This window comes from Nelumbo nucifera, chromosome 1, assembly GCF_055504915.1.
Source record: "Nelumbo nucifera cultivar China Antique chromosome 1, China Antique-T2T, whole genome shotgun sequence".
NCBI lineage: Eukaryota > Viridiplantae > Streptophyta > Magnoliopsida > Proteales > Nelumbonaceae > Nelumbo > Nelumbo nucifera.
The window spans coordinates 15,552,764-15,624,852 of NC_142649.1; the positions used below are offsets into that span (position 1 = coordinate 15,552,764).

Here is a 72,089-nt window from a genome sequence, read left to right on the forward strand (position 1 = left end):
AACACCACTGCATCATTGGACCATTAGATGTAAGCATGGTTTTCAAAACCGGATCAGACTTGGTTGGACTGGAAAATCAAGAACCAGTTAGGTGATCAGTTCCATTTTTCCCCAAAACCAGATTTTTGCCTAAAAGACATTGATTTGGTTAGCAAACTGCTAACCTAGTTTTGACCATTTTTTTATTTTTAAAATTTTTAATTTTTTTGGTCAGAATGGTCGGACCATTTGACCCATTGTCCGGGTCAGTTTTAAAAACCTTGGATGTAAGTGATTCATCTTTATTTTCCACTATCATTTTGTTTTTATTTTTTTGTGCAATATTTCCCTCTTACCGTTTGGTTTCATTGGTCATTACAAGGCTTGTTGCTGCTAATTCGTTGCTAGGTAGAAGCTCGCCATTGTTCACCATTTCCCACCATTAGGGATGTTAATGAACCAAATCGAATTCGAATCAAGGTATATCTGAATCCAATCCAACATTGTTCATTGCAGATTCGATCCGATCGGATATGATAGGCAAGGATTTGAATTCAAATTCGATCGGGAAGTCGGATATTCAAATCTAATCCAATCCGATTTGTTTTCTTTAAAAAATAATAAATTATTAAAAGAAAAATAAAATATACCAATTTAAATAAAGAAAAACAAAAAATATAAGTATTTTTTAGTTATTTTCATCATATATATACATTTTTATAAAAAATAAATAATATAACAAATTTACAAAAATACAATATAAATACTACATTTATAAATAAATAACATATATATATGTATTATATATTTATATAAAAAATATATAACATATATATCGGTTTGGATCTTCTCGGATCAGATAGGGGTGATTTGAATCTGATCCGATTTCTGATAAGATCCTATTGTTCGACTCAAAGGTCCAAACATGGGTGATCCAAATTTGACCAAATATGATCAGATCTTGAACCAAATCAGATCATGATTCGATCCATTTGCACCCCTACCCTCGTTATCTGTCGCTGCAACAACTATCGTCACCACTGTTAAGAATTTATACACATGCTATTATAAAATTAGCTAGATTTTGTGAGAAGCATTCCTAATTTCTCATTACTGTCATATCGTGTGTTAACCCATGTTGTAATTGAGATGCATGGAATCATAACACAATGTGTGGACTGAAATGTAGCAAACCTTGTAGAATGCATACACGGAGGTGTGGTGTGGTTCAATCCACACATTTTTGTCCACAGTGCAGAACAACTAGCTTGTTAGGGGGATGGTGTGACACACCACCTAATTTCTCATCTACGCTATAGAACGCCTCCTAAATCATTGTTTTATGTGTATTCACCAAATCTAAAACTTGTTACAAGGCATTATGTGATTTCCTTTTCTATCTTATAAAGTTACACCAATGGATGATGACTTAGTAGGATCTATGACTCATTGTTGCATAGACTTAAATCAAATCTTGATGCCATAAGGGTTGGGGGTTTAGGGGATGGGGTATGGCCACTCCTTGTTGTGTAGTCCCGTGAAGAAAAAAAAAAAGTTGGTTGCATGTTCATTAATAAGGTTTTCGAAAGGAAGTTTATGTCCTTGATTCAAGGATTAAATATTTTTAGATCGAATCCAAGTTTTTGCTTTAAATGAACAATACATAGTTTAAATATTTTATATGGAAAAATTTGCAATGTTTTACAAGGAGTAGATGTAGTTTTAATTAGAAAAAAAAGGAAATTAAAAAAAATCTAAGTATGAACTTAAAGATCTGTATTTCATGGATTTATTTGACCTAAGGGTTTCAACTGACTTTGATTTGGGCTCGAGCCTATTGTCAATTTGAAAAATGTCCAACTCAAGATTAACTAAGTTGCACCTTGCACCCCCAATATTGAGTCCACAACTACTAATTATTGATTAGTGGGATCAATTGCTTGATCTCTCCAAAAGGAATGCACCTTTGAGCATATAAATATAGGGGGCATATTGTATTTATGCAGTGGTCTGCACTTAATACTTTCTTATTGAGGATACAACAATGGATCCCATTAAGGCCCAGCATTCTCGGTGGGGCAGACGAGGTCGCTCCCGTCACCGAAGCAGAGCCGAGCTGGATCGACCCACTCGCGAGCTTCCTGTTAGACGGAACCCTCCCCACGGACCGCAACGCAGCCAAGAGGGTGCAGCGCTAGGCAACCAAATACGTCAGGATAGACGAACGGTTGTACCGACGATCCTACACGCTCCCCTATCTACGATGCTTGCGCCCAGCCGAAGCCGAGCTGGTACTCCGCGACATCCATGAAGGCTTGTGCGGCGGACACCTGGGGGGCAGAGCCCTCGCCTAAAAGGCACTTCGACAAGGATACTACTGGCCAACGATGAAGACAGAGGCAATTGAGCTCGTCAGAAAATGCGACAAGTGTCAGAAGCACGCCAGCATCCACCATCAGCCCGCCGCCGACCTCAAATACCTCACCAGCCCATGGCCCTTCGCCCAATGGGGGATCGACCTCCTGGGGCCATTCCCACCAGCGACAGGCGGAAGAAAATTCCTAGTGGTGGCAGTAGATTATTTCACAAAGTGGATAGAAGCTGAACCCCTGGCAATAGTTACAGCCCGAAACATACAAAACTTCTTTTGGAAGAACATTGTATGTCGCTTCGGGCTACCTCGGGTACTGATCTCCGACAACGGCAAACAGTTCGAAGATATCAAGTTCCAAGAATGGTGCCAAAGTATGGGAATTAGTCAGAACTTCACATCGGTCGCACACCCACAGGCAAATGGCCAAACAGAAGTAATGAATAGAGCCATCCTCCGCGGACTGAAAGCGCGATTGGACCGAGCCAAAGGTTTGTGGGCAGACGAACTACCAAGTGTTCTATGGGCACACCGAACCACGGAAAAAACCGCCACAGGTGAGACCTCCTTTAACCTCACATACGGCACCGAGGCAGTAATCCCGGCGGAAATCGAAGTACCTACGTTGCGACTAGAAGCGTACGACGAACAAACAAACGAGGGCGAGTTACGCACCAACCTTGACCTACTGGACGAAGTGAGAGACCTCGCACACATCCGAATTGCGGCCTACCAACAAAAGGTAGCTCGGTATTATAACGCGCGAGTAAAAAAGAGGAACTTCCGCGTCGGCGACCTAGTTCTCCGTAAGGTCATGGTGCCCGAACCCGGCGTAGGGAAACTTGGACCGAACTGGGAAGGTCCCTACAGAGTAAAGAAAGCACTCAGTGGGGGAGCATACGAGCTCGAAACCCTAGAAGGAAAACAAGTACCCCGAGCATGGAACGTTGTCAACTTAAGAAAGTACTACCTATAGGCCACCAAGTACCCCGAAGCCATTTCATGTCAGAAAACGAACTGAAGGACCGAAATGGTCAGTTCGGCAAAAAATATAGCTCGATGACAGGACAACCAGTACATGAACAAAAAGCCATTTCATTTCAGAATAGATGTGTACATTCAAAAAAAAATGTGTACATTTCATTTCACAAGCCAGGGGCCACTTCATCATTATCAGAAGCCACTTCGACAACGCCCGAAGGACCTGCCTCCCCCTCGGAGTCCGGTTCGGCATCCGCAGCATTAGCCATCTCTTGAGTGATGCGCGAAGTGGATATGGCGCTGGTATCGAGGTCGGGGTACGTATTCCAGATCATTCACCGACTTAGCTTAAAACCCCTCCTGTAGGAGTCTACCATCATATCATCGAAATCCGGCGAAGCAATGTAATCGCTGACAGCCTTCTTCTTCGCGTCTTCGGTGCCTTGAGAGAAAATCGGAGTCCTCTCCCTGATATCCTCCTGAAGATACTCGACCTGGTGCTCCAGATCCAGCTTTATTTCCGCCATACGCTTCACCACCACTCCCATGGCCTCGGCATCCCTCTGAGACCTCGCCTGCCTAGACCGCGCAAGGCGAGCAGTAGCCTTAGCAACACGAGCATTCTCATCGGCAGTCCGAGCAGCCTCCTCGGCAGCTCGCGCCTGCCTCGAGCATTTCTCCACCTGGTTCGCCAAGGCGTGAATGGAAGAGTTCACCTATCAAAGGAAAACGGGATCAAAGAAACGAATAAAAGAATAAAAGCCGAGCTCTAAAGAAGGGAGCACTTACCACCATGGCATGAGTAACGGCACGGCAGGCCACTTGGTGCAGAGGGAGCTCGGTCCACGCCGCAACTTCCTCGGGAAACATCGCCTCCTTACTCCGTTGAAGAGCATGAACAGGCGACAGCACGCTCCTAAAGTCCCCCGGGGCCTCCGAGCCTGACGGCCCAGCTCGCATATGGGCAGACTCGGAATAGGCGGGAGCCCCCGTGTGTGTGGTTTCGGCATAAGGAGCCCCTGCCGGCTCCTGCGTAGGAGGAACCATCTCGGGCTCCTCTGCCGGATAATCCGGCACCTCGGGCTCCGCACCCCGGGATGGCTCGGCGCGAGCTCGCTTAGCCACCCACTTTCTCCTCTTCATGCCCTCGAACAAGTGCCCACCTCGTGTCCCTCGAGAGTCCATCGTACCTGCGAAAAGGAGCTCGGCATCAGTAAGACACGTAAAAGAAGAGCAAGACAGGATCACTAGGGAAAGAACCTACCCGAACTCAGGCCCGCAGCAATAAGCTTGGCCTCCATCAGATACCATTGACAATCCAGCCCAAGCCGCGCCCATTGCCGAAGGCCCTTCGCCGTCTCCTCATCAAGTGTGATGCCGGAATCAGGAGCGGCCATCCCCCAACCGGTCTGAAACGGCCACCCCAGCGCACTTCGCACCCCGAAATAGTCCCGCTTCCACACCGGGACCTTATTGGGGAGTCCGTGTAAGAGCTTGAAGCCCGGGCGAGGGGACAGGTAGTATGCCCGCCTACGCCTAGGAAGGGGACCCACTTGCTTTTTTACCATTAAAATGGAAGAGAAAATCTCCAGATCCAGAGGAAAGTTTTCGTCGCAAAATAAAGAGATCGTTCCCACTAAGTTCCTAATAGAGTTCGGGTGAAGCTGGCCGATCGTCACACCGAAGTGGTTTAGGACCTCGACAAGAAGAGGGTGGAAGGGCAGTCGCAGCTCCGCGGCGAGCTGTTCCCGGAAAATCACGATCTCATCAGGACCGTGTTCCCAAGGGAAGCTGCCCGTAGGGATAAAGTAACCGTACTCACTGGGCAAGTCATAGTAGTCTACGAGGGTTTGAAGTTCCTCAGGCGTCATAGTCGAAGGGCCGAACTGATCTACAACCCGGCCACGACGGGAGGTGGACGCCGACCTACCCGAAGCACCTTGGGCTGTAGGCCCGACCCCTTCCTCAGGACCTACATCGGGCTCACTTGAACTACCGGGGGACGCAAACTGGTTCGTAGAACCTACATCAGACCCGCTTGAATAGTCTGAACCCTCCAAACCAGACATCGGGAAACGGAACGGGATTCCAAAAGCACTCACCCGGGAAGAAGACTGAAGCAGACCACGAGAGCTCGAACAAGCAAGGAAACCTGGGACGCGAGCTGAAACTTAGGCACGAGCTCAAGATGTACAATAGTAGCAAAGAGGGGCCCCCCGCGCACTATTTATATCCACAGCGGCCGAAAAGCGACGGCCCAGATCGAAGCCAATCCAATGGCCCACAGCCGCGCTAACCCGCACGTCTTCCAAGACCAATCAGCGCACGTCTTTCTGAAACTTACGGAGCGTCGCGCACGTCTTGTCAGAGGACAGGTGTCGGCACGCGTCTTCCCGAAACTGACGGGGTGTCGGCGCACGTCTCCTCGCAATAAAAGCGTTTGCAGCGCAACTCCCGAACAACTGCCGTCACGACTTCCAAACGCGCGCCCTTTTTTTGAAAATCAAATTAGAGCAAGCGCGCTCAGCACGGACCAAAGCCCTCCTGCTACCTTGCAAACTCCCCGCGCCAAGACAGGACCGTTGTCGCAGGGAGTGGGGGGCAATTGATGAAGGGAAATTTGGCCCGACCTCGCGATCGCCCGACACGTGGCAAAGGCAAGCAGCTCGGGACAGTAGAGCGCCCAAAGCGAACATCGGAAGCAAGTCCAAGCTCACTACCGAGCCCGAACTCCAGACCGCTGTACTTAGTCCGAGCTCCTTGTTAAGAGCGAGCTCCCTGTTAAGGGTCCGAGCTCCCTAAGTAAGAACCCGAGCTCCCTAAGTCTGAGCTCCCTACTAGGAGCCTGAGCTCCCTGTTAAGGGTCCAAGCTCCCTAAGTAGGAACCCGAGCTCCCTAAAATCTGAGCTCCCTATTAAGAGCAAGCTCCCTACTGGGAGTCCGAGCTCCCTATTAAGAGCGAGCTCCCTACTGAGAACCCGAGCTCCCTGCAAGGAGCACGAACTATACTGGGCCCCAAGCCTCACAAAGCTGACCCGAGCTGGCCCATGGCAGCTCGGAACACTCCAAACCGAACTCAAGACACCTCGCTCGCCACTCCAACACTTCACTTCCGAAACACCAGGCCAACCAAACATACCCGACACCAAAGACGTCCGTATCCAAAGGCGACGTACCTGACTGATTTGGGATCTGACACCTGACAACCACATTTCAAATGGCTTCCTGCTACCGCCACCTGCAACCGTCGTCACTAGCCGCAGAGACGGCTCCGACAAAAGGAACAGTGGCGGTTCTGTCCGGCCAGAGGAAATGATATCCGAACTGGCAGGAGTTCAGAAGTAATCATGCCCGACCTGACGGAAGCCTGGAAGTGAGTGCACGAGGTGGTTATAAAAGGCTTCTACCCCCCAAGAACGAGGTATGCTAACTTTCGCGCTATCTGGTTTATCTTGCCTTTGAAGGATTCTAACTTGAGCTTCGGAGCCCTTATGTCGGGTTCTCCCCGAAGCTTCTCTTCTCCTTCCGTTTCAGGTCCCTATTACTCAGTTCAGAGGCAAGATCATCGACAGCTAAGACCAGCCAGATTGTGCACCATCCGAGTACCAATACAAATTTGTAGAATGTAAAACCTTGTATTCTGTATTATTTTGTATGTATCTGCATTTTATTGCTTCCAAACCAAGCCCAAGGCATTATTTATCTAGGTGGGTAATTAATTTTCTCATGTAGGGGAAAAAGTTATTAAAACATTATCAGACAAAATTGCCCTTCTAATAGTGAAATATAAATGGGTAAAAGGGTCAATTATTTAACTTAAATGCATTTTATGATAAGAAAAAAAATTGATAAATACACTTACTTGTTTTTTACCAGAATAATTAATCTCCAAATTACATGGCTGCACTACAATCAACATTTTCTAATTTCTTCGAACAATGTCTCACCTCCAAATAGTCTCTTTGTTTGGGAGGCACAGGCCTCAACAATATTGGGCTGAAAGCAACATTTGCAGCCCAATAATGGGTTAAGATATTGGATTGTGCCCCAAACGACTAATAATTTAGGGTGGGGCCACCACACAATGGGCCCCAAGCCCCTAACAATGCGCCCAAACTATGCAGATTAAAGTAAGAAGGAAGGATCTTGAACACTTACAAGATTGCTTCTGATCATTCCGTTTCCCCAAACCTAAACATTCTAAATTAAGAAAAAAGTTGAATACAGTAATAAACTAAACTATTAAAGAGATGTCTGAAAAAGAAGCATTCTTTATCTTTTTTCTTTTCCAGTTCAATGGATCATCACATGGTTGGTGGATTGGTCCCATTTTCACTAAAATTTAAAATATTCCTTTTAATGCAGTGATTTAGAGCAGAATTTAGATTGATTGCAAGCTGTTTGTAATTATCCAAATAGCTCGCCAAATATATGATAATTTTCTCCTCCCAAAAATACATTTTTATTAGCTGACAGCACAGTGGTGTCTAAAATCCACTCAGCACTTCAAGGGAGGGAGGGAGAGAGAGAGAGAGATGGAGAGGAGAGAGAAAGGGAACGAGAGAAGAGAGACAACCGAAAGCCTGAAACAGAAACAGAGTAACAGACTCATTATCTGAGGCACGACTGTACACGTGTTCTAATGACGTGGCAATCGGAGAGTTCCGAAATTCCCGCAGGTGGAGCCGCCAAATCATTCTTCCTCCGAGTTCAAGGGTTTCTAAGTTTCTTCTCCAGTGAGGGAGGGAAGGAAAGGAATTAAAGGTTCAACGACTAGGGCATTTTTGCATTTTCTCTCTCTTTTCCTTCTTTTAGTTTGAAGGAGACGAAGGATAGAGAATGGGAACCCTAGATTCTGGAATCGATTGAATGCGGTTGGTTTAATATTCTTCCTTTCATAGCTTTTCTGTTTTACTGTTTTTTTTCTACGATTTATGATGGTGACTTAGCTCTATTTTTGGTTTTTCTTGTTCAGTATGTTGCTCTGTTTTGATTAATTTGCGCTTTGCTTCTAGGGTTTTGGTTTTCTGATCGTCTTGTTTCTCTTTTTTATTGGTATGTATTTGGGGGGAGAAATTTATGAAACTTCTTTTATTACAGCTTTTTATTGTTTTAATGCGCGCTTTTAAGAAGATTGGCGAGATACGATGTTTAGTTTGAGATGGTAGTCCAATGTATTAGTTTTAACGTGTTTAATATCCTTGCCTAAATTGGCTCCTGGCCAAGTAGTAGTTCACCTTCGAAGCTTTGATACTAAGTTAGTAGGGGGGGGATTAATGATTAGAACTCTGGCAGTGGTTTAAAGGGGTTGTTGGAGAAAGGCCTTTTCTTTTGGGGGGGGGGGGTAAATTAGAAACTTTGGATTGTCGAGCATGTACTTGTTACTGTGAGGTCTTCAAGCAGGATTATGGTGGTATTTTAGACAAGGAAGTGAAAAGAGACTGTGTAGGCCATGTGATTTTGGCATGTTTTTCATGGTGGATGTTGAAGGCAGTTGAATGTAGTTCTGTTTGTGGTAGTATATCCCAAAATTGTTATGCTGTCTCAATCATTGCCTTTCTCTCTATTAGTCCTTTGAGCAATGTCAAAACAATTGGATCCCTTTTTCGTGGGCATAGTACATTGGCACACATCAAATTTACTGAGTACGTGGAGGAGCATTGGAACATTAGCAGTTGCAAGTGCAAAAACTTATAGGTAATTCACTCAGTGGTTGGGTGGTGGAAGACCTTAGTTTGAAGTTTGAACCTGATAAGTAACTGGGCTTGTAACATACTATATTACAAATCACCAGGGGATTTGGACCCACTTCATATCTTTCATTCTTTTGGTGCCTAGATGGCCTGCTGGGAGTCCTCATTACTTTCTGGATAATGGTACGCGGCCTGGTTAGGATAGGTTGAAGCAAGGGAGTGACAAGGTGTGTGTGTGTGTGTGCTTTTTTCTTGGAAAGTAACTGAATTTATTAAAAGAAAGAGGAATACATGAGATAATGTACAACTAAAGCACAAACAATTTAGGGAAACATAGGCAGATTTCTGTCACTATACATATCTTCCCTGTGTGCACCAGATTTTGCCAATTGATCAGATAAAGTGTTTAGTTCCCTAGGAATCCAATTAAGGTTGATACACAAGGAATCCAAGATGTATCCGGCCTCTGTCAGATAGTGGGCTAACCTCCAAGGGCCTCCATCCTTCTCCCCTAACCATTTTATTGTATTTCAGAGTTACCCTCAATGACCTGCTTTACTTCTTTTTTGCAAGGTGTAATTTTCGGAGACCTTGAAGATAGCTAGATGTGAGGCCACCTTGTTTTTTGCAAGGTGTAATTTTCTTTTCCGCCCAAATTTCATATCATGGCCCATGAGTCCAGATGTGGCATCTCTATGATGTTAGGATTTGAGGGTAATACCTTTCAATAGGTGGTAAAGACTGTATATACAGACAATATCAGTGCATATGGTGCTGCACACCTAATTAGCTTCACTTTTCTAATAAATAAAAACATGTGTTCAAGAAGTACTGGGAAGTATGGTCATTTCATTTTATGGATTGTAAGGCCTTTGTTCTTGATACTAGCCATGATGTTTTATAATCTAATGGTTGAAGAAGATTCTTGGGATGGCTATTAGAATGGGGTAACAGTTCTTCAACAAGTCCTCTGAAGCTATTCCATGTAATGATTAATGAAAGAAATTTAGAGTTTGACAAAATCTTTGAACATCTCATCCTCTTACTTGCCAAGGTTTGCAAATGAGATTTGTGAATGTGAAGGTGGATAAACAAGACAACTGAGACCTTTGTGTATGAAAACAAGCAAGCAAATGCAGAGTGTATTCTATTGTCTCCTGAAGTTGGCCCTTTTTTCTTTTTCTTTCTTTTGTGCTTTCCTTTCTCTTCTTTTTGGGGGGAGTGTAAATATATTGGTTTTGCTCCTTGAACATAACCAAAAGGCGTCTTGTGTCCTGCTTTGCTGTAGAGGATTAAGCAATTGGGTGTTTCCAAGTTTCCTTTTTTCCATGCTTTTCTTTCCTTTCTTTCTCAAGACTGTAAGTGGTTGGTGCAATGGACCACTTATTAAAATTTTCCATTTTGCAAGGTTGTTCAGGATGGAAGCAAACAGTAAACCTTTACTGGAGAGTGTTGTATGGAATCCTCTTTCTAGGAATAGCATGAATGAGTGGGAGGTGGAAAACATGTTGGTTCCCATGGTTAGACTTAAAGGCCATGTATAGTTAACTAGGAGACAGAGAAATGCAGGAATTCTAGAATTGATGGTTGCCTTTGTGTCTTTTCTTTCATTTCTTTTCCTTTTTTGAAGCTGCTGGTGGACAGAGGAGATGAGTGTGAAGCCGGAGTAATTTGGAGATCTTCAGTTCTGAACTAGGTTTCTCTTTCCTTGGTGGACATGACCATTGTATGAAAAATTGAGAGGTGTCAATCTCATTTCAAGGAAAAATGTGATAACAAATACCATAATTGTCAGTGTTCTCTGGGCTGGTGGACTATGTTAGCCAGATTTAGCAAGGACGTGGCTGGAAACAGTGTCAAATTATGAAATTTACACTAAATCCTGAAGCATCCGACACAATACCTCCCCTTTTATACAGGTATCCAACTATCATATCTGATGGATAGGGGAGATGGGTGGGAAGTAGGAGTTATATGGATATCTTCAATTCCAATCTGGTTGCCTTTCTTTTGAGAGCATCAGCATTGGATGAAAATTTGTCAGGTATCTTATTTTGAGGTAAGATGTGAAATATCATAGTTGTCATGGCATCACCTAAATTCCCACCTAGGTAGTACAATGTTCTTTTGTGGTTCTTTGTAACTTGGTGTTTTTATGTAGGAGCTCACTCATTTTAGGAATAGTTAATGCTACACTGTATTGTTGTGCATAAGAAGGGTAACACACTGTAAAAACCGGTTTCCAGTTTAAAGAGCCATTAAATGGGTTTAGTGATGCCTTTAGGCTTTAGTACGATAGGTCTCAACTAGTACAACTCATTATGGTCTGCCTTGTAAAAAGTCCCTTCATCTACTTTTCTTTCAAAACCTACAAGAAAAAAAGAACACATTCATCTCCCTATGGTAGAATAGGGGTTCTGCCCCTTCATTTGTTTTTATGTTCCCATTTTTCTTTTTTAATTGTAACCATGCCACCTCTTCATAGTGTTGTTTTTGGGTCCGATATCATGGTTAGCAAAACAAAATTGTTCTGTTTTTTCACATATTATTAATATAATCAAAGCTTTACTGATAAAAAAAATTGTAACCACTCCACCTCATCATTCTTCTTCCCCTTTTCATTTGTTTTTATCTCCATTGCATCCAACATAAAAATGACCTGCTTTACTTCTTTTTTTATTCTTTGATTTACACATGCATTCTCTTTGTATCTCTCTCTTGTATTGGCAGCATAGGGGCTCCATGTCATTCGTTCATGTCTTTTAGCCTGCTAGGACGAAAGATATCTTCTAGGATTGGCCAAGACTCTATAAAGGATGAAAGGCAAGTATATTTTGGAGCTGCATTCCATTTGGAATGTGTTGAGGGATTCGGAAGGACAGGAAGAGAAGAGCATTTGAAGGAAAAACTGGGAATTCAGAGATGTTATTTGCAGAAATGGGATTAATGATAGTTGACTAGGTATTAGTGCTTCAAGAATTTTCTGAGGCCTCTTGGAACTCTTTTGGTTCCAGTGTTTGGGCCATGTCAGAAGTGGATTGAAGGCAACCTGTTGAATATGAAAGAAAGATGAAGAACCTTAGATGTTAGGACCTATTGTTTGTAGTGCTATCTGATGTTAGGACCTATTGTTTTGATATAATTTCCATCTTTTTTTTATTGAAAATTCATTTTATTTTGCCTTGAAAGAAATGTTTAATAGTTGCTACTTTAGTCAGGTCCTTAATGTGTCCTCTGGTTGTTGTTTCTTTCATTTTTCTTAATAAAAAGTTTGTTTACCGGAAAAAAAAAGGTACAGAAGAGAGAACCATAAGCGTATCTTTGTGGTAAGCCAAAACTTTTTTTAATGAAATTCATTGAAGATGAATTTTCTGCAGTCCTGATGAGTTGTCTGTTTCCTATCTTGCAAGATATTAAAACATGGCATTTGTCTTTTATATATTTCTGACTTTGTTTAAACCTTGAATTTCTCCAATGTAACATTCAGGTAGTGTGTTATTTTAGTTTGATATCATTCTGTGGTTTTACAGATGGCAATTAATACATGTGAAGTGGTCCTTTAGGCAATATTTGGATGGTTTCAAAGCATTACCCTTCAACATACTGCAAATACTCAAAATGAAACCAAAAGCAAATGGAATTTCTAGAGCTGAAAAGTCAAAAAAAATTCAAGAAGGACCTAATTGGATCCTTATCATAGGAGGTGCATTGTTGAGTACTCTATCAATTCGGGTTGGTTACAAGCTCAAGCAAGCTCTATATACAAAGAGACCAGACAATGGTACTAACAGATTGATAGGTCTTACAATATGTAGCTTGTTGATGTTTAAATTAATTACAACTTGAACCCAGTTATAACATCTATGTATTTATTTCTTGCTGCTATTCAGGAAATAAAAGGTCTGTTGACAAGAGGAGACCAGGCACTTGCATATCACACTCAAATCCATATTCTTTTGCACAAGACGAAGATAGCTGTTGCAATGTAATGGCCTTTCAGGTACAGCATTTCACCAATTCTCATGGAACCATGAAAGAATCAAATGTAATTTGAACTCCTTGTAAAAGTTTGTTAGTCAACAACAATAAGTTGTAGTTAGCGTTGAAATTTCCTGCAATGCTTGTTACTTTGTTGTTGTGGTGGTTTGAAATGATGGTAAACATCCATGATTAACCTATACATATTGGTAAATCTCTTAAAAGCAATATTTGGTTTTGTCATCAATGTGCAGTCTGATTGCATTTTGACTATGAGGACTTTGGGTTTAGGTAGTTGCATTCTCCAGGGGGTATGTATTTGATTTGATTGTCAAGCATTTCACTGCATTCATTGAACTTTACCAGAATACTTTCTCAGTGAAGGAATAATTCATAAAAGAATTAATGCAGAAATTGTTTTATCAATTGATAAAACAATTGCCCTTTTTCTTTTTAATTATTAACAAGTGGACAATTTTCTTCTTTAAAGATTATTGAATTATTCAAATACTTAGGGATACTTGAAATATTTGGGTTTCAAAGTCCTTTACGTGAATGGGATAAAATTTGCATGGTCTGGTGAAAGGTTTTTATCACTTTTCAGATTTCAGATATGATTTGTACATCATGCTTTTCACGGTTTAAAGATTATATGTACTAGGTCTATGGCAAGAATAGGATTTTTCCCTTCAGCCCTTTACAAATGCGGGATGTACCATACATTTGGAACATTGTGCCATTTTAAGTGGGTCCTCCATCTGTCAGTATAGGTGCTAGGTTCCTGAAATTTTCTAGCTGATATTTTTCACTTAGGCCTAGCCCAAGTCTTTTGTTTCATGGCCTGCCTAGCTAATGTTTGGGACTGACTCTGAGTCATGCCTCAAACTGGACTGGAACTATTTACTCAACCATATTTTGCTTTTATAATCCAGTATATGAAATTATGGGCTCTAAAACTTGGCTTATATTTTTCTTCTATTTTTTTGATATCTTTTGAAGGGCTACACAACAGAGGGTAGCCCATCCCCAATCCCCCATCCCCCAACCCATAACCCCCCAACCCAGGTGCAGGTGGGATTCGATCCCAAGTCTCCGCTACGACCAGCAGGAGACCTTACCAACCAGCTGGTTGGCATCTTGCTATTTGTCTTCTAATTTTCTAAATAATTTTTTTCAGCAACAAGAAAATCCTCACCCATGATTTCCTAAATGATCTGACAAAGAATGCTGGCTGTTAGTCTTGGGTTGATTGGATCATTTTGACCATGAGAATCTACATTCCACATGTGCAAAAGGGTGAAACATATTTTCTTGGACAAAGTGCTTGTTTGCGCATTGCTCTTTGTCCCATCTTTTAAATTAAACCAATAGAAAATGGTGCCCCTTGTCTTAGTGTAAGCAAGAACTGTAATTAGAATTGCCTTATTTGTAAAGTATATGCTTTGAAATGATACATCACTGAATGGAGATACCTGTTGGATAATAAACTTGGTTTAGTATTATTGTTAGGGTGTTGAAACAGGGTTTTCTGATGGCAAGGTGGAGGTTAAGCGTCCACCAACTGGCCTGAGATTGCAGGACACTGATCTGGCACTACCTTTGGTCAAAATTCCAGCTCTGGAGTCAAATAAAGAAAATGGTGTGATCTGGGCATCTTCTCCTGATCGCCTTGAGCTTCCACCAAGGCCATTCCATCACTCAAATAGCTCAGACTCTCTCTGTGTATCAGAATCTGGTTCTGACATATTCACTAAGCGGGAAGTAATACAAAAGCTAAGACAACAGTTAAAGAGAAGGGATGAGATGATCCTAGAAATGCAGGACCAGATCACATCATTGCAAAGTTCACTCAGCATCCAGCTGGCTCACTCAACCAATTTGCAATCGCAGCTTGATGCTGCAAATCGGGACCTGTTTGAATCAGAGAGAGAGATCCAGCGTCTGAGGAAAGCTATAGCAGATCACTGTGTGGGAGATAGAAGTCCTGAGAAGTCTATTGCAGTCAGGAACTGGTCAGCAGGACAAAATGGGCATGTGAATGGTTTTATTGATGGAGAGAGCAACCTCGAGGTGGTGGACAAGGGAAGAGGAGATGGAGAGAGGATTGAGATGCTGAAGAGAGAGGTGGGAGAGTTAAAGGAAGTTATTGAGGGAAAGGAGTACTTGCTGCAGAATTACAAGGAACAGAAAGCTGAACTCTCTTCAAAGGTCAAGGAATTGCAGCAGAGATTGGCTTCTCAGGTACCAAGTATTTTGTAAACGCTCAGTTTTATCTGTTCTTGTTTTAAATTTTCTCTTGTATTGTTACTCCAGGGAAGAAGAAACTTTTCTTCTTCACTTGGTTTGCATGCTCCTTGCTGTATAGACTGTGTGCACGCATGTTATTAGAGAGAGCACTATGAGTTTACATGGAAATGGCTTCCTGATTGATGAACAAATTGAAAGTTGTGACTACACCGTCCAACACAAATGAACAATCAAATTATGATGGACAACCTGGAAATGGGATCACTACCCTCAGTGATTATGCTGTACTTCTGCAGTAGTTGCACTTTTGGCGAAAGGCTAGTGGCACTAACGGGCTTAGATGTTTGATTCCCGCATGTAAGTCTCATGGCCGAGGCTGTGGTATGTTTTACCAAGTACATCTGGGAATGATATAATATACATTTGTGTATATTTTCTTTGTGCATTGTCGGCAGATCACTTGATTGCTATTTATTTATTTATTTATTTCTGATTTTCTGCTTGAAGTCTTGTTTGCAATGCATCAAGGAAAAGTAGGTTCCTTTCTGTGAACATCTATCTCCAATCTTGAGAATGCCGACCCCATCAACCATTTTTGAACTGGCTTCAGAGCCCATTAAGCTGCAAGGAAACAAAGCATTTTTGTAGAAGTTTCTTTTAGCTATCGTCCTACACAATTTGGTTGTTGGGACATGAATTCTTGGATGATGCTATAATATAGGCAGAACAACCTCTACAAGGATGTGTTGATCTAAAATTTACTCACCCACAATGCTGTTTTAGTCATACATGTGCAGATGTAATCAAACAGAGCTTTTTATTGTAACTATTTGTGGTCGGCCATAAAGCTCCTCAAGATAACCAAAAGAAAACAATGTTAGTGGGTTTCTGCCCTTGTTTCCAGTTTGCACATCACTTCTCTTATCCTTGACCATGGCAGCATATCTCTTCACCTGAAGCCTGCCTTATCTTTGTGCTTTTTTTGTCCTGTGTGGACAAAGGCCTTATGGTAGCGTTACATTGATTCGTGTGAACCTGCTTTGGCATGAAGGGTCAAACAAACGTTAGAACTACCGAGTATATCGGTGCACATGGATATGGGATGCACTGTCCCTTCATGTGTATTCATTCACATTGTATTGGTACGCATTTATATTTTATACTCTGTTGAGTCTATTAAAAAATTGCAATTAGTGTGATTTGGGCCTGAGTTAGCTTACACCTAAATCTTTTAATAATAAATATAAATAAAGTAATTTTTATTTGTTAATGTTAGTGTCCACATATAATCAAAACAAATAACATATATTTATGTTTAGTGACTCCAATTAAAAATTAAAAAGAATAATAATCAAAATTAGTATTAAAAAATTATTTTTTAGTTGACTCTTTTTGTTAATGCTAAAAGGTAAAAATAGTAAGACAAAAAATAATTGATTTAATTAAAATATAATAGTTGTATAAGTTGTGTTTTGGACTTGAATGGAAAATAACATAATAATAATTTTGTGCATATGTTAATTGGTAAAAATCTATATAATGTGTTCTCTTGATTGATGCATTATCAATAAAATTATAAGATATCTATGTATCCCTTTATATTAATTATAATATATTTTATTATAATATACATTTTATATGTATTTATATGTTATGCATTCTTAGCGTATCCAAGTATTTTCATATTTTCTATTTGTATCCATGAGTTTTCAAAGCAGATTGATGAGTTTTCCAATACAAGTGTGACTGATTGGATTTCCATTTCCTTTGAGCAAGACATAACGAAAACTGTAAGCCCGTAACCAACTAGTCATACTCTTGCAGTTTACAAGTGTGACTGATTGGATTTCCATTTCCTTTTCCATTTTGAGGACACAACTAATGTGTTTGGATCTAATAGACACAACATTGTAAGCAGGTGTTTTTAATCCTTTTCAAGGATAGGTTGAGTATTTTAATTTAAGGGACATGTGTCAAGATTTTCTGAGTGCTTAGTGTGCTTACCATGTGTGCTTACCATGTGTGCCTACCTGATCGAGACTGCATCGTACACTTCCTTTTGTTGCTCTTTTGCTTCATTTAGTGACTCACGTGGCGTTAGTATATTGTTGCTTTTCAGTTATCCTATTGACTCAAGACTATTATGAGAACATTATCTATTATGGAGGTCAGCCTTAGGGGTGCAAATGGATCGGATCATGATCTGATCTGATCCAAGGTTCGATCCTATTTTGTTAGATTCAGATATCTCCATTTTGGATTTTTGGATTGGATAACAGGATTCAAATAAAAATTGGATCAAATTTGGATCGCCCCTATCTGATATACTATATGTATGTTATTTATATTACATTTTTGTAAATTTTTTATAAAAACATGTATATATATGATGGAAATAGTTGAAAAAAAAACTTGTATTTTTATATTTTCTTTTCCTTTTAATGGTTTATTATTATTATTTTTAATTGTTTTGGATTCGAATTTGAATCAATGTTTATGTGATCCGATGGATCAGATCTATAGTTTATAGTATTGGTTTGGATTTAGATATATATCCTTAACATATCCAATTCGATCCGCTTGCATCCTTAGTTAACCTATAAGATTGGACATTCATCTAGGGCTGCAAATGGATCAGATTGAATTCGGTAAAAGGGTATATTTGATCCGATCTGACAAGAAATCTTACCGATCTGAACCCGACAAGAATCTGTTGAATTTTCAATAGTATGATTCATATTCGAATATCTTAGCAGATATCTGATTCAAATACAATTGTAATAAAAACTTGATGGTATAATATACATAATATATTATTATTTATATAATATAATAATATATTATTAATATAATATTATAATATAGAATATACATATATAATATATGATATTTCATAACTAACTGATTGAATTGGGTTGTGATGGATGGAATTGGGATATATTCAAATTTGATCTGTTAACTAAATTGATCAAGTTTTCTAATCTGATCTGAGTTGTTAGGATCAAGAAAGGTATCTAAATCTAGCTTTTACCTGATGGAATTCGGATTCAAATCAGATCTTATCCAACTTATTTACAGCCCTACATTCATCCATTTGACAGGCTGCACTAGTGATTCCTTACAACTGAAGTGATAACTAACAAATCATATATCCATCAATAAATCAACATACAGGAAGTCCTATTAATTTAGATTCAAAACAAAGGCAGTGTTTGGTTTGAAAGAAAAGATAGGGAAAGGAAAAGAAATGCAATAAAACCTATATGAGTTTTTTTTTTTTTGTTTTTCGAAGAAATGATCCCTTTATTCAACTATCAATGGAATGCATAGCTTCCTGTCTGATAAAAAATTCTATGGACAGAGGAGGAGCTTGCTGCCAATCAAAATTTTGTATTTTGTAAAGGATTCCTACAGTTCCCTTAACTTTTTCTTTTAAACCAAAAACAGACTAAATGACTAAATGAGATAGAAATGGCTAATGTATGTTTAAGCTAAATCAAAATTTTATATCCACGACCTATTAGCTGAGATGGTCATTCAGGCATCACTCCGATCATAGTCCGGCATTTATGCCTCTCATCATATTATCATTCTCTACCCAGAGTGTCCAGTAGGAGATAAGAAAATAGAAAATTCTCTCGGGCTTATGTCGGCCACATGTACAGATGTACTCTGAGTGCCTGGTCTGGTCACCATCATGGACTTTTGGCAGCAAGACAACTTAAAAGCCATTGCCGTAATTATGCAGTTAAGCTTCACAACCAGCCTTCGTCTTCACTTCTTCAGACTCCTGATCCTGAATGCCACCACCAAGTCTTCTCACCACTCTCCTGTCTTGTGTTCTGCCCACAAATGCTTTCAAATTGTCTTGCTGCCAAAAGTCCATTCAGCAACCAACGCTGCCTTCTGCAGCCTCCTTAGTACAAGGACCCAACATGGTATCGGCTCGGACATCTGACCATCCTATTCGGGGCTTCTCTGGATGGCCATCAAGATTGTTAGATCATTCTACTACCACCAATGAACCCTAGGTTTTTCAGAGAACTATATTTGATAATTGTGCAAATTCCGGTTTCTTGGAAACAAGAATGCATGATTAACAGTAGTAGATTTAGCCCATAAGAGCAGCAGTTGCTGGCTCTCCACTTCAGACTTCGTAGAGATACCTTCACAAATTCTGCTTGTGTCAGAGTTACCACCAACTGTAACTCAGGTTGCTTAGCACTCACAGATGCAAGAATACATGACTTCGGCATATGAAAAAAAGAAGACTGAAAACACAATAAAAAAGATTGCTCTGATACAATCATTCAAGAACCCCAAAAGAAGTAAATAAAAAAAAGATTGATCTTGATAAAATCATCAAGAAGTAAAAAGCAGAGAGAGAGAGAGAACCTGGAATGGGCTGCCGAGCAGAAACTCCATATCATATTTACACTGATTGAACCCGACTTTCTTAATTTATTATAAACCAAGACTTTGCTTAGTTACCCTCTGTTAAGAATTTCAGTACGGTAAAGAGACCTAGAACCATTTTACAAATATTTACTTCTAATTACTATTGTTATTTTTGTTGTATTGCTTTCTTGGTTACTTCATGACTAAGTAAGAAGATTCTAAGTGGTTCATTTGGATCAGAAAGGCTTTCTTTTTCCTTCTCTTCTAGGTATGTGATTGAACAATGAGCCAAGCAACATAAGTTGGCAAGTACATGGCCCTTCCAGAGTTTTCCACATTTGATGGATGGTCCGGATCCTCCAATTTGGGTTCTCTGTTGTTGCATCAGAGCTTCCTTCTTTGTTTGGGCCTAGAAGACAAAATGGGTTTCCTTGTTTTATAGGGAAAGGGACACCTATTAGGTATGCAACTATGCACCATGGTTCAAAATCAATACACAAATTGCGTATCATGCGACTCAAAGGAGTGAATACCCAAGAGCCCTTTCGGTTAAGCTCGATTATTCAAAGGAGTGAATACCCAAGAGCCCTTTAGGTATCATATCTTTCCGGCATCATAAATTTTTCTTATGTGTTGATACATAATTTGTAGTGCTTGGAAATATCAATACATAACTTTATCGTATCATACAATATGTATCGGAGAGATGGCCTGGTAAAAAGCTTGAAACCTGAAACAATTTGTGTATTGACCAATTGATATTAACCATCTTCATACCAAACTCTCTTGGGCCTTCTGATTTTATTCTGTACAAGCTCCATTATTCATACTGGTCAGACTGCTGTTGTTTCATTTGCTATCTTTATAATGTGTGCAAAATGTCAAATTACCATCCGTGGAACCTGAATACATACAAGCTCATGTTTTCTCTATTTATTTCATGCTGCCCCTACTATCCACCTTATTTCCTTCTGCCTGTTTGGTTGGTGATAGCTACACTTTGTTGGAATGACTCTGGATGTAGTTGACATACTAGGGCACTTCATGGCGATCATTCATCTACTTCCTTCCTCCAGTTCTTAATTTCATTTAATCCTTGGATATCATAGGACTACTGTCTGGGAAAGATTACAGGGCAGTACGCTACTGTACTGTCTTTTTAGGTGAATTCAAGAGTGCCAGAAAAGTCACTTTTCCATCTCCTACTTAGGCCCTGTTCGCTTTTCGGTAAGTTACTTGGATAAATGCAATTACCTGGGTAATTTTCTGGGAAACACTTATCCAGGTAAGTGCATTTACCCATGTTCTTTTATTTATCATGTAAACAAGGGAATGACCATTTTAACCATAGAAATCCATTATTAAAAGGGGCATTTTTGTTCCATTCAAGTGTTGGCAACTTTCCCCCTATGTGAGAAAGTTATTTACCCACCTAGGAGATGGGTACCACTATATTGGACAAGTGATACCTAAGAAAATAAACTTTCCATAGTCCCCACATAAACTGAAAAAAGAACCCATTGACCAACTTTCCCCCCTCTCCAAATCCAAAAAAAGAACACCCCCTTGTTTTCCAGGACCTTTGTATGACTTCTATCTCTTTCTGAGATAGCCTGCTGGTAGAGTGTGGTAGGTACAAAATCAGGCGGCAGAAACACTCTTCCAGACATCTTGTTTACCTTGATCGTTCTGTTAAATCTAATATTGTCTCAAAACCCAATCATTTCTTGATCCTATGATCTAAGTTTTAAAGAATATGTTTTGCTTTCTGACATTTTCATCACTTTATTTGCTCATTACCAGACGACTAATATACTAGGGACATTCTCCAAAAGATTTCGCTGATTCAAAATCCTTGCAAAAGATAGTGCAGCAGTTCTTTATGCTTTATATGTCCTCATACAAGAAATTAGTAACACATCATTCCATATAAGTAGAAATAGGTGGAGTGGACTAAGAAGCCACATAACAGACTAAATTAAGCCTTTTTTTTTCATGTAAAATAAAATCCTCATTTCTAATTTTGACCAAGTAAATCATTCCCAACATGGCTCTTCTGAATATATCAATGGGTCCATGGCTGTGATACCAGCAAATTGGCCAAGGCCATTGAGTAGCCCAGAAAAAGATATGCAAGTCCTCTGTAATGGCCAATATCTTGACCACTAATAGATAGTCAATTTTTTGCTTAACACATTACATGGCCTATTATGTTCCGACTGTATTCAATATAGCCCTGTGAAACAATGAAGTGTACACATAACTAGAATCAATGGCAACTCCAAATAAATTATTGCTTACATAAATAAAATTCAATAGCAATTTTAGTAGAACGGTTGAAGAATAAATTTGACTAAAGCATTGGGGGCGTATTACTGAAGGTTGACTAAAAGGATGATAACCCAGTAACCCACTGACTACTACATGTCCTCACTGTGTAATTCACTTTGGCTTTCTGCAAGTAATGATGGCAAATTTGATGAGATCCTTCTGGTATCCCTCGATCATCAATGGCATGGCAAGCGCCCCCTTCATGGTTTTCCATCCTGAGTGAACCCATAATTACACAATTCAGAAACTGATAGATAACATAGGAAATGACAGCTTATACAATTTTTGATAAAATGTAATCATACCACTTCGAAGTAGTGAAGTGAGACCCTTCCATGTTAATGCAGAGCGGATCACCGCAGGCCAAAATGGAGCCACATACTGTGACCAATCTGCTGCTTTGATATCCTACCATAGTGATTCCAAAGAATTAAGTTTGTACTTATCTATGTGCTCCAAAAGGAAATTATTTATCTGTGTGCTGTGTATGCACATCTGTATTTGGTCTGATTCTAAGCAGGTTAGGTTAGGTTCTTGCTGGAGAAAGCGGAGGAATCTTCATTGTGGTTTTTGTGTTGCAACAGTTCACAACACCTGTTTTTTTTTCAAATATGTTAAATGTTGAAGCACATTTTGTCCAGGTTCATATCCACCTCACTATGATACCCAGATATCCATACTGTTTAACATAGCAGTGTCATGGTATGAAACAATCTTATATGTTAGAAACATGATTAAATTTGACAAGACAAAAGTCATGAAAAATGTACACTTAGCTTCAAAAACTAGATACAAAAGCACAATATAAGCATAACATATGGGACACCCCTACCGACGCCCTCATTCAGATTTTAGGAAATGGGGAGTTGCATTTCTGTTTCCCGTATTCATGTACATGTTGGTATCTATATCTAGGGGTCATGGTTCCCAACTCCCAAGATCCCAGATAGCTGAGACAAGCATTGGATAATGACCTTTTATTTCATCTATTTCCTTTCCTAGTTTTCTTTCAGAATGTTCTTTTTATCTCTGATTATGCTTCATCCTATTCTTAGGGAAGACTCAGGTTGAAGTCAAGTTCAGTTGGTTTGGTTCAGATTAGCCCCAACCCATACTGAACTTTGACCCATTTCTATCCTTAGGCACAATGTAGAGAATGCAGGAGCCACTTTAGTGTAGAAGAAGATCACATGGGCTTGCTTCTGCATGAACACTGTATTTTTACCTCTTTTTGTGTTTTTGTAGTAGATATTCTTAGAGCATATGTTTTCTATAGACATTACAATGGGAAAAGGAAGGCCCACATGGGTTCACTAATTGAATGGAGACTGTTATTTTTACCTCTCCTTGTGTTTTTTGGGTAGATATTCTTAGAGTACATATTTTCTATAGACATTAAAATTGGAAAAAGCCCATTCTTTAAGGATCGAATCCATAGTTCTGACGGTTAAGGCTAACCAAATTGGATTCTATGTGAATACCTGGAGTGAGAGGGATTGAAGTAATTTCACATAATCAGCAGCAGAACACCAAGCTGGTAGATAATAAGCATCACATATCTTGTTCAATAGCTTCTCCTCTTCTGGCTTCAACGAGTCCTCGGAGGGGGAGAGATCTCTATGGCACCATGTTACCATTATTATAGTGGCCCCAGGAGCTGCTACCCGGGCCAACTCACTCACAAACTGCAAGACAATGATATAATCAAACTATAAATTAGAGCAAATGAAGGATCAATTCTTTGCTTTTAAATATAGGGACTAAGGGACACAGATGCCTTGAAACCATATAACTGAAACAACCTTATGCCATTGGTATAAAGTAGACACCTCCACAACACTCATGCTTGCTGATTTTGAGTGCACACTCATAATGAGAGGTAAAAGAATATAAAGATGGTTTAAAAGGTAAAACTTGATTAGTAACTTATGCACAAACTGAATTACGTAAACACATGATGTTGCATTTTTTTTTTGCACATGATGTTGCATATTTAACTCAAGGTAAACATAATTTTACTGTTCATCTTTGTTTCTTCTGTAAAAAATTGAAGGGGGAAGTTCATTTACACATAAGTGAATTTTCTCTGTTACTGTAAAGAAGGATGATGTTTGAGACTCCAAGTACATAATATTAGTAGTCAATTGAATTCCATCTTTACAATTCATAATTTTACACATGGGAGAATTCTTCTTTTTATATCAGTATTTCGATAAGTACTCTTGAATTAGCAAAGGAAATAAAATATCATTACAATTCAAAATCTGTGATCCATGCAACATTTAGGCCTAGCATTGAGATGACATAGTTAAATGAGAATATGATGTCCACATTGGTGTCCTATTTTCAATTAAAAGCCAATGGAGAACTACCGTTGAATCTAAAATTTCCTATATACACCCATATGAGCACAAAATTACTTCTAATCAGAGAATCTTGTGTGTAAGTGTGTGTGCGTGTGTGTGTGTGTGAGAGAGAGAGAGAGAGAGAACCTTCTTTTTGTCAGGCATGTGCTCCCCACTCTCCATGGACCAAACTAGATCAAACTGCCCATCGGGAAATGGTTGCTGCAAAGCATCCGCAACTTGGAAAGACACCTGCTAAGAGTTCACAACTGTTGAATATACTTTCGAAACTTTCCTTTTCTCCCTTTTCTAAATTTACATGAGATGGAAGTAACCCATTTTGAAGTTATTGACGAGTGTGGTGAAATAGAGCACATGACCGGATGGTTTTTACCGAAGAGATTCAAAAGTCTAAAAAACAACCTATGCTATGTACTATGTAAGATATGCACTTTTCTATGGGTTTTTTATTCAGTAGAAGAGGCATGACACATTACAACACATGCACTATTTAGCAGAGAAATAAAAGTATGAGAACTAACAATATTAGATGCTACAAAACTCACATACTTTATCTGCTAATCCCTGGGCAGCTGCAAGAGCTTGAGCCCTTTGTGCTTGGACAGGGCTCAAGGTGATGCCTTGGCATTGAGCCCCATATTTCCTCGCTAGGTATCTGGAGCTGCCCCCAATTCCACACCCAACATCAACTATGCTCTTCGGCTTCTTCAATGAATCTTCTGCAATTCAATCTCCCCATATTATATATATCATAAAAAATGGAAGAAAGAAACCGAACCGAAAAGAATGCAAATTTGAAACCCATTTCTCAATAATCAATAACGTGTGACAGAGTAAAACAATAGACGTGAAACAAAACCAATGCATAAAATCCTGTCCCAACTCCCAACTGGGTATAAATGGTTTTGTCAAGCTGGTTTGAGCTTTGCCACTTAACGAGCCATTCCTCCGCCAATTGGTCGGTCTGGTTTGACTTCCCTGTCCCAACTGGGTTTAAATGGTTTGAGTTTCGGCATTGGACGAGCCATTAGTCGAACTGATTCGACTCGGTCCATCTGTTTTCCAGTTCAACTGGATGTTAGCAGCAGATCCTTTCTCCTATTATTAACCCGTTATGAGTAAAGGAGGTGATAAAGCATGACAACAAGTGCGTAGGTCCAACCACAGCTTGCCAACTCCCGAGTTTACCTCATGACTCTCCCAAGTTCTGAGCACTGAGACTTGAGTCATGGTTGTGACTCTTTAAATATAAGCTCCTGTCTGAGTCATTTGACTCTTACACGGTCAATTTATACCTATGTCAATATTTAAATTGAGTAACCACATTGCTAACTTGAACTATCCATCAGACAATAAAGGGGACACTTCCAGTGTTTAAATCATCCCTGTCCCCCAACTTGTTTTGGGGTTTTACCCTTCCAGTGTATAAATTTAAAGGGTTTTTACTGTTCAATCCACCCTTACAAATTTTAGCTCCATCGTACTATTGAGTAGCTACCAGCTGGGAATTGATGACAATATACAGGCAGATATTGGTATTGGTGTCTAGATGAAGGTATTTGAAATTTTGAATTATTATAGGTTTACAGTGAAATTCAGAATTCTAAAATGAAGCTATTCATCCCTAAATTTAATGTCATACAATCATGATTAATAAAATTCTAAATAGTAGCATAACTAGGAGTTATTTTCACGACTCCCAGGCTAATTCCAAGTCAATAACACAAGTAGAAGATTGGTTTGTACTTTTGGTAAGAGATTTTAACAAAGCATAGCACCACACAGGAGTTATCAGAAACCCTGGATGATTAATGAGCAAGAACTTGGAGAAAATAATCAATGAAACAAAGCCTCAGCAATTATCAACAGTCCAGAGCATCCACACATTCTATTAATCAACATATTGAAGGATGAATATACACCCACTATAAACAGCACCCAAACCAAGTCAGAACAAAGTGAAACCTATGCTAGTCAAAGTAAATTGCTTCTCTGCCTAAACCTCTTCTTCTAGTAAATAGATAGGCATACCAGAGTGGAAGAGCTTAGGAAAAAGTGCAGTGCAGGAGATTCGGAGTAGTGCCTGATGTTTCAGGCAGGCTGTGAAACCAACGAAGAGGTTTCATGTCAGTATTAAATTCATGGGCCTCCACTGTTCAGCTAAACCTTGCTCCTTTTTGGAAAATGCACAATGCATGAAACTGGATGTGGGGCCAAGTGCAGCCAACAATTGCGTAGAAAGAGAGAAAGAGAGGGGTGTGTGATTTCAGCACATCCCAGTTTGAAAGGGAAAGAATTATCAATTTAATTAGGGGGTTAGTTGAAATTTTTGGCAAATCAGAAAAGTCTACCATTTTTTTCATTTTTCAAATATGGTACAAACGTCAAATTGGAGTTCTGAAAATCACCCCTGCACAGATCACGTTTTTTTCCTGTTTATGTTAAAATGATGACGTGGCAAGGTTAAGAAATACATCAATGCCAAACACTTTCTTAATTATCCAAACCTCATTTTTCAAGCCGTCAAATTGCGACACGTATACATATTTTCCTCATCTAAAACCTTATGAGTCGTTGTGTATTCTATCAATCCCCCTTAACTGATAACTGATAAGCTTCCCCATATTACAATCCAGTGGTTCCTTTCACGTGCACTGAGAATAGCGATTAGCGAATGGCCGTACGTAAACGTGATTCACAATAGTAATTTGCAGCAGGAAACAAATAGAACTAGTGGGACCCACCCCAGGTCCCACAAGGCCTAATCAGAAACGTTCCAAGAAATCATCCAACGAATCCGAGAAGAAAACAACCGAACCACAAATAAACAAACAAGCGAAAAGAGGGAGTAGAACCGTAGAAGCTACTCGCTGCCTGGCTCAGAAACAAAACAGATAGAATTACAGAGAGAAATTCGTGGCAAGAATACCTGGAACGCCAGCGAAACTGAGAGATTCTTCGATCATACGAATCTGAGCAGATCGGTGGTCGGAAATCGAAGCTTGAACGTCTGGATTATAGAAGCCATGGTGCATATGGTCCCCCCAGATGTCCTCCCAAATCCCTGAGGACTCGTCGTAGAAGTCCGCTATCCCCTTCTTCAACACTTCTCTCCCCACTGTCTCCGTCGCCGCCGACGATGACGATGCCATCATACGCGTCGTGGTCTTCGCGAGTCCGGTACGTGTGGATCGTCCAAGACCTATTCGCACCGGCAGGGAACTGATCCTCCTTCTTCTATCGCTCGTTGATGGCTGGTTTAAATATTGGAGGAATGGCGATTCGGTGGTTCGAAACAGAGTATTCATACTTGAGGCGGAAGCTGGAGAGGACTGAAACTGAACAGAGGAAGATATGGAGAAGGTCGCAGAGCAGAGTGGTATACATTATTTTATTATAACATCATAAATTCATGGTATGGGACCATCGGTGAGACCGATAGAGTGACGGATATGCCCTGATATCAGTGCATTTACGATTATGACATCTTCTCTACTGAGTTGGGAGAATCGTAGCTGAGCTGAGCCGCTGTGACGCTGTCCTCTGAGGTGTAAATTGCAATGCGTTTGGAATTTGGATGGGTCGAATCCGATGGATCTGGCTCGACTCCGACGAAGTTTGGGCCTTTTTATTTTAGGAAAAATTTCCGATTAATACAATAATACCCACTTTGGTCCTCGTAAACGTTCAAGATGTGGTCCTCCTGTCCTGTGTGGGGATTTCGAACCGTCGTCTACCGTAGGATTAGCCAATCATAATACACCACGCTAGTTCGCCTGTATATGTGGATCCCACATGTCTAGCTGATGTGATGCACCCATCTGCCCCATTCTAATTCACGTGGGTTTGTCGATTGTGATTCGTTAAGGTTTTTCACTTTCAGATACCACATCCTTCTGGGGTACAATGGAAATTATAAACCAGGACTCCAAAACAACTTTTTAACCAATTCCAATCCCAAAGATATTTATTATGGGTAAAAGACTTGGAAAAATCGATGTTCATATAACTGAATGGGGCAAACAATCCATAAGGGAGAGATTCACGTGTTAGAGGTTTAATTGGGATCAAACCAAGGTTGAACCATGATGATATGTATATTCATATTACCTATAAAAAAACCGAACGCCTCTTTTTTATGGAATTTTCATTGGACGTTTTTAATCTTTTGTCTAAGCATACAATGGGTATAAAGAGGGTATATATGTCCTTTATTCTCACTTCAGAAACTGCCCACTTATAATCGTTAAAAAATTGTTAGGGTGTTGGGACCATGAATTATAACCATTTAGAAACTACCCACTTAATACCTTAATTAATTTTGGATACATGAATTATAAAAAGTGAATATAAATTATAAATAGTTTTGTCTTAGAGATACTGCCACGTGCAAATGCACATACACGTTTACTAGTATATATGGTGGATGGATAGAAAATTTCTTAATTTTAAAGCAAATGATTAGGGTTCAGTCTTTTAATTTACATTTTCTTTAAAATAGGTGCATAATAAATTAATATATACAATAAAGAGTTATTAATTAAAACAAATAAAATGGTGGATTAGTGGTAATTAAGTAATAAATGAAAATAAGAGGTTGTGTGTTTAAGTCTTGTTAATCACATTTTAAAATTTCAATTATTTATAGACTTGGGCGGTTTCATGAAACCAGAACTGATCAACTGGTTTTCATTAGGGTTTTAACAAATGCGATTATTGGGGTGTGATCGAGCCAGTCTGGTTCTTGGGCCATGGTTCAATTGGCCGATCGTTCAGTATAATTTTCTAAACACAACGAAAAAACCGTTATTTTTAATGTAGGAAGTAAAATGACCAATATACCACTAGGTTAAGTTTGGGATTAAATTGGTTATCAAATAAAACTTTTGGAAGGAGTACAAATGCAAATATGTAGAGTGCAAAACCTTATATTTTGTATTACTTTGTCTGTATTTATACTATATATTTGTATTTGTACTCCTTCCAAACTAAGCCTAAACTGCATTTGATATGAGTACGATCCATGGCCATAACTTTATACTCTAAATTTTCAAATCATTGTTGCTCTAGGCATTTGAATTGTATGACTGTCACTTGGTGTCAATTGGGTTAACCCCAAACCCAAACCTAAGAATTAGTAAAGATCTGTCATGGTATTCTGACATGCAGCCTATAGCGAAAATGGATCAGCCTAGCCTCCATGTTTGTTTTTAAAAATCCGCTCCAAATCTAATCTGCTAATATCATATTAAAAAGTTGAAGTTTCATTTAACTTGAGCTATTGACATCACTACTTCCACCCAAGGTTCAAAATATTGATACACTCAGATATGTGGAAAGGGGGTGTATTGATACTTTTTACTCTAGAAATGGCTTAACTTTCTTCTTCTTCTTCTACTTCATTTCTCTTTCTTGCTTTTCCTATCTAAAAGGGAAAAACAAAATTTCAAAAATTTTAAATGAATTGTTTCATTGATGGAGGTATGTTTAAGTCAAATGGGGTCAACCACAAAGTATATTCAAGTCTATTTGAAAAACTCGGTATGTTTAAGTCAATTTATAAAAAAACTCAAGGTATGTTTAAGTCTTTTGCACCAAAAGTTTTGTGCTCCGAGTATAAAATGGAAAGATCAGACTTGTCCTTTGTATATCACAGAGTCTCCATTTATTTTTTGGTTATAATTTAAAATTCAAGTTCAACTAGGATACTGTGATACAGAAACTTATAACCAATGAACCAATATCATAAAAGCGGTAATCAATGAAGTGGCATTCATCAGAATTTGGGGGGTTGATTAGACAAAACTGTTCCCGTTTCATACCGTAACAAAATTAGACTTATGTACCGTAACAAAATTAGTCAGGTCATTCACCCTTCTCCACTTCTCTTAAACTTATGTACCGTAACAAAATTAGAGAAATTTTGTTATATAAAAATTACCTTTTGTCAGGTCGTTGTTAGTGACCATTAATAGAATGTATCGCCATTAATTATTTTTAATGATTAAACAGAACTTGATCCTCTGATAAATAATTGATTAAAAAATATAGCAGGTGAAAAACAAAGAAAAACATTATTTTTCTCTTTTATCCTCCTCTAACCAAAAGGTTCCAAGTCCATGAAGACACACCATTTTCATTTATGGCCAATTCAAATGAGAGAGATAGTAGTATAGTAAATTATTGAAAAGTTGGGATCAGGTAAGAGAAACAGGGAAGAATATAGGGCGGGGGGGGGGGGGGGGGGGGGGGAGAGTTAGGTGGCTTATGATAATACTTTTTAGACCTCTGAAGTCTGAAAATGTTGTTCTTCAGATGTCACCTATGTTTGGGTTGAGTCTGAAAATTTAAATCTGAAATACATTTTAGATCTAAATTTGTAAGAGGTAGGCCAAAATTTCCCATTTTTTATTTCCCTCACCCTCTCCCCTTGTATTCCCACCACCGCCGCTACAACTCTAAGTAGTGGCATTTCCACCTCACTCTCTCTCTCTCTTCCTGTATTCTCGCCACCGCCGCTACAAAGAGTTGTAGTGTTTTCAATAAAACACACATGAGTAGGGGTGTGAATTCATATTTTGTTGGATTTGGATATCCCCATTTTGGATCGGATAATAGGATCTTATTAGAAATTGGATCAAATTCAAGGAATTGAATTCGATTCACTCCTATCCATTTCGATATAACACACACACACACACACACACACACACACACACACACACACATATATATATATATATATTATTTATATTGCATTTTTGTAAATTTGTTATATTATTTACTTTTTATAAAAACATGTATATATATGATGAAAATAGTTGAATTTAAATTTACTTTTGTTTTTCTCTATTTAAATTTAAATTATATTTTTATTTTAATAATTTATTAAATTAAAAAATTAAATTGAATCAGATTAGATCTGAATATCCGACTTCCTCATCAGATTTGAATTCAAATCAATGTTTATGAGATTTGATTGGATCTTTGCATCAGATTGGATCTATTGTTTATAGTATCGGATCAAATTCGGATATTACCCTAGTTCGAGTCCAATTCGATCCGTTTGCATCCCTACTCACAAGCTCTTTCATAAATCATAAATATTGAAATAAATGCTAAACAAATTCCTAACTTAAAATGGCTTAAAGTGCTAGGGACAAAGTAAGTAACTGCCCAATTAAGCATGTCTAAGTTGATGAAATTCTTAATCGTACGTTTTTAAATTTGGAATGTTTCGAGTTATTTGATGTTCTCTCCCGATTCCAATAGTTATCAAATGCCACCTTGAATTAATATCTAGAATGACCCCTGCATGCCTGGGTGTATTGATATAAATTTTAGATTTTGAAATATGAGGAAGATTTGATTATAATAAATATATTTACTAATATTAATATTGATTGCACATTAATATTGGAAAATATGATACTGGAATAGCTTTGACCAATCAAAGGACCCATGAATTTTAATGAATACCCATGATTGGTCATTTTTTTCTTATACCCCAGTTAATTGGCAATCACTTTTTTATGATATCTTGTCTTTGTTAAAAAGTATAGGAAATTAATGTACTATGCAAATTTGCGGCAAAAGTAAAAAAAGAAGAAAAAAAAAAAAATGTGTATGGGTCGGATGGAAATGGATAATCGGGTTCGGGTTCTGGAAAAGGATCCAAGTTCCAAGGGACCACAATCTACAGTACATTCCCAAACCAGCTACGGCCAACCGTTCTTTAGATCATGGAATGATGGAATTGATGAATCATGAATCATGATAGGGGTTCTGCTTCTGGTCCTGGATGAGATCCCAAAGTGATTGTGTGGTACATCCGATTAATTGATGGTACGTACCACATGTGTATACGCAGTTTAGATCCGATATCGTAAAGTGTGGGACCTGTCCGGGGATTTCGAAATTCGAACCGTTTACGATACTATCCGTACCGTTAATATTAACCAATCACAACACGCCACGCCACCTCTGTACATATGGGCCTCACATGTCAAGCTTTTCTGCCCATTGGCCCAGCATTCTCCTTTTCTCCAGAGGATTATGATTTATAATTTCCGAAGTGTCGGTCTGCCCATTGGCCGAGTCATTCAGTCAACTGGTTTTTCAGATACCAAACCTCTCCGGTATCATTTCAAATTGCGACCAAATAATTCCAAAAGATTTAATTCCTAACAAATTCATAACCAATCAAAAGGGATTTATTTTTCCTAAATTCACATCACTCGTAACCCGTGTGATGCACGGGTTTTTGTTAAGCCAGCGGGAGGAGCATTGTGATAAAACCCAATTGGGTCAAGCCTTGAGTCCAATTCAAATGAGATGGGCCGAATTTTGTATTAATTATTAAATTAAAATAAAATTAATTGTAAAATGAGGAGAGAGAAAATAAACAGGAGAGAGAATGACTTACATATATGATATATCTAAATTGCAAAATAAAAAAATTAAACAAAGTGATCAAATAAGTTACATCACAACTAATCAATCTCTCTTTGTTCCACAGGAAACTAACAGAAAATTACAGTAATTAACTGGAAATTTAATTTATTGTAACTTACTGTTTAATTACAGGAAATTAACAGTAATTTAATGTTAGTTCATTCTATAAGATTAAATAACAGGAAATTACTTTTAATATCCGGTAACAAATGACCACATCTTATAAGATTAAATTAGTGAGAAATTACTGCTAGTTAAATATAATTTGCAAAATATAAATAAATTATGTTATTCAATAAATTAATTCAGTTAATAAAAAATTACTGATAATTTATATATCTTAAGTATCAATAAATTTACTGTTAATTCAGAATAAGTTATTGCTAATTTACTGATAATTAAAATTATTATTAATTAAATTACTAATTTAATGTTAATTATCAATAGCTTAACACTAAATTAACAAAGGACAATCACCAAAACGGTTGTCTTTGAGGTCTTGCGTTTGGGAAGGAGATAGCCCAGAGTGCCAAAGCTACAATGGAGCAGACAAATGCATCGAATCCTCTTCTTTCTGCATTGCAAAACTTGCAAGAAGCATCAACGATCTCTAAGTCTTTTTAACAGGAGAGCTTTGTTCACTGTGTTGGCATTCAGGCTGCCCGACCCATTGACCCAGTAAGATCATCTTCTTGACCCGACACGCTGTTATAGTGATTACTTGATAGAGCCATTTCAGTCTATAATCCAGAATCCCAGACTGTAGAGCACAGTTAATTCGTTTGATAAAATCTCTAACAAATAAATTGTGATCAATATAAGGAATCCACAAGTAGATGACACACAACCACAACTCACAACTCATAAGGGTGGTTATAGACCTCTTCTTGAGTAGGTCCATTTATTTTCACATTCCTGACCATTCACTATTCTGTTGGTGCTTTTCCCCCAACTCATTCACACTTTAATTTATTTCACAATTAGTCGGGACCCGGAATTTGCTAAGTGAAATTGAGGCAGAAGGATCCCAATGTAATTTTAAATCGGAACGGGCTGGAGTTCAATTAGGGATCGGATCGAGCTGAATATTTAGCTATTTGAGCTTGGCTCACAAAAAAATGTAGGTTTGAGTTCAAGCCAAAGACTTGAATTTGAATTCAGCTTGTCTCCAAAATATAAATTATACATATAAAATTATTTTTTATTTTATATACAAAAAATTAAGAACAATAAAAATTATTTATTAATACATACATAATATATATGTGAGGCAGAAGGATCCCAACGTAATTTTAAATTGGAATGGGCTGGAGTTCAATTAGGGATCGAATCGAGCTGAATATTTAGCTATTTGAGCTTGGCTCACAAAAAAATGCAGGCTTGAGTTCAAGCTAAAGACTTGAATTTGAATTCAGCTTGGCTCCAAAATATAAATTATACCTATAAAATTATTTTTTATTTTACATACAAAAAATTAAGAACAATAAAAATTATTTATTAATACATACATAATATATATGTGTATGCATGTGAAGGGATGGGAGATACATCATATAGATGGCCGAACCCTACAGGAAGGTTGGGCGAAATTTCAAAAATTTCTTTACTCCCATCCGGGAATCCTATTCCCAATTTAGAAAGCTGCATTTCAAGGTTCGTTCTTGTAACCAAACCAGACCAAATCTGAAACCAAATTAAGGAAGGGATATACCTGATACGGAATCCACGCAAGAATGCTCCTCCCAACGTAGTTGTTCACACCCAAAGAGAGTACCAAATCCTCCATCCACTGAAGATGACACAACTTAGGGTGAGGCAGGATCAACAGGTAGTTCTTCACCAAGAACTAGTGATTCTTCAGCAAGAATCGAATGGGACAGTGAGCACAAGTTCTAGATTGTTTCTTCTAGCAAGAAACAATATCAAGATCCAATCTTGATCCAATCTAAGAACTGGAGATCGAATAGGGTGGGGCGGCAAGAGCAGAAGACAAGAGCAGTCTAACTGTGTTATCTTCTCTCTGTATTAAGCGAATGTGTCTTTGGAGGTTTGCCCTGCTCTCTTATTTATAGCCTTAAAGAGAAAATTTCCTAATCCCATTAGGAGTTTCCTAATCCAAATCTTTTATTTGGATTTAGACTCTTTAAGTGATAAGGATAATCCCTTATCTTATTTGCAGATAAAGATCAACATTCCTAATCAAATTAGGAGTTCATTTGATCCAAATCTTTATTTAGATCTAGACTCTTTAAGTTAGGGCTGTTCATAAGAAGGCCTAACCCGACCAAACCGACCAACCCGAGTCAGCCGGATTTTCATCAGCCCAGGTCGATTTCGGGTTATGCAAATTCCTAAACCGATTATTCAGGTCGGTTTCAGTTTTCACACAAGAAAACCGAACCAACCCGAACCAAACCGACTTAGTTCCTAATTCAAACATGAAGTTTCAAAGCCCATTAGGCCACCTAGTTTTTGAATGGTTGCAAGAAACTTTGGATTAGTGAATAGTGATTAATGAACAACTTTTGTGATTAACTTTTCATTTAAATTTTATCATAGGAGATGGCTGAAATGATGTTCAATTTATGACTGTTTTTAAAATTAGCAAGATTTTATCATAGAGATGAACTTAGAACTGAAACCGACCCAAACCGACCTAACCCGACTCAAACCGACCAGCTCGGTTTTGCTTAACACTGGGTCAGTTTCGGTTTCTATGTCAGGTAACCCGACCAGGTCGAGTCGGTTGGAAAAACTGTAGTAAACCGACCCAACCAGACCCGTGAACAACCCTACTTTAAGTGGATAAGGATAATCACTTATCTTATCTGCTGATCCAAATCCCAGATCCACCCCTATTTAATTAATCTAATTAACCCAGTTCGAAATGGGCTTTTAGGCCCATTAAGCTTTCAGGCTCACTTCCACTTTAATGCTGGTTATCTTGGCTCTCTTTGTATGGTGTGGGACCCTATCATTGATCTACACATCAGCCACATGGGTTCAGCCTAGCCTCTGTTATAAGGCTTGGCCAAATTCACTACTGAATACAGTGAACCCCTGAGTCCATCACTATGGGCTCTCAATGGGCCCAACATTTACACTAAATGGTCATTGGGTCCAGCCATCTTATGAAGACGCAAGGACTGTGGGCAGATGCAAGATTAGCCCATCAGGTATAACCCTCAATGGTCTTACACTTAACCTCTCAGCCCATAATGATCAAACACTACCCGACAAAAGATGACATCTCCCTCGACTGCAAGGTGCAGTGTTGCACTCTCTACTCACATGGATCACAGGAATTAAAACCTTTTGCAAATATTTTGAAAACATAATATATATACACACACACACACATACATATATATATATATATATATATATATATATTTTGCAAAACAAATTTCAACGGTTGAAATCAACTGCCGGCAGTTTAGGTTTCCATTAGAGATAGTGCATCCCCAATCATTCACTTTGTCCGACAAAGGGGCTGCCTGTCACTATGATCACCCACTCAGATGAATTCTCAGACTGTCCCAACATACCCAGGTTTTGACTCCCTCTAAGGATCACTGATTGGCATATAAAAAATAGCCCAATCCAGCACCTGGTGCAGTATCATAATCGAGTCTAGGGGTCTGGTGTAACATTCTAGTTTTGTCCATCTATCTCCAAGGTCCAGGGTAATACTAAAATTTTGGTCCGGTTTAAGGTTTCAAGAAAACCCACACTACATGTACCTCAGGTCTCACCCTGGCAGTTGAGACAAGCCACCCCAACCAACTTGGCGGTACATCAGTGTTAGCCTTGGCAGGATAAATCTCCCCAGATCTATTCAACGGCTGTGAAGATTCTAAACTAACACGAGTCTCATATGTGTCCAATTTAAGGGTATTACACAGAAACACACCATAATAACATGAATCAAATATGTACTTTATTCATTTACAATAAATTCATAATGTACATCATGCTGATTGGAGCTAAGGGCATACACTGTCTAACATGTGTGCATGTGCGCGTATTAGGCTTGAATAGGCTTGTGAGTTTCATGAGTTGAGCTTCATTGGGATCGAGCTCAACTCGATTTAAACTGAGCCAAATTGATCTTTTCATGAGGCTTGTGAAAAGCTCTGTTTGTTTCCACCCCTATCCAAACCAAGCATTGCTCTTGGGTTAGATAAATTTGTATCAATTTTTATTAAGTTTTATTGATTTTTATTATTTCTAGCAAAATTTTAGTAATGTTTATAGTTTCAATTAAAATTTAAATGGGATTAAAAGGCAAATGGTAGGTTTTAGTGAATCTGGGAAACTAAAAGGGGTGTTTTAGTAAATAATATTTTTTATTTATTAAATTAACAAAAGTTGATTCATGATTCCTGATTCTCTGGACTATGTTCTGTTGTTCATTGAATGAGACCTCATTGGGGACCTTGCTTTTGTGGTTGAGTGGGCCCTACCTACCCATGATTAAGATGGAACATGTGAGATTAGTGATGCTTGGGCCAGAAAAGAGACCTCCAGAGCCCATATTTTGTCTTGAATGATCGATTCTAACCACTGTTTTGTGTTGAAAATTGAAAGCTTGAAACAAAAACTCAACCTAGATAGTGGAGTTGGGTGATGGTAAATGTCAAAATATAATGTTATATAATTCAAAGGATTGTGGAGGGGAAATTGGGGACTAAAGAACAAAGATTCTTCTGTGGAAGTAAGCTCTTATAACTTATTTATATGGAGATTAAACAAAGAATTCCCTTTAGTTGAATTGGTAACCTGGGTTCTTGTCATCAGAAAGACAAAAAGAGGTATGAGAGATGAGAGATCATCACCTATGCAAAATTGGTAGGTTTTGAAGCTATGATCAGTTTGAGATGTCAATGAATAAAAGAGATTTTGTGAATCATGCATGAGATGATAAAACTTTCTATGGGGTGCCAAGAGTATAGAAAACAAATTAAGTCTTGAATAACTTAATTCGGATGGTGAAAATGGATGTGATTAGGGTGGGTTGAGTGAAGGAGGTGAGCTTATTCTTTCTTGAAATTTCAAGATAACCATGTTCAGATCACAAAAAAATTATTATTTGCAACATTTCTTTTTTCCCTTGGAAAGACTATTGTTCTAGTCACCTGTAGTCATAACAGTAGAACAACAATGTGAACTACATGCAGGTTGAGATACCAAATGTCTTACAGGTTTGCTTCAAAGTTCAAACTGTCATTCACTCTCACATCATTTAAAGTTTGGGCTAGTAATTACTTCATTACTCAACTTGGATAACATTTTTTTTATCTAGTGCTGATCTTAATACAGTTCAATGCAACACTATTTGTAGGTGTTTCGGGCTTTAACCTGTTTTAAGGGGTAGGCAGGCCTTATACCGATCCTCCTAAGTAGGTTTATTTTGGTGGTGTTTGGTATTATGAGGTTGTGTAGTGCATGATTTTTGAACAGTCGTTAGATCAGTTTGCCTAAGAACTGTCTAAGCAATCGGTTCTGTTTCATCCTTGAACCACTTTTTGTCAAGATTTAGGTTTCCTTGTTTAGATTTATTATGTTTTAATAAATCCCTATTAAGTAGGTAGTTTCCAGCTTTGACTCATTCTCTGCTCTTTACCACGTTATTTGTTAGTGTAAAACATAGGTTGTTTTTTTTTTTCTCTCAATTAGTTATTGTAAAGGCTAATTATTAGCCAAAGTTGTTGATCAAGAATGGAGAATCATTCCAGTTTGTTTTAAGCTTGTTCTATTCAAGTTCTGATTCACAACATTATGGTATTAGAGCCCCCACTAGGCTTGGAGAAACAAAGCAGTAGCCTTTGTGATTTGCAGCAGCAAGAGATGATGACTGAAGGGAATTTTGTGCAACCTGCTATTCCTCGCTTTGATGGTCATTACAATCATTGGAACATGTTGATGGAAAACTTTTTAAGATCCAAGGAGTACTGGAGTCTTGTGGAGACTGGTTATGTTGAGCCAGAAAGTGGAGCAGTATTGACAAAGGCACAACAGAAGAAGCTTGATGAGATGAAGCTGAAAGACTTGAAGGTGAAAAATTATCTGTTTCAAGCCATCGATTGAACTATCCTAGAAACCATCCTATAGAAGAACACATCCAAACAGATATGGGATTCCACGAAGAAGAAGTATGAGGGGAATGAAAGGGTGAAACGATTCATTCTTCAAGCTCTTTGCAAAGAGTATGAAACTCTTGAGATGAAATCTGGTGAAGGTATCTCTAACTATTTCTCAAGAGTGATGTTTGTTGCCAATAAGATGAGAGTTCATGGTGAACAAATGAGAGATGTTACAATAGTAGAAAAGATACTTCGATCATTGAGCGACAAATTCAATTATATTGTTTGCTCAATTGAAGAGTCAAAGGACATTGATCATCTATCAATTGATGAACTGCAAAGTTCCTTAATTGTTCACAAGTAGAAGTTCCATAGGCACAAAGGAGAAGAGTAGGCACTGAAGGTAACTTATGAAGAAAGTATGTGGGGAAGAGGTCGTGGTTGCGGATCCTTTTGAGGAAGAGGTAGAGGCAGAGGACACTAATCCTTTAACAAAGCTACTGTAGAATGCTACAAGTGTCACAAACTTGGACATTTTCAATATGAATGCCCAAGTTGGGACAAAGAGGCAAATTATGCTGAGGTTGGAGAAGAAGAAGCGATGTTTAATGTCCTATGTTGAAATAAATGAAGCAAAAAAGGAGGATGTTTGGTTTTGTGATTCGGGCTGTAGCAACCATATGTGTGGAGACAAAGCTCTCTTCTACGACTTTAATGAAAGCTTCAGGCAAATGGTGAAGCTGGGAAATAACTCAAAAATGACAGTGATGGGGAAGGGTAATATAAAGCTAAAAATGGATGGATTCAATCATATAGTCACCTAGGTATTTTATGTGCCTGAATTGAAGAACAATTTACTAAGCATTGGGCAGCTGTAGGAGAAAGGTTTAGCAATTCTTATTCAACACGGCAAGTGTAAAATCTATCATCCTGAGAAGGGCTTGATCATTCAAGCAGAGATGTCTGCCAATAGAATGTTTATCTTGTTGGCTGCGTCACAACCAAAGAAACCAACTTGCTTTCACATAGCTACCCAAGACTTATCACATCTCTGGCACTGCCGATATGGACACTTGAGTCACAAAGGATTGAGGACTCTTCAAAACAAGAAGATGGTGAATGGACTACCACAATTTGAGGCTTCAAAAACTGTGTGCATTGATTGCATGGTTGGAAAGCAACATAGAGATCCAATTCCAAAGAAGAGCACTTGGAGAGCATATTCAAAACTTTAACTCATTCATGCTGACATATGTGGCCCTATCACACTGATCTCAAACAACAAAAAGAGGTATCTAATTAGCTTCATTGATGATTTTAGTCGAAAGGCATGGATTTACTTCTTGGTTGAAAAATCTGAAGCTTTAATTATCTTTAAACAGTATAAAAGTTGTGTTGAGAAAGAAACAGGTTCCTATATTAAGTGTTTGCGTACTGATCGAGGGGGTGAGTTCGCTTCACAAGAGTTTAATGAATTTTGTAAAGAAAATGGCACCAAGAGGCAATTGACAGCAACTTACACTCCGCAACAGAACGGAGTTGCAGAGAGGAAGAATCGGACCATCATGAACATGGTTCGAAGTATGCTTTCGGAGAAGAAGATTCCAAAGAATTTTTTGCCAGAAGCTGTGAATTGGACAATGCATATTCTAAATTGAAGTCCTACTCTAGTAGTGAAGAACATAACTCCGGAGGAAGCCTGGAGTGGAGTCAAGCCTTCGGTTGAATATTTTCAAGTGTTTGGCTGTATCTCACATGTTCATGTACCTGATGTCAAGAGAACCAAGTTGGAAGACAAAAGTTTTACTTGTGTGTTGTTGGGAGTTAGTGAAGAATCTAAAGCTTATAGGCTCTATGATCCAATAGCCAAGAATATTGTAATTAGTAGGGATGTAGTTTTCGAAGAGGAAAAATCTTGGGATTGGGATAAGAGCTATGAAGAACAGGTGGTAGCTGTGTTGGAATGGGGAGATAATGAGGAAAATGCTGCTGCAAATAATGAAGATGAGGCCGAGATTGAAGATGGAAGTAGTGCAGAAGAGGTTGCGGCTGATTCTCCAAATCAGGTAGATGAAGAGAGTTCACCTATTTCCATTGAAGGGAGAGTTAGAAGGCCACCTGCTTGGATGAGAGATTATGAAACAGGTGAGGGTCTGTCTGAAGAAGAAGATGAGACTAATCTATAATTATTTGCATCTACAGATCCTTTTTATTTTGAAGAGGCTGTGAAAAGTGCAAAGTGGAGAGCTGTTATGGATTCTGAAATAAAATCCATAGAAAAGAATGATACTTGGTGCTAACCGACTTACCTGCAGGTGCAAAGAAGATTGGTGTCAAGTGGATTTACAAAACAAAGCTTAATGAGCATGGAAAGGTAGACAAGTACAAAGCACGCCTTGTAGCAAAAGGCTATACGCAACAACATGGAGTTGATTACACAGAGGTTTTTGTGCCGGTGGCAAGGATGGATACAGTTTGAATAATTATTGCTCTTGTAGCTCAAAAGAGTTGGACGATTTACCAACTTGATGTGAAATCATCCTTTCTCCATGGAGAACTAAGTGAATGAGCAACCAAGAGGCTATGAGCAGAAGGATAATTTGCACAAGGTATACAAACTGAAGAAAGCTTTATATGGACTCAAACAAGCTCCACGAGCTTGGTTTAGTCGTGTAGAAGCACACTTTGTGAATGAAGGCTTTGAGAGGTGCCATAGTGAGAATACCTTGTTCGTCAAAACAAGCAAAGGAGGTAAAATTTTAATTGTGAGTTTGTATGTTGCTGACCTCATTTTTACCGGAAATGATGAATCAATGTTTTATGAGTTCAAGAGCTCTATGATGCATGAATTCGATACGATTGATTTGGGAAAGATGAGGTATTTTCTTGGAGTTGAAGTGTTGCAAAAGACTGATGGCATTTACATTAGACAAAAGAAATATGCTTTAGATGTGTTGAAAAGATTTGGGGCGGAGGAAAGCAATTCTGTCCATAGTTCGATTGTTCCAGGTTTTAAAGTCTTCAAAGACGAAAATGGAGTCAAGGTTGATGCAACATTCTTCAAGCAAGTAGTAGGGAGTCTCACGTATCTAACAGCCACTCGACCTGACTTGATGTTTGTAGTGAGTTTGATTAGTAGATACATGGGGCAGCCAACTGAGCTTCACTTACAGGTTGCAAAGAGGGTGTTAAGATATTTGAAAGGCACAACAAATCTTGGGATCTTCTACAAGAAGGGAGGGAATGATAAATTGGTTGCTTTTATTAATAGTGACTATACCGATGATTTGGAGGATAGGAAAAGCACATCGGGATATGTATTCATGTTGAGTTCTGGAGCCGTGTCTTGGTCCTCTAGAAAGCAGCCTGTTGTTTCACTCTCCACAACTGAAGCTGAGTTCATAGCCACAACATCCTGTACATGTCAAGCTGTTTGGATAAGGAGAATCTTGGAGAAGCTCAGTCTTACACAAGGTAATTGTACTACTGTGTTTTGTGACAATAGTTCAACAATTAAATTATCAAAGAATCCAGTAATGCATGGACGAAGCAAACACATAGATGTTCGCTTTCATTTCCTGCGTGATCTTACTAATGAAGGAGTAGTGGAGTTAGTTCATTGTGGCACACAAGATCAGATTGCAGGCGTGATGACTAAGCCTCTCAAGCTTGATACGTTTTTGAAGTTGAGAAAGCTCATGGGTGTTTGTGAAGTTAGCAATTAGTTTAAGGGAGGGTGTCAAGATTTAGGTTTCCTTGTTGTTTAGATTTATTCTGTTTTAATAAATCCCTATTAAGTAGGTAGTTTTCAGCTTTGACTCGTTCTCTGCTCTTTACCACAATTTGTTGGTGTAAAACGTAGGCTGTTTTTTCTCTTAGTTAGTTATTGTAAAGGCTATTTATTAGCCAAAGTTGTTAATCAATAATGGAGACTCATTCTAGTTTGTTTTAAGCTTGTTCTATTCAAGTTCTGATTCACAACACTTTTTTGTTAAAAACCGCTGACTTGATCAATGACCAGCTAACCCAGGCAGTCGATCCATCGGCCCATTCAACCCAAACAATGGTTTCTGACTTTTTTATTTTATTATTATTTTTATTTTTTTAAACTATAATGGATTGTCCTTTCATATTAGACTATTGTGGCCAAAGCGGTACTGGTTCTAAGTCAGTTTTTAAAACATTATATAAATATCATGAAACATTTTTGTCATTACATAAATGGTATTTAGGCTCAGTTTGAAAAATATATACAGTATAAATACATATAAAATAATACAAAATACAAAAGTTTTGGGCTCTACACATTTGTATTTGTAGAGCATTTTCGTTCTATCAAACCAAATTCGTAGGTCAATCAAATACAAACGTGGTCATTTTGTTATTTATGATGCTTAATGGCAAGCTTAGGGTTTATGTGTAATAAACAATAAGGAAAATTTAATCAATAGTGATTAATTTTCCAAAGCATAAATCAAGTACAGACACATGCAACATCACAACCATGCATAAACCCTAATACCAAACACCCTCTTTGTTGAGGGGTCCCACCAGATCCATAAGTGAATTACAGACCAAATTATATATAGACAAAAAGCTGTATTTTGTTATTACCACGTAAAAAAATAAAAACAGCCACTCACATTCACAGGCTGTTCCCAAAGCTGGAAATCAAACATCTTAAGTATATACCAATCTCCCGCTGTACATGTAGGAGAAAGTGTGCTTAATCAAAAGAAGGAAAACAAAACAACATTATAACAACAAAATTAACCGGGGAAATAAGTAATTCAAAACAAAAAGAAACTCAGCAGAGCAGAGCAACCAGCCTATTTCTAATCCGCAACTAACAAAGGCTAAACGCGTTGCTACTACACCTGCTGCTGATCTACCCCTTGCCATGTCCACACGATATCTTTGAGCGAAGGTCTCAGCTCCTGGTTGCAGAATTTCTGATACTCCAGTGTATCCCCAGACGCTTTCTTCACCTCCACCATGTAAAATGAAGGTGTAACCTCAAAGATCTCTGCATTAATGGCCAGGTGCCCCTTCCTCCCTTCCTTGCTTCCTTCCAGCTTCACCATCCCGTCTTTCTTCTTCACCTTAAACCTCTCCATCTTCGCGATCTCCTCGAACTTGGATACGATTGCCGATGCCGGCTTTGTTGTTGTGAACCGAGCCTCCTGCTTGTGCTCGCTTTGTTGAAACAGACCAGATAGGTTGAATCCCGACGACAAGGAGATGATATCAAATGCATTCATGCAGGTCGGTTTCATGGAGCTTGTTCCCTCGGATTTCTCTTTGGAACAGTCATCTGGATTGGACTCAAAGGCTTTCTTGATATCCCTGTCGATTGCTGGAACATCTTCTTCAACTGGTGGAGCCTGAAAGGGTCTGAATCCCTTCCTGAACCATGAGTTCTCCATGACCTTAGCCAGGGTGATCCGTGTGCTTGGATTAGGATCCAGCAACCTGGAGAGAAGCTTGCGAGCCTCCGGCGAGATCCACTGAGGACACCTGAAGTCTCCTCTGCTTATCTTCCTGTACATCTCCATGAGGTTGGAGTCATGGAAAGGGAGATATCCTGCCAGTAGGACGAACAGAACAACCCCACAAGACCAGATATCCGACTTGGCCCCGTCGTAGCCTTTCTTGCTGATGACTTCCGGTGCGACGTAGGCCGGCGTTCCACACGTAGTGTGGAGCAGACCGTCTTGCCTCCTGGACTCCCACAGCGCGCTCAGGCCGAAGTCTGAGACCTTGAGATTGCCATTCTCGTCGAGGAGGAGGTTTTCTGGCTTGAGGTCGCGGTGGTAGACCCCTCGGCTATGGCAGTAGTCGATGGCTCCGATCAATTGCTGGAAATACTTCCGTGCGGCGTCTTCCTTGAGCTTCCCTTTGGATACCTTGTTGAAAAGCTCCCCACCCCTCACGTACTCCATGGCAAAATAGATCTTGCTCTTGCTGGCCAAGACCTCGTAGAGCTGAACAACATTTGGGTGATGAACCAGGTGCATCACAGAGATTTCTCGCTTGATCTGTTCCATCAACCCGACCTTCAGCACCTTCTCCTTGTCAATCACCTTGATTGCAACGCTCTGGCCAGATCGGATGTTCCTCGCGTGGTAGACTTTGGCGAAGGTCCCTTGGCCTAGCAGCCGCCCCATCTCGTACCTTTGCATCAAGATGGTCCCTTTCTTCTCCATTGGTCCTCCTCCCGGACGAACAGACATCTCAAGATTCTTACCAGTTGTGCCACTCACAGCCACAATTTCCTGCATCCTGGGCTCCTTGTCATTCCGGAAACTTACACAGGACGGAGGAGGAGGAGGAGGAGGAGAGGAAAGGAAATTAAACCTTGCCCGGAGGCAGGTTTAACTACGAAATTCTCCTGAGTCAGGAATCAGTTGCAGGCAATTTCTTCAAGAAGATGACTCTCTCATGGCTTCCAGGCAAGAGAAAAACCTTGTCTCTCCAGCTCAAGGAGATGTTTTCTGTTAAAAAATAGTAAAATTCTGGTCAGGTTTATCGGAGATGTAATGGGGTTTGCTCTCTCCCTACGTGCAACTAGGATTGGCAGTTATTTCTCTCGCTCTACTTATAGCAAAAAATGGGCTCATCAACATGACCCATTTAAGCAAATCAGAGGACCATTAACACCTAACCATCTACCGTTGTGATTCTCATGAAATTCAGATGGAAAACAGTTGAATAACTTACCTTATCTTCAGCTCCTAGTCCATTATTTTATTGGTGGTGAAGAATTGAAGATTGAAGAGAAAACATGGCCCATTTGAATTTCCACTCTCTTTGTAGAAGAAGGAAATAGATACGATAATTTGATGGGGTCCATGCTGCAATTTGTGGTGGATGTTTCCACCCATGATCAACGGTCAGAAAACTGCGCTGATCGGCTGATCCTATATCCAGACATTCACAGAAGTCAGCGTCAATTCTACAAGGTCCAAATCTGGGTTGTCTACTTGTAGTGGGATACTACCACATGTATTGATCGGATGTGAGGTGTATGTCGTGAGACATTGGGGAATGAGAGGGACTTACTCAGGGGACCCACCAAGGTTGGAGGGGACCAGGACCATGTGAAGTTGCGGTGTTAACGATGTATCGTGCCATGTGGACTTGAGTCCATTTCTTTGTATAATGCCCACAAGACTTGGATCTGTCATATGTGTTGTGAGGTGGGTGGTGAAGGATGGCCCGCCGTGGGCCTCGATGTAGTGGGTCACTCTGGAATATACCTTCCTTGGTTGGCTTGCAGCAGTACGCATCAGAAACGTAATTTACGGTGGGAACTATAAAATATCACTCTGTGACGAGGAACTTTTGATATCGATGGTAGGGGTAGGGATGCCAATTTACCCCATCCCCCATGGACTCCACTTCCCCGATCCCATGGGGTGGGGGATGGGAATTGTTTTGACGGAATGGGGATGGAGACGGCGATTAATAAGAATCCCTGATCAGGGTTGGGCTCGGAGATGGGGATTGACTAATTGAGTATATTTAAATGTTATTTATATTAAATGTATATTATTTATATATATCAAAATGTATATAAAATATTATTTATAATTTAAAATATTTATTTATTTAAGTAAATTTATTTTTCAAAAAAATACTACTATCTAAAAAAGTTTCAAGGATTTAGGTTCCCGTGAAGAACCCATTCCCGTTGGGAATCGAGGACGGGGTTGGGGTTAATTTCAGAATCGGGGGTGGGAACAGGGACTATGATCCCCGCCCAAAACCTGCCCCGTTGCCATTCCTAGGTAGGGGTGTCAATAAACCAGTTTTGGAGTGGACCCCGTCTAAATCAAAATCAAGACCAGTAAAATATATTGAATTGGACCTGACTATACTTAATGGTCTAAACTATTTATTGATCCTAGTCCTTCCATAATGGATTTATATTGAATTGGGTCAGATTGAATTAATATCTAGTCCACTGATAGAAGATAGGTGTTAATGGAGCGAGTTTGGGTTGAAACCAATCTAAATTAAAACTAATTTGAATAGGTTGGACAGTCCGGTTAGACATTAAATTGGAGTGGTCCAAAATGGTCTAACGTATTAACCGGATTGAATTGGACGTGATACATCTATAATGGACTCATATTAAACCGGATCGAGTTGGATCAATCCGGTTTAATTGACACCCCGAGTTGATGAGTCGTATCGTGTTAAACCTGACCAATCGGAATATTCCCCAACGTTACATTACAGAATACAATGAAACTGCACTGTAAATGGACCATTCCACCAATGCAACAATGGAATTGCACTTAAAACTATATTTGTTTTGTTTGTGTATTGTCGAGTTAGGGTTAGCAACTGTACATAGGAAAACCGTTCACATATAAAGGTTGAAAACGGGTTGACTAACGCATTGGGTAGATTTAGATGGATCGGGTCGCGTAGAGGGTGCCCATTGGAGTCAGGTATCAATAGCATGGCCATATCTGAGATTCACCCACGTAGCAAGTTTGGGAATGGGTTGATTAATCCGTTAGGTGATTTCCCTCCTAGTCTAGCCCAAGCCTGACCCAGCTTATGCCCCAAACCTAAAATCTTGGGTCTTTTTTTTTATTGAAAGCACTGTTTTTAAAACCAAACCGGACCAAATGGTCGGACTGGAAAAATTGGGAACCGGTCACCTAATCGGTTCTGTTTTCTTCCAAAACCGCTTTTCCTCCCAAAACCATTGATTTTTGTCAGTAAATCGTTGAACCGACCGGTTAATTGTTTGAATCATTCGAACGGTTTTGATCGTTTTTCAATTTTTTAATTTTTTTCATCAGAACGAGTCAGCCATTCGGGTCAAACAGTCGAACTGTTCGAACCGGTAACCGGACCCCTGACCAGTTCGGTCACCAGTTCGTTTTTAAAAATCATTGAAAGTATACTAACCCATGAAAATTTATCAAATTTCATGGGGGAGGGAATTTGATATGCCAATCTCTCAAATGTGAGAACGGATGGATATGATACCAGAAGAACTTTGATCAATCCAATGAATTTTCAGTGGTAAATGCACACCTTTGTATAAGACGCTAAGACCCTATTTGGTTCGCAGCAATAGGGATCTAGAATTTGGTTGGGCGGAACTGGAATTCCATTCCCATTCCTGCTGGAATGGTATTCTTCCATTTGAGGGATTGGCCATTCTCTACCCTTTCCTTAGGATTGAAATCTCAATCCTGATGATTCCAATTTTCATTTTCATTCCGATCTGAATCAAACAGGTTATTAGAATAGACTATTCCGGTTTTGGGTTCCGATTCTAATTCCAACTGCAAATCAAATGGACCCTAAGTATTGGATGATCCATACCGTTCGAGAGATGCCTTGGGGAACCTAAAACCTAGACTGAGGCGGGCCCAGCCCAACTTAAGCCTACCAAACATTCTTTAATTTATTGAAACCATTTAAGTGTGACTTCCTATGTTTATAATACGTTTTTATGTATATACTATATAGTCACAATATTATATACTTTCTAATATGAATGTATTCAACTCAGGCCCACACAGCCATAGCATGAATTGCATCCAAACATGGCCCAACACACCCTAGTTGCACACTTGCACCCCTATTAAACCTCTTTTAAATTTAATCCTTGTGGGTTGGTGGGGCTGAAATCGGATTTGATATTTATAGAATACTCCAAACACCACGTTGCAATTGTTCATTAGGAACATCTCTCCATGAATGACAACTTAAAGTATCATGTGTAGCTCTGAATGCTACGAGGTTGGTTTGAGGATCACTTTGTGAAAAGTAAATTTGAATTCCGGTGGAGTTCGGTTTCAGTCAGGGCAAAGCCTGTTCGAACAGCCTTTACTGCCTTGCATTGAGAATATCTCCGTACTTATATGCTTAATTTTATGGAGAGATATTCCTAATGCAAGGTTGCAAAAGCCTGTTAGACGGTGTGAGCATAGATTTGCCTTGATAGAAGCAGATCTCAATTCAGTAGGGCTTGTTGCAGACTTGCAAGCTCATTCCACACCAAGTCAAACAAATCATTTCAATGATATGATAGAAGATTGTAATCTAATAGAGATGGAATATAGAGGAAATAAATTCACATGGAAAAATAAACTGATTCATGAGAAACTAGATCGAGTTTTCATGAATATGGAATATTGGACCAATCTCTATCCAAATGCCTATATGGAAAATCTTGCCATACCTAGGTTTTGAGCCTAAGTCGTTCAGATTCCAACTAATGTGGGGTAGTAGTGTGGAAAGAAACATTATAGAAAATGAATGGGGAAACAATGACCAGGGGTCAAAAGGAATCTAATTTATAAAAAAGAGGAACCAAGCTGTTCATAAATTAAGATTATGTTTGGGAGTGTTTAAAAATAAGTGCTTATTTGGACCATTAAGCACTTATTGGTATTTGGGGAATAAGCGCTTATTTTAAAAATAAGGACTTACTTTTTTAACCCAAATTTCCAGCTTTTTTTAAGTGGTTATACAATAAGCATTTATTCAATTTTTTATTCTTCCAAAATTATCCCTAGTTGAATTTTAAAATACCACTTATAAAATCATCCCTAGTTGAATTTTAAAATACCACTTATAAAATCATCCCTAGTTGAATTTTAAAATACCACTTATAAAATTATCCTTATTTGAAATTTATAAAAATACTTTACGAAAGCACTTATATAAAAGTAATATTATGAAAGCATTTTACAAAAGTACTTTTACAAAAGCACTTTTTTGAAAGTAAAAGTACTTTCAGAAAAGTGCTTTTATGAAAGTAATTTAGTAAAAATGCTTTCAAAGGGTATATTTTGAAAATTTGAGAGAAAATGAAGGACAAAATAGTCATGAATGCTTATTTAAGTGTTTATTAGAGAAAAAGACTACCAAACGCCTAATATAAAATAAGTGTACTTGAAAAAGTTGGATGCCAAATGCAAATAAGTGCTTATTCAAATAAGTACTTATTTTTAACCACTTATTTTTAAATTAAACACTCCCAAACATGACCTAAGAGTTTGAGCAAAACTAAATTTGCAAATGTAATAAATAAGAAAAATAAAATCATGCATGATCTAAGAGAAACCCAGGTGGTCATTGAACAATATCATGAAAGCAGAGACATGCAACAAAAAGTACTTGCCTTGAAAAGCAACTAAGTAGAATTCTCTATATAAAAGAAGTATTTTGGTACCAGAAATCAAGGATTAATTGGTTAAGGTTAGGGGATAAGAACAATAAATTTTAATAGAAATAGAATCACCAGAATAAAGAATGCAGATGGGGTTTGGTTAGAGGATCCAAATGAAATACAAAAATGGTTTGTTTACAATTTTGAAGAAAGATACAAGAGGAAGTAACCCCCCAATAGTGACAAGAGAACAAAACGAAATCTTAACTTATAAGGGAGTCACTTCTCAAGAAATATGGGAGGCTCTAACTTCCATGGGAGAGAACAAGAGTCCGGGGTCAGACAGACTGAATGTATACTTCTTTAAGAAATACTGGGATATAATTGAGAGTTCAGTAGAACAAACAGTGAAAGTTTTATTTATTTTTTTTAAATGATGAAGGAGCTAAATAGAACATTTATAGCTCTGATCCCGAAAACCCAGGAACTGGCAATAGTAAAAAACTACATACCTATAAGCCTATACAATGTAAGATATAAGATCATTGCAAAAATTCTCATGAACAAACTCAAACCGTTCTTAGATAAAACCACTGTTTTCAAAACCGGATTGGACCGGAAAAACCAGGAACCCGTCATCTGACCGGTTCTATTTTACTTTAAAACCGTTGATTTTGTTCAATAAACCGCTGAGTCGACCGGTTAACTGTTTGAACCGTTTGAACGATTTTGACTATTTTCCCATTTTTTAATTTTTTTTTTGTCAAAATGAGTTGGCTGTTTGGATTGAACGGTCAGACCGTTCGAAGCGATAACTGGACCCCTGACCGATTCGATCATCGATTCATTTTTAAAAACCATGGATAAAACCAAAGGAGAAATAAAAATAAAATAGCTAATCTGGTTCCAGTAGAAGTTTGGGAAAAAATTAAAGCAATTTGTATTCCTGTTAACTCAAAGGAGGATGAGATGGTTTAGAAGCAAGATCCAAAAGATTAAGTTCACGATAAAATCAGCCTACCACGTAAAAGAAGAGGAAATAAATCTAGAGGATGATAACCCGGGAAAGATGATAATCAAAGTCCCTCCAAAAATTCAATATTTTCTATACCTTCTCCTAATAAGGGAAAGACTTTGTAAATGGCGATTAAGTCCCAATAATGAATGCCCACATTGTGGAGAAGCATAAAACATAAATCATACTTTTTTAGATGTTTGCTGGTTAGGAGAATTTGGCAAGAAGCAGACACATCAAAAATTGCGCCTCAAAATGGTGAGTGTGACGTTATGGTTCATTTAGAATTATGGTTTTCGAACCATCGTTTACTTGGATGGTTGAACCGTTCGGCTTGGAAATCATTTAGGCAATTGGTTCTGTTTTATCCTAAACCTGGTCCTTGGTAAAAAATTATTGAATTGAGCAACAATTTATTGATTCGGGCGGTCGAATCATCGACTCATTGACCCATTCAATAATTTTTACCATTTTTTTATTTTTAAAATTTTTATTATTAGAACAGATTATCCGTTCAAACCAGACGATCGAACCATCGACCCAAATGACCCAGTGTTGAAATGAATAGAAAGTTGGAAACCTCCCACGGAGGAAGCGATCAAAAATTAATTTTGATGTTTCTAGGAATGCAGATGGAAGGAGTGCGATTGGTGTATTAGTCAGACCCCACCTAAGAAGGAGAATTATTTGTTAGTAGCAAAAATGTCGGATTCTGTTCAATCAATGAAGCCGAAGCATTAGCAGCAAGAGAAGAATTTGATAGATGATTGTTATGAGTTATGCATGAAGTTTCAACTAAGGGTTATGTATTCACAGTGTTTCGAGATAGTTTGGATTAGGTAAGCATAACATTGTAAGCACGTTAAATGAGTACTTAGAAATTTTTTTGACACTTACCTCTTAAAATACCCCCAACTTACTCTTGAAAAAGTTTAACACCCATTTTTAACAGTCGCCAAAATATTTGTCAAATACTCGTAACATTCTTACTTTATTTTATTGTGCCTATTAGATCCGGTCTTGGTAGTGAATTGGTTAGCGAAAGTGGGTCATAGAACCAAGCTTCTTTCAGTGATTCTTCTTTTCTTCATGTTTGTTTTGCTGATGCCTGGGGTGTAGCCACCCCTAGAGGTTCTTAGACTTGTTATATTGAGAGAGAGAGAGAAATACGTTACATCTCCACGTATTAAACGTATGCTAGTTTCCCCTTGAAGAGTAAAGGTTGCTTATTTACAAAACTTGCTGCTACTTATCCGACCTTGACCATTTTCCTTCTTGAGACTCAATTTGTTGAGTGGCTATGATCGTTGGAGCTGACTAACATGCTACAAAAAATTTTGAAACAGGGATTGTAACTGCTTAAGAGTTGGAATGAACTATCCATGTCCATATATTCATAGCTTGCTTTTAGATGATTGGGCCAGTTCCTAGTAAATGTTGAACAAGGAAAATGCTATCCATTCATTAGCAAGTGGGACTAAATGAGAAGTGTCCACAAAGGAAGATGGATTCATAAGTTTAACTATATAAGTCCAAATCTCAATTAATCACATTAAGTATATTCATTGATCATTGGTTCATATTTTATAAAGCGTATTTTTATGTTTAACAAAACACACTTACCATCACGTTCAACCAGTCACACCTTCTTTTACACGGTGTAATAGATGCATCATAGATTTTACTATATAATAATAACCCCAAATGGTATTTTCTCAAATATAATATATTTTTATTGTTACTACAAGTGGAGGATTATGATAGAAACATGATTAAACAAGTTGAGTGAGACATATGTTACATAACTGTAAACGGGGTAGGCTTGGGAAGCAAGTTCTTGTATACCCAAACCTGAACCCTAGGGGTGGCAACGAGCTTAGTTCTTCATGAGCTATTTGAGTTTGGCTTGTGAAAAGCTCAGTTCGGCTTGGTTTCAACTGAGCTTTAAGTTGAGCTCAAACTCAATTCACAAGTTCGATTAAGAAACAAGCCGAGTTCGAATCTAATAGAGCTCAGCTCGTGAGGCTTGCAAGTCGGATCGAATATATATATATATATATATATCATAAAATTATAGAAAATAATATATATAATAAAAATATTATAATTATTAATTTTTAAATATCAAATAAAAAATATTTATATATATAATTTTTTATTTTTATAAAATATTTTTTCTCAAAATCGAGCTCGAGCCGAGACAAGATCGAGCTTACGAGTGTTTGACTCGAACCGAGCTCGAGTTCAAGCTTGAGCTCGAGCCTTGTACTATTCAGCTCAGCTCAGCTCGGCTCGGCTTGAATCCACCCGTACTGAATCCCATTACAACGTTTGGCGATGTGAAGGATTTTGTTTTCTAAAATAAAAAAATAGCGGCCATATCAGCAAAAGTGCATTGATGGGAATGCTTGTCAATATGCATGGTTTTGTTTTCAAAAACAAAATTTATTTGCATGTAAGGCTCAGTTTCGAAGGAGTATAAATACAAATTTATAGAATACAAAACCTTGTATTACTTTTTGGGTATTTGCACGGTACATATTTGTATTTGTACTCTTTTCAAACTGACCCTAAGGATCTGTTTATTTGTGATACAAACGTCGGGGTATTTATGTACCTCGGTTCGCATTTGCAAGCGTTTGTTTGATATGTAAAAAAGTAATGATTATCAGATAAAAAATGTAATTTCTGACACTTTTGTACTATGAGAAGAGCATTATTGTACCTATTTTTTTGATACAATTTTGTATTCTTTTGATAATTAACTTTTTGACCAAAGTTAAGGCATTGGAGCATTTAATGGTGGACCCACACTTATTTTGCACCGATTTCAAACAAACAAGATGAATGCAAAAACAATTTAAAATGTAAACCGTGTTTGCATTCATGAACTGAAAAATGGGTAAATATGTAATGTACATATTTATGTTTGCATTGCAACCAAACACAGCCTAAGGCTTTATTGAGAAGAATGCAAATACAAATATGCATGGTTCATATACATAGCTCTATTTGTATTTGCATTATATTGGACATATTTTTATTTGCACTCTTTCAAAAGGGAGCCTACGTAAAAAAAAAAAAAAAGTTTTTCTTGTGAAAATGAAACCATTCCCATTTTACTAACACTCCAAAGGAGTGTAATAATTGTTTTTTCTCAAAAATAAAATCATACATATTAATTAAGGAGCACCCCTTATATAAATGGTAGTCATCAGTCATGTTCGTATATAGGTGGCATTTGAAAGTTTGAAATCTAATTGATAACTAGGGGTGCTCATGGTTTGGTTAATCGAATCATGGGTTAATTTTTGAAATTGAATCTGGGTTATCGGTTTTTGGAAAACCAGTAACCAAAACCGAAACGAAGTCGATCGGTTAATCGGTTGACCAGTTCGATTAATTGTTGGTCGATTCATCGGTTTTTTTTTTGATTTTTTATTATTTACAATATTTATTATAGAAAAATGTAAATATATAATAAAACATTAGAAATATATACAATATTATATTTTAAATAATAAATAATATATTATATATTATAAATACATATTTACTAATTTATAATGTATGGAAAATATAAAATATATATATATATATATATATGTATATATAATATAAATATATATAAATATATATATACCGGTTAATTCAGTTAATCACCAGTTTTCTATTTTAATTAACCAAAACCGAGATACCTTTAATTTTTTTTTTAAATATTAAATCGAAATTTAACCAACCGGTTTAATTAACCAAAATTTTGGTTCGGTTTTGATCGATTCAGTTTTTCGGTTTTTATTCTTCACCCCTATTGATAAATGGAGACAATTGACACACGGTTAAACAAGCCTTGAAAAAAGAAAAACACTAATGGCTCCTCGGGATAAAGCATTATTCAAGCGTTTATTCAATCTTCAACGCAGAAAATCAGGCTGACAGAAAAAGTTGCGGCAATGTCCATGAGAAAGCAAAATCAAAAAACAGAACAAAAGGCCTACTAATACTACTAGTATGGCCATGACTCTCTACATCTCTGGCTACCTAGTTGGCATTCCCACACCAACCGAAACATTGTAAATAATAAAATATCTTCAATGCAAAAACACCATGGCTTCTTGGCGCTAATTACACGATTCCTCCAGACACGTGGTTGTTCACCCACGTGAGAGAGCCTTGTAATAGATAGAGACAGAAAGAAAAGTATTTTTTTAATTAATCAAAAATATATTTTTATTTATAAATTCTGATTGTTTTAACAAAAATGCAAATACAAATATAAAGTTTAGAAATATCATATAAATTGGATTATATATATATATATTTATTTATATTTATACTTTTTTTAAACTGAGCCTTAATTTCAATATTTCTTGTTTTGATGTAGATGACCGTATCGATGTGAACCATCAGCTCCTCCCACTTGGAGGTTTGAGCAAAGCAAAGTCAATTACTTAACTGGTCCATTGGGGGTTATATGAGAAGCTCCCCTCGCTTTTAAATTTAATCTGGTCCCAACTTGGTCCAACCTGAGATCAACGTCTCAGATGGGCTAGCCCAACTTAATTGGGCTAACCACAATTCTGGCCTGAACAAGTTGGCCAGGTTTGAAAGCGTGGTTATAAATTAATATTTTATTTCTGCATTTACCATTTTTGCTTTGGCTCAGTTTGGAAGGAGTATAAAATGCAATATATAGAATGCAAAACTTTGTAATTTGTATTTTTTTTTTTTACTTTTTCCAAATGATTTGGGTGTAAATTAATTCTAATTTAGTTTTGTTTCAAAATTTACCTTTGTAGTACAAATGAAGTAAAATATGACATGGGACAGAATGAAATAAAATTCAAAATCATGGTTTTAAAAATCGGACCGGACTGGACGAACGAACCATTGACCTAGGAGTGTGATGTTGCAAAATCTTGAAACTGTGAAATTGTAAAGAGAAAGAGGGCCGAGTCGTGCCACTTGGTCACTCTTTTTAAAATCACATTTGCCCCCTACGGTGCAGCTGGGTGATCACAAATCGGTCGTCAAGATAAAATGGCCCACAGGCCACTGGTAGGCGTGCACTCGCTTACCAGTCCTCCGCAAACTACAAAAGGATGATGCTCAGAATTTTACAGAGAATATAGAGAAGAAGACTGTTGAAAATTGATTGTTGGTGTGAAGACTAGGTCGACCAACACTCCTTTTATAGAGTGTTCTCCGACCTAAAGGGACACAGAGGTGTCCTTTCAGATAGGAGTCTAATCCGGTTAAAAGCAAAAACAACTCGATGCATCCTGCACACACACACACCCATGCCCATGCCCGACTCGGCTCGACACACCATGCGCATGTGAAAAGAACCCCCAACCTCCCCTCACATGTATGAAATATCTATAGTGCTCTTCTCCTATGGGTCATTACCCATAGAGAGAGCAAAATTATAAATATACTCTACTTCCACTCATTTCCCAAATAATGTGGGACAATGAGTCTTCCCATGCACTCAAGAATGGGAAGAGGAAAAGACAAAGACAAGAAAGGGAGGAGAGAGATTTTTGAAAATTTGAATCTCCTTCCAACAAAATCTAATATCTTCGAATCTTTGGAAGATGAAGCAACCGAAGACTCCATAGACGGTCCCTAAAACTGTCCCTTGTGACTTAACATTCGCAACCTTAAACCTTGCTTCTCTCTCCCCAGCCATGCCGACGGCGACTGTCAATCTTGACCAGTGCCCATCTCCCTTATTAAACATTGTCCCAAAGAGAACGGAAAGGCCCAAAGATGAAACATATAATCTCCAACGTTGATTCTGCGAAAAACTATAATCGGTATGCTAAGCTCTTGAGCCACATCAATCGTGAATGGCATGATCCCATCTTCTTATGATGCATGTCACAGGCGGTCGGATGTTAGATCCCCATAGATTGGATACAATCATCTCTAGTAAAAGAGGTGTGGACATGATTTTTAAGGAGTTGAACAATTCAAAAGGAAGACTTAGGATGGTTGCAAAGTGGAATCCAGGCCAACGAGCGAAGCGGGAGTTGAGGTTGGTAAAGCGGAGGAGACGGTGATGGATGTGCTCGGTGCTAAGGAATGTGACATGAAATTGAGCAAGTAGTGACGGTGATGTCAACGATGATGGCTCCGTTTTTCCATTCTGGTTGCAGTAGTGACGGTCGAACGAGAGTAGTGGAGGAAGAGGATGAGCGGTGGAGAGAAAGAAAGAAGAGGGTAAGATAGAGGAGGAGGAATGATGAACAAAGAGTGGGTTGGGCAGGTTAATGAAATTTGATGTAATCGGTTCTGGTTACGTACCAATTTTTTTTTTTTTTTTTTTTTTTTGGCTAAGTACCTCGTCATTTGACCTGCTCCTAGGTGACTTGTGACTCAGAGGATGGTGGCGCTCCCTGGTGGCGAACTGCCTGGGGGAGAGCTATGCCGAGCTCCCTGATGGCGAACTGCCTGGGGGAGAGCTATGCCGAGCTCCCTGATGGCGAACTGCCTGGGGGAAAGCTATGCCGAGCTCTCTGGTGGCGAACTGCTTAGGGGAGAGCTATGCCGATCTCCCTGATGGCAAATTGCCTGGGGGAAAGCTATGCCGAGCTCTCTGGTGGTGAACTGCTTGGGGGAGAGCTATGCCGAGCTCCCTGATGGTGAACTGCCTGAGGGAGAGCTATGCCGATCTCCCTGATGGCGAACTACTTGGGGGAGAGCTATGCCGAGCTCCCTAATGGCGAACGGCCTGGGGAAGAGCAATGCCGAGCTCCCTGATGGCGAACTGCCTGGGGGAGAGCTATGGCAAGCTTCTTGATGGCGAACTGCCTAGAGGAGAGCTATGTCGAGCTCCCTGATGGCGAACTGCCTGGGGCAGAGCTATGACAAGCTCCCTGATGGCGAATTGCCTGGGGGAGAGCTATGCCGAGCTCCCTGATGGCGAACTGCTTGGGGGAGAGCTATGCCGAGCTCTCTGGTGGCGAACTGCCTGGGGGAGAGCTATAAGGAGCTCCCTGATGGCGAACTGCCTGGGGGAGAGTTATTCCGAGCTCCCTGATGGTGAACTGCCTGGGGGAGAGCTATGCCGAACTTCCTGATGGCGAATTGCCTGGGGGAGAGCTATGCCGAGCTCCCTGATGGCGAACTGCTTGGGGGAAAGCTATGCCGAGCTCCCTGATGGCGAACTGCCTGGGGGAAAGCAATGCCGAGCTCTCTGGTGGTGAACTGCTTGGGGGAGAGCTATGCCGAGCTCCCTCATGGTGAACTGCCTGAGGGAGAGCTATGCCGAGCTCCCTGATGGAGAACTACTTGGGGGAGAGCTATGCCGAGCTCCCTAATGGCGAACGGCCTGGGGAAGAGCAATGCCGAGCTCCCTGATGGCGAACTGCCTGGGGGAGAGCTATGGCAAGCTTCTTGATGGCGAACTGCCTAGGGGAGAGCTATGTCGAGCTCCCTGATGGCGAACTGCCTGGGGCAGAGCTATGACAAGCTCCCTGATGGCGAATTGCCTGGGGGAGAGCTATGCCGAGCTCCCTGATGGCTAACTGCTTGGGGGAGAGCTATGCCGAGCTCTCTAGTGGCGAACTGCCTGGGGGAGAGCTATAAGGAGCTCCCTGATGGCGAACTGCCTGGGGGAGAGTTATTCCAAGCTCCTTGGTGGTGAACTTCCTAGGGGAGAGCTATGCTGAACTTCCTGATGGCGAATTGCCTAGAGGAGAGCTATGCCGAGCTCCCTGATGGCGAACTGCCTGGGGGAAAGCTATGCCGAGCTCCCTGATGGCGAACTGCCTGGGGGAGAGCTATGCCGAGCTCCCTGATGGCGAACTGCCTGGGGGAGAGCTATGCTGAGCTCCTTGGTGGCGAACTGTTTGGGGGAGAGTTATGCCGAGCTCCCTGATGGCGAACTACCTGGGGGAGAGCTATCCCGAACTCCCTGATGGTGAGCTACCTTGGTGGACTCGTCATTTGACCTGCTCTTAGGCGGCCTGTGACTTAGAGAATGGTGGAGCTCCCTGGTATAGCGCAACCCAATTGCCCTCTGCATGAGGTGATCTTCTCTCCTTTGTAGGCAGCGGGAGCTGAGGGACCTGCGAGAACTCCATCTTTTCCTCCTCTTTGTAGGCGGCGGGAGCTGAGAGACCTGTGAGAACTGAATCAGGGGACCCGGGGGTATTTACCCGGCGGGGACTCTTCGATGCTTAAGTTAGCACTCTGATTGTAGAGAGCTTGAAGATGATATTAGAGAAATGAGAGAGAGAGCAGGGATTACCTCCATTTTTCTTCTTCTCCTTTGTCTTTGGGGGTCGATGTCCTTATATAACAATGTCCAGTCAAATTAGGCGTAACCGCCTCTGTCAAGTCAAGCATAACTGCCTCTGTCTCTCTACCGCAACCGTTACTGCCAGAGTTGAGGTGGCGGGTGCAAGCAGCTGTTGTAGAGTACGGCTTTGCCAGGCAAGGGACAACTCTCAGGACTGGCAAGCACGATGCCGCCTGGCGAGAGACGTGGGCGTAGGTCTCCGGATCTGTCAGGTACAGTTGTCAAGCAGGAGATCTTCCTGCAATATGCCGAGCTGACTGTAAGTGCTGAGCTGCCCCTAAGTGGCGAGCTCTTCGTAAGACACCAGGCTACCTGTGGAGTGGCCAGCTGCCTATGGCGAGCTGCCTATGCCAAGCTGCCATTAAGTGGCGAACTACCTGTGCCGAGCTGCCCCTAAGTGGTGAGCTCTTCGTAAGACGCCATGCTGCCTGTAAGTGTCGAGCTGCCCCTAAGTGGCGAGCTCTTCATAAGACGCCAGACTGCCTGTGGAGTGGCGAGCTGCCTATGCCGAACTACCCTTAAGTGGCGAACTACCTAGTTGTCAAGAGGCTGCACTTAGTTGGCATTAGGTGCCATGTGTCATATTTTCACTAGAGGGCCAAATCCGCCCTCATCAAAATCCAAATGAGTTTTCGAGTCCAGACTTAACGGTAGTATAGACACCGGTAATTCAAATGAAAAAATAATATATATATATATATATATATATAGCTGGTATACTATACCATTTATTACGAGCTCACACAGAAACCACCAATAAAATGTTTCCACGCTACCTTTTATTTTTGAAACTCAAATTTAATGGCGTCTAGAGTTAAAGGACAATCTGTATTCTAAAAAAACTGAGGCCTTGTTTGGTTTGCGGGAATAGTGGTCTAGTATTGGAATCCGAATGTGCTATTCTGGTTCCAACTATTTGATTGGATGGAATTGGAATCCCATTCTCATTTCTACTGGAATGGCATTCCCATGTTTCAGGGAACCTGCCCTTTCCTTGGGAATGAAATCCTATTCATGCTGATTTTAATTTCCATTTCTATTTCTGTCTGAATCAAGCATACTATAGGAATGGACCATTTCCATTCCGATTCCAAAAGATTCTGATTCCAACTGTGAACCAAACGGATCCTAAATTTTATTAACCCGCTCAAGTGTCTTCCCTTTCATATCTCTCATAAAACTATTCTTTTCTTCTTCCTTCCCCTGGCTCCTCATCTTCAAAATCAGACTTAAGATTATAAAACAACCCTACTTCAGGGTTCAGAGTTCAGATATAATGGTCAAGAGCCCTAAGCCCTGAACTAGAATTTTGGTCCTTATCAATTGATCATGAGATTTAATAAACAATAAACTCCAAATAACCACCACAAAAACTGTATTTTCTATATAAGATATGAATCAATTTTGTGAACTCTCCTACAGGTTGTTTTGATATTTGTTTATGAAACATTCACTGTTACAGGGAATTCTGATTTCTGAAGATGAAACTTTCACTAAACAGATGTCCCATGTCCACACGCATGAAAACATGCGAAGGGGTTTAGTGGTTACCGTTCTTTTCATCTAAATCGGTAGGACAGATACCATCAATTCATAACTATGAAAATGAAATCCAGAATAAGCTACAAGGACGTCACCAACCCCACTAGGTGGTGAGAGACCCCACAAAAAATAAGAATGAATCGGAGTTTCAATGCTGATCTCTGCTGGCACGCAAAGGTGCTTGTTCCTCAAAGCTATGTTTGGTTCGAAGGAAAAAGTAGGGATAGGAAAGGAAAGGCAAGAAAACCTTTACAAATTTTGTATAGGTTTTCATACCTTTTCCTACCTCTTTCCTTCAAACCAAACATAGCATAAATAGAAATGGCAGGGATGAACTAGAGTTAGGGTTGGCAAAAGGACACATGGATTTGAACTCCAATGGCAAAAAAGGGAGTTTGCACTAGATGTTCACCAAAACGTTTCAGTTAATTTATTTCAGAATTGCCGTTAAGGATAGAGCACTACGAAACTCTTAATGGCACCCTATTTGGACAGCTACTTTGCATTCCACCAAGCACCTTTGACAAGGTAGTTATCATGGAGATGGTACAACGGTGGGACTCAAAGACCACTACATTCAACCTAGGTGGTGACCGAGACATTGTGCGAATATTGGGACTGAGGTTAGAAGGACGTCCTGTGATCATGAATACCTCCTCGCCGGTTCCAAAATTTATTAATCGTTTGTTTGGACTGACCGGTGATTCATCCTCCGAATTGCTCCCGAGTACAATAGAAGAGAAGGTCCTTAGTATAGTGCATGAGAAGTCAAATGAGTCGATTGAAGATGTGGCGAACTTAATTCTCTTGCACCTATTTGGCTTGGTGTTATTTCCACAGGGGGGGCCTTGTGTGGGCCAATTACATCAATGATCTGGCACACATATCTGACTATTCATGGGCACGGTGGTGTGTGCATCAATTCATTGTACATGGCCTTAATCGTGTTGTTGGTTGTACGAGCATAACTATGAACGATGACCAAAGGTCCTTTTCAGGCACAATATTTGGTTGTTTTGCTGCTACAATGGTGTGTACATGTGACTCAACAATTTCTTGATTATTATTTATTGGTTCCGGCTTAGTGGAAGAAAATAATTTACTATTGGTATCTCTAATTGAATGTAATTCTTTTGCAGGCATGGTTGTTTGAGCATAGTACAGTGTTTAGACCATCAAATCCCATTTCTAGACCACAAGTGGGGAAAAATGGGGCACAACGGTAGCTTCAATAGGATAGAGTTAATTTGGAAAATAACTTCTAGAACTGTTAGTATATGATTTATGCTCTCACTTCACATCATTTCATTGTTAATAATCTAGCTATTTACATTATGTTGGAGCAACAGAAGTGTGGTGGTAAAAATCAAAGGAAGAAGCAAAAAAACTATAGAAGATGAGAGGAATATAATATGAATAGAAGAAGAGAAGAATATGAAAAGCCCACTTTTACTTTTGGATTTAGTTCATACTTAGCTTATTGAGCTCTATTACCAAATGTATCAGATTTCAAGTCACATAAAGGAGTCTTTTTGATAGGAAAATGCAACTTTCATTAGAGCTAAGAAGCAGGATACAGATATCACCACCCATAGAATGGGTGAAATTTATAAACAATCCTAAAACATGCTCCGTAGAAATAAAGAATGAAGGGAGTTATCACTAAATAAGGCATCCCCGTGAACACCAGCTTCAGTGTTAAACTCCCTATGTATCCACCCCACCCGTGAACACCAGCATCAGTGTTAAACTCCTCAAGTATCCACCCTAGCTTCAGTGTTAAACTCCTCAATGATAAAGCAGTCTCCTTAGAAATAAAGTAGGAAGGGAGTTATCACTAAATGAGGCATCCCTGTGGAAAACAGCTTCAGTGTTAAACTCCCTAAGTATCCACCCCACCTGTGAACTCCAGCTTTAGTGCTAAACTACCAAAGTATCCACCCTAGCTTCAATGTTGAACTCTCTAAGAAGGAGGCTACAAATACCACCACCCAAATAATGGGTGGATCCTAAAACAATCTCTCTAGGAATAAAGTAGGAAGTGAGCTATCACTAAATAAGGCATCCCTGTGAACAGTAGCTCTAGTGTTAAACTCCCTAAGTATCCACCCCACCTGTGAACACCAACTTCAATGTTGAACTCCCTGAGAAGGTGGGTATAGATATCACCACTAAAGAATGGGTGGATCATAAAACAATCTCCCTAAAAATAAAGTAGGAAGGGAGTTATCTCTATGAACAATAGGTTTAGTGTTAAACTCCCTAAGTATCCACCTGCTTGTAAACACCAACTTCTATGTTGAACTCCCTAAGAAGGAGGGTATAGAGATCACCACCAAAGAATGAGTGGATCCTAAAACAGTCTCCCTATAAATAAATTAGGAATGAAGTTATCCCCGTGAACAATATCTTCAGTGGTAAACTCCCTAAGTATCCACCCCACCTGTGAACACCAACTGCAGTATTAACCTCCCCAAATATCCACACTAGCTTTAGTGTTGAACTCCCTATGGAGGCTATAGATATCACCACCAAAGAATGGGTGAATCCTAAAACAGTCTCCCTATAAATAAAGTAGGAGAGAGTTATTACTGTGAACAGTAGCTAGCAGGTTCAGGGTTAAAGTCGCTAAGTATCCACCCCACCTGTGAACACCAGCTTTAGTGTTAAACTCCCCAAGCACCACCCCAGCTTTAGTATTGAACTCCCTAAGAAGGAGGTCTATAGATATTACCACCCAAATAATGGGTGGATCCTAAAACATTCTCTCTAGAAATAAAGTAGGAAGGGAGTTATCACTAAATATAGCATCCCTGTGAATAACGGGTTTAGTGTTAAACTCCCTATGTATCCACCCCACCTGTGAACACCAGCTTTAGTGTTAAATTCCCCAAGCATCCACCCCGACTTCAGTGTTGAACTCCCTAAGAAGGAGGCTACAAGTATCACCACCCAAATAATGGGTGGATCCTAAAACATTCTCTCTAGAAATAAAGTAGGAAGGGAGCTATCACTAAATAAGGCATCCCTGTAAACAACAACTTCAGTGTTAAACTTTCTAAGTATCCACCCCACTTGTGAACACCAGCTTCAATGTTGAACTCCCTGAGAAGGTGGGTACAGATATCACCACCCAAGAATGGGTGGATCCTAAAACAGTCTCCCTAGAAATAAAGTAGGAAGGGAGTTATGTGAACAACAGGTTTAGTGTTAAACTCCCTAAGTATCCACCCCACCTGTGAACACTGGCTTTTGCGTTGAACTCCCTAAGAAGGAGGGTACAGATTTCACCACCAAAGAATGGGTGGATCCTAAAACAGTCTCTCTATAAACAAATTAGGAAGGGAGTTATCCCCATGAACAATAGCTTCAGTGTTAAACTCCCTAAGTATCCACCCCACCTGCGAATACCAACTACAGTGTTAACCTCCCCAAGTATCCACACCAGCTTTAGGGTTGAACTCCCAATGAAGGAGGCTACAGATGCCACCGCCAAAGAATGGATGGATCCTAAAACATTCTCTCTAGAAATAAAGTAGGAAGGGAGCTATCACTAAATAAGGCATCCCTGTAAATAGCAGCTTCAATGTTAAACTCCCTAAGTATCCACCCCACTTGTGAACACCAACTTCAATGTTGAACTCCTTGAGAAGGTGGGTACAGATATCACCACCAAAGAATGGGTGGATCGTAAAACAGTCTCCCTAGAAATAAAGTAGGAAGGGAGTTATGTGAACAATAGGTTTAGTGTTAAACTCCCTAAGTATCCACCCCACCTGTGAACACCGGCTTTTGTGTTGAACTCCCTAAGAAGGAGGGTACAGATATCACCACCAAAGAATGGGTGGATCCTAAAAACAGTCTCCCTATAAACAAATTAGGAAGGGAGTTATCCCCGTGAACAATAGCTTCAGTGTTAAACTCCCTAAGTATCCACCCCACCTGCGATTACCAACTATAGTGTTAACCTCCCCAAGTATCCCCACCAGCTTTAGGGTTGAACTCCCAATGAAGGAGGCTACAGATGCCACCACCAAAGAATGGATGGATCCTAAAACAGCCTCCATAGAAATAAAGTAGGAAGGGAGTTATCATTGTGAACAGTAGCCAGTAGGTTCAGTGTTAAACTCCCTATGTATCCACCCCACCTGTGAACACCAGCTTCAGTGTTAAACTCCCCAAGCATCCACTCCAGCTTTAGTGTTGAACTCCCTAAGAAGGAGGCTATAGATATCACCACCCAAATAATGGGTGGATCCTAAAACATTCTCTCTAGAAATAAAGTAGAAAGGGAGCTATGACTAAATAAGGCATCCCTACTAATAGTAGCTGTGCATTTAGGTTGAGAAGGATATCCTTTGCTCCAGTCAAAAAGTGCAATACAGCCCATGGCCCATTGCCATGATCAGCGCTAGCCACCTAATTGAATTACCCGAATCTCCTTTTATAAGTCCAAATTTCTTGCTACAACCATTTAATCAGAATATATTTGTTTTTTTTTCTATTGACATATTCCCAAACCACCTTCCTCCTCCAAGGGGCATTCCAAGATAATAGAAAGGGACCCCTCAGATTCCAACTCCCAAAGACAAGCCACTTAACATAAAAGACAAAACATAAAGGAAAGTTACAAAACTATCACTTTTCAACAACTTATATTTGTAGGTGTTTGATACCCTATCCCCAACCAATTATGAGTTGGATCTACTTGTTAGTGCCCCGACATTACCCGACGGCGACGATGGAGAGATGTAAACTTCTTTTTGTGATCCAAACAACCGTGTAAGTATGCATCATTCATTTTGATTATATAACTCACATTTTCATTGATATTAAATATTACTAAATATGTTGGAATGTAGGCCCCACTCCCCATTGTTGTTGTGCCCGCCAAAGTTGGGCGAAACTCAGGGCACAATGCTAACACTATTTCATATCGTTCTAGGACAGTGATACATGGAATTTAATAGGATTTTGTTTGAAATTAGTATTTTTTCTTTAAATGTCTAAGTTGGTGTTGCGATATTGTTGTGATCTTGATGATGCAAGGTGTGTGTGCACGCTGCATCGAATCGATTGAGTTTGAGCAGCTTAGTTTGAAAGCATCACGGGTAGATTATTATGAAGCTGAAGTTGGTCAAACACAGTCAGAGGTTGATTGACTACGTGGGATATTGATAGCAAGTGGCATCAATCCTGATGGCTTGCCTGTGCACACATCTCCAGTTGTACCTGGTAAAAATGAGCATGTTGGAGAGGCCTCAACACTGGAGGATGATTCTTTTACCTCACACGATACTATGTATAGCATTCCTCCTTTGTGTGAGATAGTTTCACCCCGGTCGTGGGTGAAGAATGTGTATAGAAGGGGCACAACATGGGAAAGTGTGAGCACTTTCCTAGTAGTGTTGTTGTTTCCCCTTTTCTCCCCCGGTGATGTTGGCAAGATGGCTAAGGAATTTTCCATTGTAGCTCCCACCAATGAGTTGGTATGGGTTATGACATGACTATGTAATGTATGTTTCATTCAACCTTAAATATTTATTGGTTACTCATGATCTTCTATATTCTCACAGGTGGTAGAAATTGGGCCATCAACATGAGCAGCATTTGCTCAAAAAGACAGAATGGCGGCAGATGATTTGCAATTGGTGCATAATTTCTTGCACAAGGAGATTTGGAAGTAAGAATGTTTTATTGGTTCACATAACATAACAATATTCATGCACCGAATCCATCGACCATCCTTTGTAAGAATGCTGAACATCCTTTTATATATTTTGTTTTTTTTTTTTTGTAGGGATGCGTTTGTGCTTAAGAACGAAAATTGTTTACTAAGTGAAGTAAACCTCATCTCCCTTTTTAAGATGAATGGTTGGTTGTCTGATTAGGTAATCACCCTTTTTCTTAATTATGCATTGTAATTGGTTATTGATTGTACGACAACCTATTGCAGACATGGAATCACAATTCCATGAAAGTTCTATACGTTCCTGCAATGTCTTCATACCCATTAATGATCACTATCACTGGCAACTACTTGTCATTGATCTGGTACAGAAGAGATTTCTCTCGTATAGCTCTATCCATGGGGCGGTCTACAAGGCGTTTGTAGATAAAATAGTATGCATCCTCAACGTTAGATAAGTCTTGTGACGTTGCATCTCTAAATTGGTATTCTAACACTATTTTTTTTATTTTATTTTCTTATCGCAATATAGCATCAAATTTACAAGACAGTTCTCAGCGATGTTATTAGTGGTGTTGGTGGGTGGCCTCATGTAAATCCCTGCCAGGAAGGTGGAGACGATTGTGGTGTTTTTGTTTTCAAGTATATGGATTTTCTGTCTAGGTCGACGACGTTTGATTTCTCATTGGTGCGTATACTCATTACTATGTATATGATCTAATGTTTATGTTGTCCATTAATCCAAACTCATGCACATTTTGGGTGCTTTCAAATCCAGGACACGATTGGATTAAATCGATGGGAGGTCAGTGTTCAACTACTTCAAGGTAAACTAAGGTAGAATGCCCATACATCAGGTGTGGGTATGCTATTCATTACGTATCTTGTTTATCTTCAGTTCACCTATTCTTATTATATAATTCATGTGATCAATTTCCTATATTTGATCATCCATCAGTGTATTTGTTGGGCTAGGACAACGAGTAACTAATCAGAGACATAAACAACCAAAAGTCTTTGCATCCCATGAAAGCTTGATGTAGACGGTATAGAAGCATTTATTATGCTTTTTTTATGAGTATTTCTCTCTTCCCAACTCCTGTCAGTTTATCATATTCCCACTTCGCAAAGCATAACCATAAATTGATCTTCTTCTTTTTTATCAACATCTTCATCAAAAACCTAATCAGTATGGAATAAATCCAATCATCAATTACTGATTTGCCAGGAAGGAGGGAAGATGATGAAGGAGAGTAGGCAGATGTTGGAATACTTTCGACCTGCAACAAATTTCAAGGACCAATCCAAGTTTGAGGGTGAATCATTTATCCTTCAATAAGTATGGGTTGAAGGAGGAGCATTGCTGACAACCAGAGAAACAACAAAACCAATGTGATGTTGCCAAAAGAGCTTGCAAGCCGTTCTACACATGTCCACCCATTAAACTGAATATAGTTGCAAATAAAGTGCATAGTGTTAGGTAGACAGAAATTTGAGCAGCTTTACAAGGAATAAGGATGTCAGATGTGTAAACTTCATAAACATTCTTGTTTAAGTTTGTTTTTGTTTTTTAAAGGTGCTTTATATTAGAACTCAAGCCAACAAAACATATTCTTCCACTTTTGGTTTCCCATAGTGATTAAAAATAAAATATGATATACAATGGAATTTATCTAGTTGGGATACCTAGTGCGCTGAACTTTTAAACTTTCTATTCACATAAACAGAAGAGATGTCATCATATTTTGAAACCAACATAATTGCTCCTACACAAAAAAAAAATTCATTTGCATGAGTAGGGAAACATTGCATATTCTTATTGCATTTTATGTTGGAGTGCTTGAACAACTTTCTCACTGGGAGATTTCTGATAAAGCCAAAATAATGGCATATAACTCAGCTTGGATGACAGATGAAATAGGATCCACATTTTGTAAAGAAATACAACACCATAAGAATATAGGGAGTTTGAGATTTTTCCAGACTCATCTAATGGCAATAAGATCCACATTTTGGAGTATGTTAAGGGTAACTTTGTAAAATACACCTATTAGTTTGATAATAGTTCCCAACTTGACTGACGTCCTTTCACATCAACATTACAAGATATTAGCCTTCCAAACGTATAGGCACTAAGTTGATCCACTTCACTATTTTTGTTTTATAAAATTATGTTATTCCTTTCGGCACATATTGTACTTAACACTGCATCTGGGTGGAAGACCATACACTCTCGTTGTGACCATGGACTATCCCTTAAGTTCCCAACACCACAAAAGATCACAAACAATCATTGCCATTACCTAGTGGATCTCCCCTTCAACTTGATTACAGAGGACACAATAATTCGATTGTTTTTAAGAATTTACAATCCTAGTGTAGTCCACATTTGTGGATTGCTCTATGCATGTATCGAGATGGACCGACTCAATGTTCATTAAAGTGCATGTGTCATAGGTCTCGGGGACCGGATCAGCCTAACTCCGGCCTCATTGACCTTCAGACGCGGGCGGACGCGTCCAGTAGGTTTGCATGACGACAGTATTGTTGTGTGTTTTAGGTTAGTGTGGTTCACATAAGATGGATTATTTTGTGCACATACCGAGATGCTATGGCCCAACGGTCCTTACAGTGCATGTGTTGAAGTCCTAGGGGTCCTAACCATGCAAACCCCGGGCCTATTTTCTATCGGACGTAGTCGATAGGTGTGGAAGCGTGGTTTAATTTGCATGAGATTAATATTGTCGTGTATTACTTTCAGCATAATGTGGAGGCACATACCGAGATGCCCTGGCCCAACGGTCCTTATAGTGCATGTGCCGGAGGCCTCGAGGTCCTGACCATGTGAACCCTAGCCCATTTTCCGTCGGACGCGGCCGATAGGTGTGGAAGAGTGATTTAATTTTCATGAGATTAGTATTGTCGTGTGTTAGTTTCAACCTATCATGGAGGCACATACCGAGATGCTCTAGCCCAACAATCCTTATAGTGCATGTGTCAGAGGCCTCGGGGTCCTGACCATGTGAACCCCATGCCCATTTTCCTTCGAATGTGGGTGGATGCGGCCGATAGGTGTGGAAGCGTGGTTTAATTTGCATGAGATCAACATTATCGTACGTTAGTTTCAGCCTATCGTGGATGCACATACCAAGATGCTCTCGCCCAACGGTCCTTATAGTGCATGTGTTAGAGTCCTCGAGATCTTGACCACGTGAACCCCGGGCCCATGTTCCGTCAGATGCGGGTGGACGTGGCCAATAGGTGTGAAAGCGTGGTTTAGTATTGTTGTGTTTTTCAGCTTAGTGTAGTCCACATTTGGTGGATTATTTTGGGCACTTAACAAGATGAAATGACCCAATGGTCATTATAGTACTTGTGTTAGGGGCCTCGGCACTCGGCCATTCGAAGCCCGGGCCCATTTGCCTCCGGACATGGACGAACGCGGCCGATAGGTGTGGATGGGTGGTTTGCATGGGATCAGTACCGTAGTGTGTTTCAACCTAGTGTAGTGCACATTTAGAGGATTATTTTGTGCACAAACCGAGATCGAATCAGCCAATGGTCATTATAGAGCATGTGTCAGGGGGCCTTAGGGATCGGACCACCCGAACCTCGGGTCCATTTGCTTTTGGATGCGGGCCGACACAACCGTTAGGTGTGGATGTGTGGTTTGCATGGGATCAATACCGTTGTGTGTTTTAGCCTAGTATGGATGCACATATTGAAATGGAATGACCCAATGGTTAGAATAGTTCTTGTGTCGGGGGCATCAAGCACCCGTCTATCCGAAGCCCGGGTCCATTTGTCTTCGGACACGACCGATAGGTGTCGAAGTGTGGTTTGTGTGATACTAGTACCGATTTGTGTTTCATTCTAGTGTGGATGCACATACCGGAATGGAATGACCCAATGATCAGCGTAATGCTTGTGTCAAGGGCATCGAGCACCCGGCCATCTGAATCTCGGGTCCATTTGCCTTCGGACGCAGGCGGATTCGGCTAATAGGTATGGAATTGTGGTTTGCATGGCAACAGTATTGTTGTGTGTTTCAGCCAAGTGTAGTTCACATTTGGTAGATTATTTCTTGTACATACTAAAATGGAAGGATCTAATGGTCAGCGTAGTGCTTGTGTCGGGGGCCTCGGGCACCCGGCTATCCGATGCCCAGGCCCATTTTCCTTTGGACGTGGGCGGGTGTGGCTGATACTTTTGAACATGTGATACAATTGTTTCTAGTATGCGATCAGTATACCGATGACATTTGTGATTAGGTAACACACATCGAATTCTTAATGTAAGAGAATTTGAGCACTAAAAAAGAAAGAAATTACGTAGTAACATTAATTGCAATGAGTCAACATTATCACCAAAATGCAATTTACCAATGGTGGCTACTTAACACGCTCGAGTCACCCTTATTCTCTAGACGCTTAATTTTTCGTTGGAGATGTGAACTTTTTCGTGTCAACTACCATATGTCTCTCTAGATTTCATTTAGTTCAGCCTCTCGTTCAGTTATCTGTTGCTTGTAATGGTTTATTTGCGCAAAGTTTGTGTCTCTTATCTCAATTCAGCGTCGCGTTTTCAGGTAATCAATAGCTGATTTGGCATCCAATCGAATGGACGGTTCCATCGTGTCACAAATGTCCCCTTCGATCAGCATCTCTTCCCCCCATGCGTACAAGGTAATGATTGCTTGACTTTTGTCACCCATCGCCCTCGTGGTCAAACTGGGTCATCGCAGGTTGTACGCATCTGTGACGTGTTTGAGGACTTCCATAAGTGATATCTCAACTTCAATGGGCTGCTTCGCCATCTGACACACATGTACAAATAAAAATGCTACGTTAACATATCAGTACGATATTCAGTTTGTTAACGTATCAATATAAATATATTCGGTTTGGGTTGTCAAATAATTGGTTTGGTGTTGTACCATGGAACAAATAGTGTCGACTAAACTTACCAAATTAAATATTTAAGCATAACCGGTTAGTTAAAGCCAAATATAGTTGTGTAAATATATATAGTTGCAATTCTAAACAAAATTATTACTAACAAATTATTCCCCCATATCTAGTTCCCCCACAGGGCCCATCCAAACATTATTTCCGGTGGGCCATACGTTGTTTCCGCTTGACCCACTTGATGCAACATCATTCTCTAGCCGATCACACAATTCATACAACTCCTTGTTCTTCCTCTGCAATGCCCGATATTGGGCCTTGGCTACCTGAAGTTCCTTCTCTAAATACCGGCTTTTATGATATAACCTTTTACACTCATTATAGTTTGCATCCTTCACATGGATGCAACGAGTTGTTTTTAAGTGTTGTATGGCCCGCATCCTGCTATTTGCAGTGATGGCTCCAGTGTTGGCTCAATATCCCCATAAAATGTCATACTCTCTCCCCATACATTCACTTGGACTGCCGCTTGATAGTTGTCTTCAAGCGAATGAATAGAGTAGCTCGATCGTGGAAGCCTACATGCAGCGACAATTTT

General features: G+C 39.4%; 3 protein-coding genes across 12 annotated transcripts; 1 reads left to right on the forward strand and 2 right to left on the reverse strand.

The window, feature by feature from the left end:
• Window positions 1-7,650: 7,650 nt before the first annotated feature.
• LOC104611562 (uncharacterized) lies at window positions 7,651-15,755 on the forward strand. 5 transcript variants are annotated; one of them, XM_088894584.1, is made up of 5 exons: window positions 7,651-8,205; window positions 12,588-12,805; window positions 12,915-13,069; window positions 14,542-15,243; window positions 15,316-15,755. In XM_088894584.1, exons 1-5 carry the CDS (start codon window positions 8,201-8,203, stop codon window positions 15,388-15,390), a joined length of 1,155 nt encoding a protein of 384 aa, XP_088750710.1. In that variant the 5' UTR covers window positions 7,651-8,200; the 3' UTR covers window positions 15,391-15,755. The 5 variants fall into 5 exon arrangements, with proteins under 5 accessions (XP_088750710.1, XP_088750709.1, XP_010276968.1 ...); XM_088894583.1 differs by having other exon boundaries at window positions 7,657-8,205; window positions 12,555-12,805; XM_010278666.3 differs by having other exon boundaries at window positions 7,666-8,205; window positions 12,555-12,805; window positions 12,915-13,024; window positions 14,512-15,243.
• A 6,032-nt stretch (window positions 15,756-21,787) lies between these two features.
• On the reverse strand, window positions 21,788-27,861 carry LOC104611563 (gamma-tocopherol methyltransferase, chloroplastic-like). 6 transcript variants are annotated; one of them, XM_010278671.3, is made up of 6 exons: window positions 27,274-27,861; window positions 24,894-25,063; window positions 24,471-24,575; window positions 23,460-23,663; window positions 22,284-22,386; window positions 21,788-22,193 (listed from the first exon to the last, which is right to left on the reverse strand). In XM_010278671.3, exons 1-6 carry the CDS (start codon window positions 27,650-27,652, stop codon window positions 22,090-22,092), a joined length of 1,065 nt encoding a protein of 354 aa, XP_010276973.1. In that variant the 5' UTR covers window positions 27,653-27,861; the 3' UTR covers window positions 21,788-22,089. The 6 variants fall into 6 exon arrangements, with proteins under 6 accessions (XP_010276973.1, XP_010276972.1, XP_010276974.1 ...); XM_010278670.3 differs by having other exon boundaries at window positions 24,471-24,578; XM_010278672.3 differs by having other exon boundaries at window positions 24,471-24,578; window positions 24,894-25,060; window positions 27,274-27,797.
• Window positions 27,862-43,471: 15,610 nt separating this feature from the next.
• On the reverse strand, window positions 43,472-45,487 carry LOC104611564 (CBL-interacting protein kinase 5-like). Its single transcript, XM_010278673.3, has one exon. The coding sequence runs from the start codon at window positions 45,163-45,165 to the stop codon at window positions 43,756-43,758; it is 1,410 nt and encodes a 469-aa protein (XP_010276975.1). The 5' UTR covers window positions 45,166-45,487; the 3' UTR covers window positions 43,472-43,755.
• Window positions 45,488-72,089: the final 26,602 nt, after the last annotated feature.

Bases quoted from the DNA above. Each gene is read 5' to 3' on its own strand.
- LOC104611564 (XM_010278673.3), bottom strand. From the start codon at position 45,165: ATGCAGGAAATTGTGGCTGTGAGTGGCACAACTGGTAAGAATCTTGAG.
- LOC104611563 (XM_010278670.3), bottom strand. From the start codon at position 27,652: ATGAATACTCTGTTTCGAACCACCGAATCGCCATTCCTCCAATATTTA. The intron at 24,579-24,893 runs GTATGTGAGTTT...GTGAACTCTTAG, and splicing joins CCCAGGGATTAGCAGATAAA to CAGGTGTCTTTCCAAGTTGC. The intron at 22,194-22,283 runs GTATGATTACAT...GGGTTCACTCAG, and splicing joins CACTTCACTACTTCGAAGTG to GATGGAAAACCATGAAGGGG.
- LOC104611562 (XM_088894583.1), top strand. The intron at 12,806-12,914 runs GTACTAACAGAT...GCTGCTATTCAG, and splicing joins TACAAAGAGACCAGACAATG to GAAATAAAAGGTCTGTTGAC. The intron at 13,070-14,541 runs GTAATTTGAACT...TCTGATGGCAAG, and splicing joins GAACCATGAAAGAATCAAAT to GTGGAGGTTAAGCGTCCACC.